Raw genomic sequence first — 71,351 nt, forward strand, 5'->3', positions numbered from 1 at the left:
TGTCAGAGCAGAGGACTTCTCATCATCTTTCCATAGAAATCCACGTTCTTTGGGCAGGCGAGGCCTTTCCGAGGCAAATGGTTTTCCTGTTCAGCAGCTGCTGAATCGAACTTTCCTGATCTAACCTGTCACAGCTGGTTGAAATCTCATGTGATATTCAGGAGCGGTGGCCAATTAAGAACAGATCAACCAGATAAGCTGATACGGGCTCCCAGGAACAGAAGGGGGCCCCCCTGTGATCCCATCTGTTCCCATCTGCCTTTAAAGCATTCCTCACCTTGGTTAGATTGGCTGATCTTGGCATTTCTGTCCATGGCTGTGCATCCTATTCACCAGTAGGGGGGAGGGATAGCTCAGTGGTTTGAGCATTGGCCTGCTAAATCCAGCATGGTGAGTTCAATCCTTGTGGAGGCCACTTAAGGATTTGGGGCAAAAATTCATCAGGGATGGTACTTGGTCCTGTTGAGAAGGCAGGGGACTGGACTAGATGACCTTTCAAGGTCCCTTCCAGTTCTAGGAGATAGGTAATCTCCATTATATTTGGTACCCCTTACATTGTCTACAAACACTGATGGGAAAGATTTCTTCATTACCAGTCCTCAGCCCCATCCTCTCCTCTACCTAGAAGCAAAGTCTGTACATTTTTGGCCTATCCAACAATGTCATTCATTCGTTCCTGCGCCTGCATGGCTTATTGTGGAGAATGAATGAATGATTTGTACTCAATACAGATTTGTAGAATAATAAAAGGTAAAGCCAGAAGGGACCATTAGATGATCTAGTTAGATGATTTTATATATCCCAGGTCATTACACTTCCCCCATCACGCTGTAGTGCAGTTTCAGTATTTACACTGTTTAACAGGAAATGTACGATGCTTAAATTATAGGCCACTAAGTGCTCAGATCTGTTGCGGTGAGAAATGTAAAGCTGCAAGGAGACTTACTGGGCTAAATTTTCAAATTTGGCCGCCTGATAAGGGGTCTGTTCACTGTCTCTTAGGTCAGCAGGTGAAGCATGAGCCTGAAAGTGAGCCTCAAACCCACGTCCGTTCATCTCTCTGCATTTGTAAAACAGCTCCAAGTGGTTCTGATCCTGCACCCACATGGTCCTGGGTGTAGGATGAGCTCCCATGGCTGAATCTGCCTTTTTTAAATTTTATCGGTGACCATGCTTGGCCCCTTGTTAATTATTATAGCAGAACCTCAGCATTATAAACAGCAGAGTTACCAACTGACACACCTCATTGGAAGTACGTAATCAGACAGCAGACAGACACCCCTCTCCCCAAAAAGCAAATGCAATACAGAACTATGTTAAATGTAAATACTACATACAAAGATGTGGAGAAATTTGAGGAAGTCCAGAGAAGAGCAACAAAAATAATTAAAGGCCTAGAGAACATTAGCTATGAGGGAAGACTGAAGGAATTGGGCTTGTTTAGTTTGGAAAAGAGAAGGCTGAGAGGGGACATGAGAGCAGTTTTCAGGTATCTAAAAGGGTGTTACAAGGAGGAGGGAGACAAATTGTTCTCCTTGGCCTCTGAGGACAGAACTAGAAGCAATGGGCTTCAACTGCAGTAATGGAGGTTTAGGTTGGACATTAGGAAAAAGTTCCTACCTGTCAGGGTGGTGAAACACTGGAATAAGTTGCCTAGGGAGGTTGTGGAATCTCCATCACTGGAGATATTTAAAAGCAGGTTAGACAGACACCTGTCAGGGATGATCTAGACCATGGATTCCCAAACTGGAGGGCATGAAGAAATTCCAGGGAGGGCACGAGGCAACCCACCCCGGTCAATCCCACCCAAGTTTTGCTGCTATTTTTTTGGGAGGGGGGCGTGAGAGTTTCTCAGAAATCAAAAAGGGGGCGTGATGCCGAAAAGTTTGGGAACCACTCATCTAGGCGGTGTTTTGTCCTGCCGTGTGGGCAGGGGACTGGACTCGACCTGTCAAGGTCCCTTCCAAAAATTCTATACAATAAGGAGTTGTAAAAAACTTTGACAGAGTAAGGGGACTGTTTCTATGCTTGTTTCATTTAAAGTAAGGTGGTGAAAAGCTGCCTTTTGCTTCTGCACGGCTGCATCAATTCACAGTTCGGTGGTGAACTTTTGAAAGAGCAGCCTTAACATTTTGTTTAGAGCCACAAACTTTTCAGAGTTACTAACAACCTCCATTCCTGAGGTGTCTGTACCTCTGAGGCTCTTCTGTACTCATGTGCTACTAGTAGTCATCATTGTCAACTCATCATGATTCTTTCCATAGCACCCAAAATGCATTAGGAGCTTTTCAGAGCAAATAAAGTCATGAGATGGGTTTATACTCACCTCCTGTTTTCCCTCATTGTATCAGGCCTCCTTTTGATCCATTGTATCTCCAGCAATGCTGATGTGAATATCCCTTCCTTTTTTTAAAATTGTGCTTTTATTCTGTTGTGAAGAGCCCTGAGATGCTTGGCCAAGTTGATGCACTTTTAAAATGCCTTTAGGAGTAGTGTTTGTGCCTACCAAATGTTTGAACACTAATGCATGACCCATTGCCCATACCCATTTGAAAACGGGAAAACTGCATGTGTAAATCAGCAGTTCTCGGCGGATCTGTTCCGAGTGCACAAACGTGCACTTATGCAGGTATTTTTGAGAAGCTGGATCCATTGATTCATTGCCTCCGTCCCCCTATTAATGCAAAATTATGTCCTCCATTTTCACATCCAATCTATGTTTATTGGACCCAAAGGACGAGAATTCGTCCATTTCATTTGGTGGATTATTCCAGTTGATGTGGCCTCGGTTTCCTTCCACTTCTATTTATACTCTTTGCATCCTCTGAACAATTCCTCTCCCTGCTCGGGATGAATTGTTAAACGCAACCATCCTAGAATTTAGAGATGCAAAAGAACTGGGATAAAAACTTTCTCATTGAAGTCCATGTCAAAACAGCCACTGAATTCAATAGTAGTTCATCCCTGTGTTGTTGGCTTATCTAGCCGGTCAATTTGCTGCCCATACATGATTGCTCCCTATTGTACATTTAGCAGTTTTCTATCCATTCTAAGTTTTTAAATGTGCTGAGTGATGGATCTTCCACTTCTTCCCTTCAGGTACTGTTGGCACTGTTTAATGCTTGCAGACTATTTTAGTTTCTCTAAGCACTGCTTGGCCACGTAATGTATGTATATATAGATCCTTTAATCGCTCTCATACTTGCTGCCTCTTAATCTCAACTTTGTCTCTCAAAGACTTTCTGGCTTGCATGCATACTTACGTGTTTGACAGGAGAGGTGGTGCAAGTGCATAGCTAGAGCACAGTAAATAATTCATTTCCCTCCCCCCCCCCCCAGAAAAAATACATTTGAAACCACGCATGCACATAGAAACGCGACCATTCTTTTTGTGAGGTGATGCTGCTTAAGCAAAGAAGCTACTAGACTGGGATTTGGGAGCTGGGCTTTTTATTCCCAGTTCTGCCACTGGCTTTCTGTGTGGCCTTGGGCAAATCACTTCACCCGCTGTGTCCCTCTCCTCCTGTCTATTTCGACTGCAAACTTGGTGGGGTGGGGACTATCGCTCGCTATGGCAAACACAGCATCCAGCACAATGGGCTGCTGTCTCAGCTGGAAGCCCTAAGCAATACTGTAATACATATAGGTAAGTAACCATAGCTATGCAAAAGGGCCTCTCCTTGCTCAACAGCACCACTATGCAACTATGTATTTTTGCCTTATGTATCAGCAAAGAAATCTTCAGCTAATTTCCAGGAGCAGAATCTCCACCGGGGTGTTAAGCAAAGTGGCAGAAAGCCCATAACTTCAGATCCCAGGCGAGGGATGTTAAATATAGTTTAATCAACTAATCGACTAGTCGATGGATTTTTTCCATCGACTAGTTGATAAGCAGGGAACTGGTCCTGGTCCTGGGAGTTAACCCTGCTGCAGCTCTGCCTTTTAAATGTATTAAGAACTGGCAGGCTCTTAATATATTTAAAAGGCTGAAGCACAGCAGGAGGGACCCAGCACGAGCTGGGATAGCTGATTGGCGGCTCATATTGGGTCCCCCCTGCTGCGCTTCTGCTTTTTAAATGTATTAAGAGCCAGCAGGCTCTTAATACATTTAAAAAGCAGAGTTGCAGCGTCTGAGACTGGGCACGAGTTGGGAATCCTCAGATTCCCAGCTCGCGGCCAGTCCCCGCTGTTCCCCTGCCCCCCTGTGGAAACGGTGCTGGGGGGGACCAGCTTTTAAGTCAGGTCCCCACATCATTGGATCCTACTCCTCTCCTCCCCTCCCCACTGCCTCTGCTAGAGGCAGCAAGTGGGGGTGGGGGAATGACTAATTGAGGAATTAGTTGACTCTCTGATAAGCTTTTGCTTATTGGATAGTCAACTAGTCACTTACATCTCTATCCTAGGCTAAGGGCTTGTCTACACTAAAAGGAAGATCACTGCTGCGGTGATCAATCTTTCAGAGTTCGATTTAGTGAGCCTAGTTAAGGCTGGCTAAATCAAACTCTGAGGGCTCCTATGTGGCATCTGTTACGCTTCCTTTAGCGAGGAGTAAGGGAAGCCAACAGGCATGTTTAATGTAGACCTGGCCTAATTAATGAGGTTCAGGCAGCAAGAGAAAATAAGAAAAACTTGATCTAGAAGCTTTTGAAAGAATGAATACCGAATTTTACGGTCACTTTTTGAAACTCTTGTTGCACGTTAACATTGCAAAATATCAAGAATATAACAGCAACTCTTAGAGCTGAATCAAGACTTTGTAACAAATGAGTTAGTCAGTGAATTTCCCTTTTGCCCGTCTTCACGGAACCTTTTCTAACCCCTCACAACGGTCTGGAATTTATTTGCAATGCCGGGATTAAAGCCCTGCTGTGCTGGTGAGTTGTGATAGGTCACAGGAGTCACATGATGGTGTTCCCACTTCCTGAGATCACGAACACAAACGCATAGAAAAGATTTTGGCATAAAATCCCATGGGAAATGAATTCGGATTTGCTTCCGTTGAGTACCTGAGCAGTCTTGAAACTCGCTCTGTACCGATCCACGTGAGCAAAACGACGCGCATTCCTCAATTTGTTTAAAAAACCTGAACAAATGTTCCTCGAGACTTGTGCTGCATTCTATTCTGCATGGATCGCTGGTGCATTCCCGTCCTATCCTCAGCGATGCTCTTATTTTAAGCCTCCTCAACGGCACCCAAAGCCTCTTAATAACTAATCTCAATTCTTTTCACATCTGTCTCTGAAGTGGACACGTGAATTCAGGTCAGGATCAGGCTTAGGCAAGGGATTGGGGATCCCTGGCAGCCTATTCTGGGAGGATTGCGTGGCCAAAGGAGAAGGGGGGCAGGACTCCGACCAAACTGGCGTTACCTGTTTTGGAGTCACTGGTAATCAGAAGAAGAAAACAATCTAGAACAATCTAGAACCGGTGTGCGGTGGAGAACAATAGAGTTAAAAATGGCTGCCCTTAAAGGGGCAGGCAACCTTTATTTTTGCTCAATAACTTCCCCCCACCTTTTTTTTTTGTGCTTAACAAATCCTTGGTATTCCTCATAAAAAAAATTATTGTTTGGTGTTCCTCAGTCTAAAAAAGTTTAAGAAACACGGATCTAGAATGTGTACGGATCAATGTCCTAACTAGGGATGTAAAATCCAGTTTAATCAGTCGTCTGGTTAAACGTTACATTTAACAGCTTAACCGATTAAGCCGTATCCCTCAGGTGGGGGCCGCTCAGCTGGGCTGCTGGCCTCGAGGGGCTGCTGGTGGCCGACGCTACCCACAGCACGAGTTGCCAGATTTCACTGCTTCCGTCCACGTTGTTTGTTTGCTAGCCATATTACTGAAGTCACACGCACATCAATTGAGTGCATGTAAGTTGAGGTGTGTGCTGACTGGATACAATACGGGCTGTGAGAGGCAAAATGTGGCCGGGGATGGCCAGAGCCACAGCTCACGATGTCTGTGGAAAGCAAGTAAGGTTTAGGGCATCCTGTTCTCTGCCCCTATCGCCAGTTCAGGCAGGAGCTCTAAGGCCTAGAAAGGATTTTGTTGACGACAAATCCAGCCTCCTGCACTCTTAAAAATCTCCAGTGATGGAGATTGCAGAACCTCAGTGGGCAATTTATTTCAGCTTAACCACCCGGACAGGAATTTTTTTTCCTTAATGTGCAACCTAAACCTCCCTTGCTACAATTTAAGCCCATCGCTTCTTGTCCTGTCCTCAGCACAAGGAGAACAATTTTCCCCCTCCTCCTTGTAACACCCTTTTAGACACTTGAAAACTGCTATCATGTCCCCTCTCAGTCGTCTCTTTTTTAAACTAAACAAGCCCCATTCTTTCAGTCTCCCCTCATAGCTCATGTTTCCTAGATCTTTAATCATTTTTGTTGCTCTTCTCTGGACCTTTTTCCTTAAAAAAGGAAACATGAAGGCCATATAGGGATTGACAAGCCTACAGGAAAGGCTAGAGATGTTTTATATGGGCCTCAAAATGCAGCTCTCAAGATTTGTTGTGTATGCTTTAAACACAGGCTCGGTTGCGCAAAAGAGCCCATGCTGGTGTTGTTGGCACAGAGAAGGCAGGCATAGATCTACTTAATGGAAAGATTAATTTACTGGAGAAAAGGTGCTCATTCTAGACCATTCTCACTTTCCTGAGAGCTTCCCTGGCAGATACCACAGCTAAACAGCTGATTGTGCATAACAAATCTATTTGTGCTACACATGTTACAGCTGACATAGCAGTGTTTGACAATGAGCCACAATTTAGTGGACATTGAATCATAGAATCCTAGAACTAGAAGGGACCTTGAGAGGTCATCGAGTCCAGTCCTCTGTCCTCATGGCAGGACCAAGCACATCCCTGACAGGTGTCTATCCAACCTGCTCTTAAATATCTCCAGTGATGGAGATTCCACAACCTCCCCAGGCAATTTATTCCAGTGTTTCACCACCTTGACAGGCGGGAAGTTTTTCCTAATGTCCAACCTAAACCTCCCTAGATGCAGTTTAAGCCCATTGCTTCTTGTCCTGTCCTCAGAGGCCAAGGGGAACAATTTGTCTCCCTCCTCCTTATGACACCCTTTTAGATACCTGAAAACCGCTATCATGTCCCCTTTCAGTCTTCTCTTTTCGAAACTAAACAAGCCCGATTCTTTCAGTCTTCCCTCACAGGTCATGTTTTCTAGACCTTTCATCATTTTTGTTCAGAAGCTTCAGGGGGTAGCCAAGTTAGTCTGTACAGAAAAAAACAACAAATGGTCTTTTTTTTCTCCATTTTTTTCTCCCCTTCCCCCTCTTTCTCTCCTATTTATTTTGGGTCTGCCCATCCTAAACTTAATACTCCAGTCATCTGAAGAAGTGGGCTGTGCCCACAAAAGCTCATGATACCATCCACATGTTTTGTTAGTCTATAAAGTGCTACCAGACCATTTGTTGTTATCATTTTTGTTGTTCTTCTCTGGACCGTCTTCAATTTCTCCATGTCTTTCTTGAAATCACTGCAAAAGCCCATGTGGTGTTACATAGAGGCTGTTGGATTTGCATCACTGAATACAGAGGATCTGTCAAGCACCCGGATCCCAGAACGATCAGTGAACATTGCACCAATTATCAAAAAACCAAAGGAAAACATGGTAATTACTAGCCTACTGCATGGTCTACTTTGTAAAACAATGGAATGCATACGAAGAGAAAAAGTTCACTGGATGGAAAGGGATTGGAATTATGAGCATTAAGCAGCATTAACAGCTTAATAGGCAGGACATCTTTCCAGAGAAACTTGCTCCCTTCTTAGGTGTATTGAATTAAAAGTTCCGCAGATGAGGGGAGCACAAAAGATGTACTATTTGGACTTGAAAGCAGTTGTGCCTTGTGAAATCTGGATTGAAAAACGAATGCAAAAGGCTTGGGTAGGAATGCTGTTGGGTGGATTCAAACCAGTCCAAAAGGCCAGGAACAAAGGGAATTCCCCTTGGAAAAACAGTGCAGGATGCTAGAGATGGCCGTGTGCTGCAAAGCTCAGATGCAGATTTGGATCCAAACATCTTCAGAGTCCAGGTCGGGGGTGGTTAATCTGCAGCCCATACTCTGTACACGGCTCATCAGGGTAAGTCACTGTAGGGCTGCTAGACAGGCTGTTAACCTTACGTCCGCAGGTACAGCTGCCCGCAGCTCTCATTGGCCACAGTTCGCCATTCCCAGCCAATGAGGACTGCAGGAAGCAGCAGCTGCTGCCAGTAGCTCAGCTCACAAGGCCAAGAGCACAAAAGTGACAGGATGGGAGTGCCACCGTTACTTCTGTGCTGCTGCTGGGGAAGGACAGGGCATTGCCTTCAGAGCTACGCACCTGGCCACCTGCTGTCTGGCCACCCAGTTGTGAAGGTAGCACAGAAGTAAGAGTGGCCATACTGTAATCCGCCCCGCCCCAAATAATCTTGTGATCTCCCTGCAAATCGCATATGGAGAGAGATTAAAAAGACTTGGACTTTTCATCTTAGAAAAGAGGAGGCTAAGGTGGGATATGATAGAGCTCTATAAAATCATGACTGCTGTGGAAAAAGTGAATAAGGAAAAGTTCTTGACTTGTTCCCATCACATAAGAACTAGGGGTCATCAAATGAAATTAGCAGGTTTAAAATAAACCAAAGGAAGCTTTTCTTCACGCAGCGCACAGTCAACCCGTGGAACTCCTTGCCAGGGGATGTTGTGAAGACTAGGACTTTAATAGGGCTCAAAAAAGAGCGAGATAAATTCATGGAGGTTAGGTTCATCAATGGCTATGTGTCCCTAGCCTCTGTTTGTCTGGAAATTGATGGCAGGAGAGAGATCGCGTGATAATTACCTGTTGTGTTCACTCCCTCTGGCTCATCTGGCATTGGACACTATAGGAGAACAGGATACTGGGCTAGCTGGACCCTTGGTCTGACCTAGTCTGGCTGTTCTTATGTTCCAAGGCTAGGACCCACAATTTGAGAAATGCTGGTTTCCCCCATGGAATATGTGTAAGACCAGATTTCACGATCTGTGCCATGTTTTTCATGACCGTGACTTCAGCAGGGCCTTACTAAATAGCAACCGAGAGACCTTGCTGCCGTGAACTTACCTAATTCTTTTCTGAATCCTGTTACAGTCTTGGCCTTCACAACCTCCCCCGCCGGCGAGTCCCACGGGCTGGCTGCGCATGGTGCGAAGATGGGCTGCCTTCTCTTGCTCTAAACCCGCTGCCTAGCCTTTTCATCGGCTGGCTCCTGGCTCTTTGCTGGGCTTCACATCTGAGGCGGTGAGTGGTGAATTGGCTCCTGACCACAGGGGGCAGAGCTAGGCTGGAATAAGCAGATGGAAGGATCTTACTTTGGGGGGGACGGCAGAGGAGACCGGTGTCTCCAGCTGGGAGAGGTCTAGGATTAGGGTACACAGCCAGAGACACCGGGGTCAATGCAGATTCCGGCAAGGGTTGCTCTGAGAGAGGGTTTGTCAGTAGGGCAGAGAAGACGTCAGTAGCCCAGGCGGGCAGAGGAACTGTTCGGTTTTATTGGGACTTTGGTTTGGCCTTGTTCATAAGGGGTCTGAGCTGGAGTTACTTGGCCATAGGGCTGAGCCACAGAACACCTGGGGGCAGGGACTGGTGGCTGACAGGAGGTGCCGGGGCTGAGGAGAAAAGAAGCCCCCTCACACTGACACAAGGGGGTGGGGTTTCCGAGGGTGAGTGAGCCCCGTCAACCTTCCCTACACGTAACACCTCAATGACATCCAAAGCTAAGTAGGGCCCTCTTCTGGCCCACTCAGCCTCCTTAGCACCAGCACTACAACTGGCAGGTATTTTTTTTCCTCTCCCCCTTCTTAACCTGTTATAAATTCGAGCACTTAACACTTAACAACTTTCCTGTTGTTTCTACTCCAACCCATCTGAGGAAGCAAAATGCAGGACAATGTAGCACTTTAAAGACTAACAAGATGGTTTATTAGATGGTTTTGCCCATGCCGGCTCATGATACTAGCTATATTTCGGTAGTCTCTACGGTGCCACAGGACTGCGCGTTGTTTTTAAAGTTACAGGCTAACACGGCGACTCCCCCTCAGACTCCATTTAATAGGTGAACTGCTCGGGAGAGTCAGACTCTAATGTGTAATGCCCCGGTGCCTGCCCCTTATCGATGGATTGCTGTGTGCTTCTGACTGGCTGACAAGCCAACCTCCTAAGGCTGTGGCTACTGCGCCTATGCTCCTTTGCCGCCACAGGGAAAGAGTTCTGTGTGCAGGACTTTACGGGGTTTCTTTTCCTGCTCTGGCCCCAGGCCGCGAGGGTGGTGGTGCAGCAAATGGAGCAATTTCAAGGGGTCGTTTGAGGCAGAGATGGCAAGTCGATCTTGCCTGGGCAGAGGGGCTGCACGGCACATGAGACTGGGCGGCACGCGTTGCCTTCTGGAGCTGCTGTGAGCCAAAGAAAAGGGAAGAGGAGAGGGTACTGGGGGAGCATGGGTGGCGGGTAATGTAAGCAAGGGAAGGCACTGCCTCCCAAAGCTGCCCACACTGCCCAGACGCCCAGGAGGGGCGAGGACCATGCTGTGTGGCAACCTGGCTCCCTGGCAGCATGGTGGCCAGGCTGGCCTGCAGCCAGGCAGTGGGGGGGGCGTGACTTTGAGTCAAAGGGGTGGGGCTTCAGCTTGCCTTGCACAGCTGGACCTACCTCCGCCGCCCATGTGGGGGAGAGAGAAACCAGAGACGAAACTGGTCCAGGGGAAGCCAGAGAAAGCGTGGAGTTCAGGGGTGGTGAGCAGAGAGAGGATTTGGGTAGGGCAGAGAGGGGATGGTTAGAAGTGAGAGAGTCAGGTTTGAACAGAGAGGGGGTGAGGGAGTTGGAGTAAGGCAGAGGGGGGGTGAGGGAGTTGGAGTAAGGCAGAGAGGGCGGAATCTGTGACAAGGGACTCAGGGTTGTCTCATGTCATTAGTGTCAGGTCTCTAGCCTGTGGAATGGGGACTAACAGAGTCCCTGCCATACTGCACGGTGTTCCTGCCAATATACAGCCGTCTACTATATATTGAAAGAGTTTGTCTGTCTTTTCAATAAGTCCTCCAAAATGGTAAGAGTCAGGACCAACAATCTGGTAGACAGCTTCCTCTTATTATAACCTAAAGCAAGGTCGGGGTCTGGTTTTGCCAGGACAATGGGATGTGCCTGGAATGGGATTACATAGCCATAGTAGTGAGCGATAGGAAAACCCAGTTTGATTCCAGAATCTATCTCCTGATAAGGGGAGGATTTAGTTTCCCAATAAAGGGCTGTCATGATCGTGAGAGATGGCCAGCAGCCTGGGGACTAAGGGGTTAATTCTACCTAACCCAGGTAGAGTTGGCCAATAGGAATGTAAGTAGGAATTTCAAACTGGGACAACGGAATTTTGGGTTTTTCCCTCTCCTTTGTCCTGGGTAGTTTCACTCCAGCTACTGAGGGAGGGAGACAGAATGTCCCCCTTCAAGAATAGACTCTTCTATAAGTAGGGTAAAGTTTAGGTAAATCCGTTAGGTTTTATGGTTTGGGAAATGGGATCTGATGTCTGTACACTTTTTAAAAATGTTTTTGCTTTCCTTTGTAACTAAGTTTTAGGCCCATGGTGGAGTTTCCCCATGATTATTATTTTGTGGCTACGTCTAGACGACATCCCTTTTTCGTAAAAGGGATGTAAATTAGACTTATCGCAATTGCTAATGAAGTGGGGATTTAAATCTCCCCCGCTTCATTAGCATAAAAATGGCTGCCGCTTTTTTTCGGCACGGCACTTTGCCGGAAAAAAGCACCAGTCTAGACGTGGATCTTTCGGAAAATAAAGCCTTTTCCGAAAGATCCCTTATTTTAAGTCTCTCCCTGGTTTCTTTATTATTACTTGGATGGTGGCAGCGGATTTTATCCCCAAAATCTAGGTTAAGATTTTGGGGGGAAGCTTTATACCAAAGCCTGGCAGATAAGGCTTTGGGATACTTTTGCGGGCCTGCACTTCTACATTTATTGTGCCAGAGTGAGGAAGGAGCCATGACAGGGGCATATCAAATCAAACTGATTCTTGACTAGATCTTAGCCACAAGACCGGACTAAACCAGGCATAGGCCTGGCTGACGTTGTGTAAGTTTCTCTCACACAGTTCTGCTAAGATGTCTCAATATCCCTTAAGCCTTTAACCCCTGCCAAACAGAGACTTCCTGTAGTACTGTGATTTTACAAGAAGAAAACTCATGTCTGCAATGGTGATGGATACCAATTTACGAATCTGGGTGGATGGGGAGATAGGAATGCCCACAGGGGACTATGAAGGAGTAAATTCTATGCCTATTTGTGCATGCGATCTAGACTAGGATGTGACTCAGAGCTGGCCTCCATTGTAAAGACAGGATGTGAGGGGGAGGGGCTAAACCGAGTTGTGAGTTGCCTCCCACTCTGGCTCCAGACATGCGAGGGTAGGGAAGGTCTGAGGATGAGAATTCCTACCTGTTTGGTCCCACTACCAAAGAGGGAGGTAGAGTCAGTCACTGAATTTAATAGGCAATGGTGTACTATAACGTGTGTGTCAATCTGTTACTTCCTATGGATGGTATATAGAAATTATATAAACCTGTCGTAAGGTCTCCGGGCTCCTGGTCGCTGCTGCTACTGTGGCAGGGGTCAAAGCCCTGGGCCCCTTATATCACTGCTGGAGCCCTTAGCGTAGTGGTCTCCAACCTTTTGATGCAGGAGATCACTTTTTGAATTTAACTGCAATCCAAGATCTATCTGAAACCCAAATACCCTACCCCCGCCTCTTGAGAGGCCATGCCCCTGCTCACTCCATCCTCCCCCCTCCCGCCGTCGCTTTCACTAGGCTGGGGCAGAGGGTTGGGGTGCAGGTTCTGGCCTTGGATTAAGGGATCTGGAGTGTGAGGGGCTCTGAGCTGCAGGCAGTTGGGATATCAGAGGGGGTTCTAGGTGCAGGCTCTACGAGGGCATTTGGATGCAGTCAGTGGTGCTTGGGGTTAGGGATGCAGAAGGGGGTTCATGACTGGGGTAGGGTTTTGGAATGTGGGCTTCAGCTGGGCACTGTTTACCTCGGGTGACTCCCGGGTGGTGGTGCAGTGGGGTTAATGCAGGCTCACCCCTGCCCCAGCCCTGCACCCCTCCCAAAAGCAGCCAGCAAACTCCTTCCATCCCAAGCCCTGTTGTCCCCTCTCTGTTTTATGGAGTTAGGATACAGAGTGGGAGAGGAGGCACCTTGATATCAGCACCCCTCCACTCCCTCCCCTCCCCTGTCCTGCACAGCAAGTAGGAGGATCCTGAGGGAACAGCGTCAAGGCAAAGGGCAGGAGGTGAGCAGCAATGGGGGGGAGGGGCAGCTGAAGTGCCCGCACTTGATAACAGCCTCTTGGCCAAACCGGTCAGGATCACCTGTCAGAGGCTCCAAGATCCACCAGTAGATCCCCATCTACTGCTTGGTGACCACTGCCTTAGCGGCAGTCTCTGGGCAGTGCTGAGGGCTGGGCGGGAGGAGGGGGGGGAGAGGGGAGGGGAGGGACAGGGTGGTCCAGGCAGTGCTAAGGACTGGCTACCTCGGGTCTGTCCCTTCCTCCGATGGCCCCTCCCCTTCTGGGAGCTGGGAGCCGGCCCCTCACCTTGCCCAGGGCCCAGCGAGTTGGTCCGCTGTCCTGAAGATGACTCTTTAATTTAGCAGGAAAAGGTGTCCCAAGAACCCCGCTCTGGAAGCTGAAGCTAGACAAATTCGAACCGGAGAGAAGCCTGGTGTTTCCCAGTCGTTAACCCTCCACACACCTTCTCTGGGGATGTGCTGGATTCTTAATTGCTTAGAGTGCCTCTACGCTACACCCGCAGGTCGACGTATGTACGGGGGGAAGGATCAAAGAAAAGAGTCTAGTCTGGACAAGGGGATCTAGTGGATTTTGTGTACCTGGATTTCTAGAAAGCCTTTGACAAAGTCCCTCACCAAGGGTGTGTCTAGACTACATGCCTCCTTCGATGGAGGCATGTAGATAAGACAGAAAGGCAAAGGGAAATGAAGCCGCGATTTAAATAATCGCGGCTTCATTTAAATTTACATGGCTGCCGCGCTGAGCTGACAAACAGCTGATCAGCTGTTTGTCGGCTCAGCGCGCTAGTCTGGACGCTCCAGGCCGACCTGAAAGCCTTTTATCAACATCCCCATTATGCCTCGTAGGATGAGGTTTACCGGGGATGTCGATAAAAGGCTTTCATGTCGACAGGGGAGCGTTCAGACTAGCACGCTGAGCCGACAAACAGCTGATCAGCTGTTTTTCGGCTCAGCACAGCAGCCATGTAAATTTAAATAAAGCTGCGATTATTTAAATTGTGGCTTCATTTCCCTTTGCCAAACAAACAAATCTACATGGCTCCGTCAACAGAGCCATGTAGTTTAGACATACCCCAAGAGGTCTTAAGTAAAGTGAGTTGTCATGAGATAAGAAGGAAGGTCCTCTCATGGATTGTTAACTGGTTAAAAGACAGGAAACAAAGGGTAGGAACAAATGGTAAATTCTCAGAATGGAAAGAGGTAACAAGTAATGTCCCTCAGGGGGGCACACTGGGACCAATCCTATTCAACATACTAAAAAATGGATTGGAGAAAAGGGTAAACAGATGCTACCATATTGCTCATACAGGGAAATCCAAAGCAGAAAACTAGGTGGCTGGGCAATACAATGTCAAGTGGATTTTAATGCTGATAAATGCACAGTCATGCACATTGGAAAACATCAATCCAACTATACATACAAACGGATGGGGACTAAAATAGATATTACCTCTCAAGTAAGAGATCATGGAGTCATTGGCTACCTCTAGACTACAAGCCTCTTTCAAAAGAGTCTCTTTTGAAAAAAGGCATTCTTCCTCGTAAAATGAGGTTTACTGCGGTTGAAAAAACCGCCGCGTTCTTTCGATTTAATTTCAAAAGAATGCGGCGGCAGTCTAGACGCATGGGGAAGTTTTTTCGAAAAAAGACCACTTTTTTTCGAAAAAACCCTGTAGTCTAGACACACCCATTGTGGATAGTTCTCTGAAAACATCCACTCTGTGCAATAGCAGTCAAAATGCAAATAATTTGAGTAATTGAAAAAAGGATAAAGAATAAGACAGAGATTGTTTCGTTTAGGAAAGAGAAGCCTGAGAGGGGACATGATAGAAGTTTTCATCTACCTAAAAGGGTGTTTCAAGGAGGAGGGAGAAAAATTGTTCTCCTTGTTCTCTGATGATAGGACAAAAAGCAAGCGTCTTAAATTGCAGCAAGGGAGGTTTAGGTTGGACACTAGGCCCCTTCCCAAAGCTCCATCCTACAGCTGCCTGGCTGAGGCCAGAGCCACAGCACTGGCTCCCCATTGGCTCCCCACAGCACTGGCTACCTGCTGGCTCCCCACAGCGCTGGCTCCCTCACAAGCAGCACTGGCTCCCCATTGGCTCCCCACAGCACTGGCTCCCCACAGCGCTGGCTCCCTCGCAAGCAGCACTGGCTCCCCATTGGTTCCCCCACAGTGCTGGCTCCCCACAGCACTGGCTCCCTCGCAAGCAGCACTGGCTCCCCATTGGTTCCCCCACAGTGCTGGCTCCCCATAGCGCTGGCTCCCTCGCAAGCAGCACTGGCTCCCCATTGGTTCCCCCACAGTGCTGGCTCCCCATAGCGCTGGCTCCCTCGCAAGCAGCACTGGCTCCCCATTGGTTCCCCCACAGTGCTGGCTCCCCACAGCACTGGCTCCCTCGCAAGCAGCACTGGCTCCCCATTGGTTCCCCCACAGTGCTGGCTCCCCATAGCGCTGGCTCCCTCGCAAGCAGCACTGGCTCCCCATTGGTTCCCCCACAGTGCTGGCTCCCGATTGGCTCCCCACAGCACTGGCTCCCTCACAAGCAGAACTAGCTCCCTGCTGGCTCCCCCACAGTTCTGGCTCCCCATTGGATCCCCCACAGCACTGGCTCCCCACAGCACTGGCTCCCCATTGGCTCCCCACACCACTGGCTCCTCACTGGCTTCCCCACAGCACTGGCTCCCCGCTGCACGGGGGAGCGGGGGCAGGGCCGAGCTCCTGCCCACGTACCAGTAAAATGGGCTCGCATGGGGGGGGGGGGTTGCCGACCCCTGCCCTAGCCTCTGTTTGTCAGGGGCTGGGAATGGGCGACAGGGGAGGGATCACGTGATGTTTCCCTGTTGTGTTCCCTCCCTCTGGGGCACCTGGCATTGGCCACTGTCGGCAGACAGGACCCTGGGCTAGATGGACCTTTGGTCTGACCCAGTCTGGCCGCTCTTATGTTGTTAATGGAAAAATAAATCTTATACCATAGGAAAAAAATGCTTGTACCAGTCCAGCATTAAGGGATGGTTCACCTGTCTAGGACATGTAGCTCAGGGGTTACAACAGGGAGAATCTTGGCTGTAAATCACTAAGAATACCTACGGATGACTCAGGGAAAGTTAAGTGGAGCTCCACATGTCGTGATGCAATACGAAAGCATTGCTGCTTTGAGCCGGAGTCTGCTCCCCCTTTACTCTGGGGTGAATCAAAAGGAACTCCACTGACATCAATCGACGTACTCCAGCGGAACGGGGCGCGAGTGAAAGACGAATCACACTTTGTGTCTAAAGCCCTGCTGGATTTGAGAGCCTTCGCTAAGAGATTAGGTAGCTTTGCTTGCTATCCTTAGCACCGCCGGCCCGATTAACCCTCAGAGCTGTGGTCAGCGGTTTTGAGGACAGTTTGATTGACAGCCTCTGCCGGCTATTGCTTTTCACTGCGTTGACCAGTGGGTTCTGGGGTGGTGGTTTTTTACAATCGCTTGGCTGTTTCGTTAATGAAAAGTCGCCTTGATCAAGGACCATGCGGCGATTTCGAGTGAGTACAGACACATGCTTTGAAGGTGCTTTGTGTTGTTTTTCTGCAAGGTTTTGTATCTGAGCTAGGGTGGCAATACGCTGTCTAGCCCAAACGTTTGATACAACCCCAGTCCGGCCCTACACCTTGGAATAAATGTTCCCACTGAGCTCCTTCTGAGACCAAGTTAAAATGTAAACCAAATTGAGACTTCCCTGGATTTGCTGGAAGGGTTTTTCATAGTCCGGGCCATTTCTCCATAGACAGACTTTCTCATGTACCACTTGCAGCAATGTGGATTATCTATCCTCCCATTTGCCACTGTATGGTCCATTTTTCGTTCCTTTTGCAATCTTCTGACATCCCTGGACAATTGCTTACCGGGACAAGTAATATAAGGACAGCATTTTATGTAATTGTAGCTCTTATTTTATGTGATTTAGCAGCTAGAAACAAGGCAAGTCAGCCACATCTAACCAAACACATTTCCATGAACCACCTATAACTGCTTTGTGGACTATCAATTTGGAAAGATTTGGGTTTCCAGGTTCTCTGCAAAATAAGCCAATATCTGAAAGTAGTGAGATTTAGGAGCTGAGGCAGAGGGACATAACTTTTCAACACCATTGAAATGCATGGGAATGGCAGCAGTTTCTGAAGAGTTAGACTGATGGATAGATCTTTACAGAAAGAAAAGAAAAATTGTCCTGCAACTGCAGACTTGATGCATATGTAAAAAAGCTGCAGCTCCTTGAAATCCGCGTCCGTGGGAAATAGCATTAAAGAGCTGATTAAAAATGTATCAAAGTAATAATCTTTCAAATGGTGCCAACATTCCTTTTTCCCCTCATTCTAGATCAACCCATCATTTACTGAAATGGTAGATTTAGTCTCCTATTAGTGTGCAGGCATTTAATGACAGCATAGCAGTAAAAATAAAATAAAAAAATAAAAAAAAATTACTGGAGATTCAAAAACTGTAAAATGGAGCAAATCACATTATTTATTGAGGTCCAAATGTTGCGCCCACAGAAGACATTTACAATATTGCTAGTGGTTTACCGGTAGCGGATTTGGGTGCCCGCTAAATAATTCAGAATTGAATAATTATTTTTCTTGACATTAGAACTAGCTGTGGCATGCTACACACAACTGTGTATGAGGTGAAGTTCTTAGAGATACATTTATCACCTTTGTAGGAAATGTTTTGTACAAGCAGTTTTGTATTTAAGAGTAATTTTTTAAAATGGCCTTAGAGACGCCAAGCAGGTAACGTGGAAGACAAAATGGGTGCTGGTCCTAGATACTATGGCTGTGTCCCCACTCGGCCACTTATTCCGGAAAATCAGCCGCTTTTCCGGAATAAGCTGCGAGCTGTCTACACTGGCCCTTGAATTTCCAGAAAAGCAACGACACTCTACTGTACAAAATCAGCCGCTATTCCAGAAAAACTATTCTGCTCCCACTCGGGCATAAGTCCTTATTCCGGAACACTGTTCCGGAAAAGGGCCAGTATAGACAGCCCAGTAGTCTTTTCCGGAAAAAAGCCCCGATCGCGAAAATGGCGATTGGGGCTCTTTTCTGGAAAAGCGCGTCTACATTGGCCACAGACGCTTTTCCGGAAAAAGGGCTTTTCCGGAAAAGCAGCCTGCCAATGTAGACGCTCCTTTTCAGGAAAAACTGAAAATGGAATAGTATTCCGTTTTAAGCAGTTCCGGAAATTCATGCCAGTGCAGACACAGCCTATGCCTCATCTAGCTGAGATCAGGGTCTTTTTCTTTAGCCAACAATCTTTGCTGATCAGTTTCCCCTTGTTATCACCAGTAACGTGCAGTGCCTGTACCCATGCAAACATACTTAAAACTGTCTGAGATTGTGCCTGTAACTTTAGTGCTTTGTTGCCCATGAATGAATGGAAATATGGCAATTCCAAGTAGAATCTCCCTGGTCCGACATCCTTGGGACCTGAGCAGTCCTGGATCAGGGAATTTGCTGAACCCAGAGAGATCAATGCACCAGGAGCTCTGCTTTTCTTCCTTGGCCACCCTGCTGCCACCCCGGATTCTGCTGCCACCTGGGGGGTCTGCTTTTGCCCTGCGGTTCTGCTGCCACCTGGGGGAGAGGGTTCGGTGCTTCCCCCCACTGGCTCCCACTACCACCTGAGGCTCCATGTTCCACCCGGCAGTTCTGTTGCTGCCAGGGGGCTCTCCCCAGTGGCCCCTTTCTTGGCCTCCTCATCTGGCAACACTCCTGCCCCCAGGGGGTCCTCCCAACAATGCTGGACCAGAGGTGTTGCCGGTCTAGGGAAGTCTGGATTATGGAGTTTCCACTGTGTTAGGCTGGCAAAGTATCATTTTTGGAGCCTCCATTCCTGCTTAATTGAAGCATTTCTATCATTTAAGCTCTTTACTCAAATGACATTGCGGGGTTTCCTGTCTGCGTGTCTGTCTTGGCAGCTTGCTTTGTCGACAGAACTCAATGTAGTGTAGACGCTCTTTGTCGACAGTATCTGTCAACAAAACTTCTGTCGACAGAAGCCTGTCGTCTAGACGTACCCCAAGGGTCTTCAGTGCATTTCCTCTAGAAAAACTGTGAACACAATTTGTGTTAGTTTTTAAAAGCTTGTACTTATATTTGCAGCTACCTAGCCTCATATATATTTGAGCCAGCTAGCTGGCAATGGTATGATATCATGAGCTAAATTCTGCTCTCCCTGGCATCCATATAGTAAGTATGCTTGCCCATGTGTGGAAAATTTGGCCCTGTGACTTACCAGCCCTTGGTTCTGTATGACCCAGTCCAAACTGTGCTGTGTGCTTCTGTTGCAGGTACCTTTTAAGCCTGGGCAATGATGCAGACTCCGGCCGATTACCTGGCCACCTCCAGCCCCTACAACTACGAGCAGGCCCTTCCTTCCGTGACTCGGATAAATTCGATCCCCCAGGTTCCTCCGACCAAGAAAATAACCTTCTTCAAGAGCGGAGACCCTCAGTTTGGGGGAGTCAAGATGGCCATCAACCCACGCAGCTTCAAGAGCTTCAATGCCCTCATGGATGACCTCTCCCACAGGGTCCCTCTGCCCTTCGGGGTGCGGACCATCACCACTCCACGGGGGGTCCACTGCATCAGCGCCCTGGACCAGCTGGAGGATGGCGGGTGCTACCTCTGCTCTGACAAGAAATACACCAAGCCCTTTAGCATCGGCATGGGCCGGCGGGGAGGCCCTCAGTGGAATGGCCGCCCGGTGAGTGCCCTGAGGAGAGGAGGCCCGGAAGGCAGGCACGAAGACCAGTCCATGCCTTTTTCCCAGCAAGGCCCCAAAATACCCAAGAAAATCACTTTGGTTAAGAACGGGGACGTTGGCGTCCGGCGCTCGATTATCCTGAATCGCAGGAACGCTCGGAGCTTCAAAACTCTCCTGGATGAGATTTCCGAGCTCCTGCAGTTCACGGTGAAGAAGCTCTACACGGTGGATGGGAAGAAGGTGAGTCTCTGATACGTGGCGCCTGTGGGTTTATTCCGGAGAAGCACTAATGCCTCAGTCCCCTTCTTGCTCTGTCAGCCAACTCCTCTGGCCTGGGAGAAGGCTCGGAATACTACAAAGCCAGTTCTGTTGCCTGGGAGATGGTTGGCATCCCCCGTGGGGTGTGGAGCTCAATTGGCCTCCATGTAGAAGGGGTTTTGTGGGGTGAGGTTGAGGTGTGCCTAGAGGGACGTGGCCTGTTTGTCCTTCCCATGAAACACTTGGCATGGGGGAACGATTCTAGTCAGACTCAGAGCAGCTCACCTGGTTAAACCCCATTTATCTGGGCTTTGCCCTGAGGAGAGGAGGCATTACCAGGAGTGTTGTGAGCAAGACACGAGAAGTCATTCTTTCGCTCTTCTCTGCACTGGTTAGGCCTCGATTGGAGCATTGTGTCCTGCTCTGGGCACCACATTTCAAGAAAGCTGTGGAGAAATTGGAGAGGGTCCAGAGAAGAGCAACAAGAATGATGAAGGGTCTAGAAAACATGAGCTGACAGAATTGGGTTTGTTTAGTTTGGAAAAGAGAAGACCGAGAAGGGACATGATAGTAGATTTCAAGTACCTAAAATGTGGCTACAAGGAGGAGGGAGAAAAATTGTTCTCCTTGGCCTCTGAGGACAGGACTAGAAGCAAGGGGCTTAAACTGCAGCAAGGGAGGTTTAGGTTGGACATTAGGAAAAACTTCCCAACTGTCAGGGTGGTTACACACTAGAATAAGGTGCCTAGGGAGGTTGTGGAATCTCCATCCCTAGAGATATTTAAGAGCAGGTTAGACAGACACCTGTCAGGGATGATCTAGACAGTGCTGGGTCCTGCCATGGGGGCAGGGGACTGGACTCGATGACCTCTCGAGGTCCCTTCCAGTTCTAGTGTTCTGTGATTCTGTGGTCTGGGAACAGCCACACTAGGCAATCTCTGAATGCAGAACCCAGGGGCACTTCCGTGTGTGTCTGGGCCAAATGAATCCCTCCCTGAAACCAAGGTCCTGAGAGCTTCAAGTTCCCTTTCCCAGGAATGACTCGTGCAACGTGTTGCACTGCCCACGTGAGCCAATATTCTTGCACTTGATGAACAGGCTGGTGCCCAGGTGAATGCCGGTGAGACATGGGTGCTGGCTATGAGGGTTTCCTGCTGTGGAAGATTATTGACTTGGAATCACATGCGACACTTATTTCAATTATAGTCGGTAAGGGCTTAGATGTACCAGATGGGCACAGTGCTGGAGAAGAGGAGGGGTGGAGCTGCAGAACCCCAGGGGGGAACCCCAAGAAGTGCTGTGACCCAGAAAGGCCTAGTGGTCCTCATAAGAACATAATGGCCAGACGGGGTCAGGCCAAAGGTCCATCTAGCCCAGTGTCCTGTCTGCCCGCAGTGTCCAACGCCAGATGCCCCAGAGGGAGGGAACACAACAGAGAATCATCACATGATCCCTCTCCTGTCATCCATTTACAAACAGAGGCTAAGGACACCATTTCTTACCCATTGATGGACCTAACCTCCATGAATCTATCTAGCTCTTTTTTGAACCCTGTTAAAGTCCTAGTCTTTACTACATCCTCTGGCAAGGAGTTCCACAGGTTGATTTTGTGCTGCATGAAGAAAAACTGCCTTTTGTTTGTTTTAAATCTGCTATCTATTCATTTAATTTGGTGACCCCTAGTTCTTATATTATGGGAACAAGTAAAAAACTTTTCCTTATTCACTTTTTCCACACCAGACATGATTTTATAGACCTCTTTCATATCCCCCCCTTAGTCTCCTCTTTTCTAAGTTGAAAAGTCCAAGTCTTTGTAATCTCTCTTCATATGGGACCCGTTCCAAACCCCTAATCATTTTTGTTGCCCTTCTCTGAACCTTTTCCTGTGCCAATGTATCTTTGATGAGATGAAGCGACCACATCTGTGCACAGTATTCAAGCTGTGGGCGTACCATGGATTTACACAGAGGCAATAAAATATTCTCTGTCTTATTCTCTATCCCTTTTTTAATGATTCCTAATGTTCTGTTTGCTTTCTTGACTGCTGCTGCACACTGAGGCTCTGTTTAGATTACATCCCTCATTCGACAGAGGGATGTAAATTAGGCATTTCAAAATTGCAAATGAAGCTGGGATTTGAATTTCTCGTGCTTCATTTGCACAATCATGTAATGGCGCTCTTTCGAAAAAGTGTTATTTTGAAAGTAAAACCAAGGTCAACATGCGGTTCATTTGAAAAGGGAAGGCTTTTTCGAAAGATCCTGTATACCTCAAAACCTGAGGAAAGGATTTTTCGAAGATCCTGTAAACCTCAAAAACTGAGGAAAGGCTTTTCCGAAAGATCCTGTAAACCTCAAAAAAGGATCTTTTGTGAAAGCCTTTCCTTTTTGAAAGAACCGCATCTAGACAGTGGTTTTACTTTCGAAATACCGCTTTTTTTGAAAGAGCCATTACGTGATTATGCAAATGAAGTACGGGAAATTCAAATCCCGGCTTCATTTGCAATTTCGAAGTGCCTCATTTACATCCCTCTGTCGAAAGAGGGATGTAATCTAGACATATCCTGAGTGGATATTTTCAGAGAACTATCCACAATGACTCCACAATCTCTCTCTTGAGCAGTTGTAGCTAAATTAGTCCCCATCATATTGTATGTGTAGTTGAGATTATTTTTCTCCAAGCTCCTCATGGGAGCAGCTTCCTGGCACCATCTATTCCGAGCGGGTAGCATGCTTCTTGCCATGTGTACGGCCGGCTCTGCTGGCCAGTGCAGAGTCCAGGCAGGTCCGTGTCCTGGGAATGTGCCAGGCCTATCACGGTGCCTGGCTACTATATTAGGGAAGCTTCTTGTATCTTCCTATCCCTGTGTGTCCTCACAGTACCCTGGCCTTCAGCTTGTCCCATGGAAGTGATTAGGAGGAGATGGGCTTTGGATAATGTGGTGGGGGGAGTGACAGAAAAACCTTAAGACAGAGATCAGAGGAGGGATTTGTGCCCTGAAGTTCCTCTTATTTTCTCCCCTCTTCCTGATTTTTGCCTTGGCTTCCCCTCCCTCTTTGTAAGGCCCCACATGCCGGTCACCAGTCACTCACCAACTTCCCTTCGAGTTCACGGGTGCAGATCCCTTGTGCCGGCCGGCCAAGCTGCTGCTGTGGCGTATGGAGGATGTATCCACGCAGGAGGCAAACGTCCTGGTGATGCAGACCCCCAGCCCTGCTGATCCAGGGAGTCCGAGCACAGCAGGCTGAAAGCCAAGCCTAGGTCTCCAGAAGTCTAGCACATTGGCAGTCTGCCCTCAGGCAACCCAAGGAATGTTTCAGGTGCCCGTCGGTGTACACGTGAAAAGTGCGAGTGCAATAGTGCTGAGAACTTGACAGCGTCACAGAAACAAGGTCTTCCAGGAGTTGTGGGCGGAATCCTCTTAGAATCATAGAATCATAGAATCATAGGACTGGAAGGGACCTCGAGAGGTCATCGAGTCCAGCCCCCCGCCCTCAAGGCAGGACCAAGCTCTGTCTACACCATCCCTGACAGATGTCTATCTAACCTGTTCTTAAATATCTCCAGAGAGGAAGATTCCACCACCTCCCTTGGCAATTTATTCCAATATTTGACCACCTCTTCTGTTGGGGAATCCATGAGCCAGGGTGGGAGCCTAGCCGCATGGCATATGAGCAGTGATGAGGACGGTGTGCTTAGAAACCACCCCACTCCTCCTGGTTCCTGGTTCATGACAAACTCAAAGCGGCCGCTCTGATGGAAACCTCCCCGAGGTTCACAAAGCAACCTGGGCCAGTCTGTGTGTTAGGGTCACCACGGGCACTACGTTGCCACTGGCTTTTGCGTGGAGGAACCTCGAAATGCAGCTGGATGGGGAGGGATGAGAACTGTAAGGGTGTGTCTAGACTACAAGGTTTTATCGACAAAAGTGGACTTTTGTTGGCAAAACTATACCTGCGTCTACACTACCGCCGAGTTCTGTCGACATAACATCAACAGAACTCGGCAGTTTTGTCGACAGTGGTAAACCTCATTCTACGAGGAATAACGCCTTTTGTCGACAGAATTCTGTCAACAAAAGGCGTTATTGCATCTACACTGTCTTTTGCGTCTACACTCTCATGTGGACAAAGCAGCTTGCTTTGTCGACAGAACTGGATGCAGTCTAGACACTCTTTGTCGACAGAAGCTTTGTCGACAGTATCTGTCGACAAAGCCTCTGTCAACAAAAGCCTGTAGTCTAGATGTACCCTAAGAGAAGAGGTTTGCACAGCTCCCTGTAGCTACAGTGGTTGAATTTCAGATAGTTCCAGCTGCTGCAGTGGGATAAGCTAAAAACAGAGTGCACCCTCACCCTCCGCACACTGTTCTTAGGGCTTCACTCAATTGATAATCGGCTCAAGATACTAGATCGTTACAGCCAAATTTGGCCCAGAAGTTTGCACTGAATCTTCTCTGTCTTTCGCCCTCTGATTCCGGTCTATTTTGTTGGTATGACAAAGACCAGAAAGGTTGGAAGAGTGATCAGCGCCCACAGAAATCTGGACTGTATATTCTCGGCAGATGGCTGCAGGTTATTCCCCTGGGCTACGTCTACACTGCACCATAGTTCAAAATAAGATACACAAATTGAGTTATGCAAATTGCGTATCTTATTTCGATCTTATTTCGAAATAAGCCGCTATTCTGAAACGTCCCGTATGCCTTCTGGAATGAGGTTTATAGGGACATCAAAATAGCGAGCCCAAAATAACAGGCTTGCTGTGACGACACGGGATAGCTATTTCAGGATGCTCCGGTATCCTGAAATAATGTAGCAGTGTAGACATAGCTAGGGGTTGCAATAAGCATAGCACATGCCTATCTGAAGGCAGAATCTGGCTCCTTTTGGGAACAGGTGGCCAAGTGCCAATAGGGTTTTATGTTTTTTTAGTTGCTGTTCTATAGTGGGCATCCATTCTGACATGAGGGAACCCTCTGGCAACTCCATTTCCGACAACGCTTTCTTTTCTCCTTCACAGAGACACCAATCCTGTAACTCTCAGCACCGTGAGCAAGCCAGCAGTGGCTTTCCTATGCTCCCTGGGGTTGTCCTTCTGAGGCAAAATTTCCCAGTTCATTTTCAGAGCTTGAAGAGTTGTAGAGATGGGCTTGGAGGTAGCTAAGTTATTGAACTTACAGCCAGAGTCTGATCTTAGTTACATCAGTGGGATCCACTGCAGTAATTTAGGGTTTATAATAATATATTAATAATAATTTATATAAAAATCAATTTGTATATAAAATCATGAGTGGTGTGGAGAAAGTGAATAAGGAAAAGTTATTTATTTGTTCCCATAATATAAGAACTAGGGGCCACCAAATGAAACTAATGGGCAGGCAGGAGGTTTAAAACAAATAAAAGGAAGTTCTTCTTCACACAGCGCATAGTCAATCTGTGGAACTCCCTGCCGGAGGAGGCTGTGAAGGCTAGGACTATAACAGAGTTTAAAAGAGAACTAGATAAATTCATGGAGGTTAAGTCCACAAATGGTTATTAGCCAGTATGGGTAAGGAATGGTGTCCCTAGCCTCTGTTTGTCAGAAGGTGGAGATGGATGGCAGGAGAGAGATCGCTTGATCATTACCTGTTCGATTCACTCCCTCTGGGGCACCTGGCATTGGCCACTGTCGGCAGACAGGACACTGGGCTGGGTGGACCTTTGGTCTGACCCATTATGGCCATTCTTATGTTATATTCTTAATTAATAATCACAAATTTGCATTCACACCTCCTCCATGAAGTCATAACTCACCTGAGGAATTCTCCAGGTGGACAGGAATTCTACTCAGTTGGATTTTGCCCAGCTGTGAGGTTTTTCGTTTTACTTTTCTGGAAAAACTCTTGCTCTAGTTGGGTCTGTTTGGCTAACCCTTGTTTTCTCTTCACTTGCATTGAATTGCCTTTGCCCTGGGTTTTCACCCCGCAGAGGGAAAAGTGCCAGAGATTCCCATGCAGTCCCTGAAGGACCTAGATGCTGCTATCTCTTTTACATAGAATGTGCTCAGGCGCTGTGGTGACGGGCAGGAGTGTGAGAATCTAAGAGCGGTAGAATTGACTCTAAGGCCTGATTCGTGATGGCAACGGTGGCCTCAGAAAGCGCAGGGGCTGCTAATTTTTACAGCTGTGCTTGCTTTTACTATTATCTTCAGCATGACTATTCTATCCCCCTCCAATGTTCCCTCTCATTTTCCATCCATGTGTGGAATAAATTTTGTTACCCGCACTAAGGCATGTGCAGATGTGCACCACCCATAGAAACACAAGCTGATGGTAGTGGGTGCTGTGGGCTTTCTGCAAATCATCAGGACGGCATTTGAATCTCTCCTGGTTGCCCACCCAAGGGAACACTGCTCCCCTCCTTTCCAGCCCCTTTTGCTTACCTGTTGCATGTTGTTAAATATTAGACTCAGCTGGAGTATTGTGTCCAGTTCTAGGCACCACATTTCAAGAAAGATGTGGAGAAACTGGAGAGGGTCCAGAGATGAGCATCAAGAATGTTTAAAAGTTTAGAAAACATGAGCTATGAGGGACGACTGAAAGAATTTGGCTTGTTTAGTTTAGAAAAGAGAAGACTGAGGATACGTCTAGACTGTGTGTGTGTGAGGAGGGGGGGTCAGCATACCATAGGTATCCTGAAAAAACTCTGCCGAATCCACGGAATGCATTTGCTCTTCCACTTTTTTTTTTGTGGAAGAGCAGGTGTGCTCTCTTGGAAGCCCTGTCACGAGGAAGAAGGGATCTTCCGAAAGAGTGGTGTTTTTTTTTCGAAATTTGGCCCAGTGTAGATGGGCCAAATTTCTGAAAAGTCTCTTCTGGAAAAAAAAGCAGAAAAAGGGGTAGTCTAGACATACCATTAGAGCAGACAGGAGAGTGGTTTTCAAGTATCTAAAAGGGTGTTATAGGGAGGACAGAGAAAACTTGTTCTCCTTGGCCTCTGAGGATGGGACAAGAAGCAATGGGCTTAAACTGCAGCAAGGGAGTTTTAGGTTGGACATTAGGAAAAACTTCCTAGCTGTCAGGGTGGTGAAACACTGGAATAAGTTGCCTGGGGAGGTTGTGGAATCTCCATCACTGGAGATATTCAAGAGCAGGTTGGACAGACACCTGTCAGGGATGATCTGGATGGTGCTGGGTCCTGCCGTGAGGGCAGGGGACTGGACTCGATGACCTCTCGAGATCCCTTCCAGTTCTAGTGTTCTACGATTCTATGATTCTTCTTCCTGAGCTGGCTGGGCCTGGGATTGCCGTTGTGATGTTTGTGCGGTGTCTAGTACAGTGAGGCCCTGATGTCTTTAGGGGAGCTTTAGGTCCTTCCGTACTAGAAATATTAAGGATGCAAAGCTTATTGAAATCGATGGACCCTTTTAACGGGAAGAGCCTGACTCGGCGCTCACTTACACCAGTGCTACTCAGGGGCCTCTCCAGTGGAAATCAGCATTCCTGATGTTAATCCAAGGTACCGAGAATGATTCCAGCAGCGCGTCACCCGCGTGAGAGCAAAGGAGATCACGAGACCCTGCTCCCCTCTGTCCATCGGCATCGGCAGGAGACATGGAATCTGTGCAGCTGGCTGACTGGGGAAACCCATGGGTGAAAACTCAGCCCCACCCTGACGCTGTCTGTGGTTTGGTTTCATTTCGTCAGATTCTACATCCCAAGTCGGTTCAATGAACGGTATTAAAGGGAGATGGGCTTTGGGGGCAGGCGGCTGGTTGGTTTTTAGCTTTAACCCAGCAGCCAGGTTGTCAGCAGGTTTATAACCCCATCGAGGCCACACTCCGGTTCACGCCAGCCCACGATCTGGACTCGACACCTTTTCCCTGCCTCCCGTGGGAAAGTGATTCCGTGGCTAATGGCGGATTCGTGGTTAGCTTGCAAAAGACACTTTTCTTTCTGCCATGAGCGTGCAATGAATTGGCACCTGGCAGATTGTTTTTTAAAGTGCTACAGGGATTTACATGTGTGCAGCCCCAGGACACGGCATCTTGTAGGCCAGTGTTTCTTAAACTTTTTAAGACCAAGGAACACCAAACAATAATTTTTTTTATGAGGAACACCAAGGATTTTTGTTGATTTAAAAAAAAAAAAAAAGGTTGAGTGGAAAAAGGGTCGGGAGGGGGAGGGAAATTATTAAGGGGAAAAAAGGGTTGGCGGTTTCAGTTATTGAGCAAAAAAAAAAAGTCACCTGCCCCTGTAAGGACAGCCATTTTGAATTCTATTGTAATTCTATTGTTCTCCATGGCACACCAGTGTGCCACAGAACACAGTTTAAGAATCACTGTTGTAGACGGTGCATGGTCCCCCCGGGAGGGCAGGGGACTGGACTCGACCTCTTGAGGTCCCTTCCGGTTCTAGGGGTCTATGATTCTATGGCAGGCTGACTGTGGGTCTGGAGATGCCTGAGGTCAGGATGCTGGGATGCGTTATGATCTGGATCTCTCCTAGCTCTCATTGGTCAGAGCTTAAAAAGCACTCTGTGCGCCATACAGAACAGACTCAGGGAAACGAGAGGTGGGGAAAAATCCCCAAGGTCATCATCTCTCTCCCTGGGCAGTGGATCTAAATGAGCCTAGCTAAGAGGCTTTCATCTCTGTGGGAGGCTATTCTGTATTATAAGAGCTGTCACTGGCCCTGAGTAACTCTCTCCCTCCCACCCTGAATCTACCCACAGAAATCTCCCTATGTGCTTAGATCTCCACGGGGTACATGCGTAATGGTGGGTAATGCGCCCATAGGTGCTGTTGTGGCAGCCAGAGACCACAGAAATACAAGAGACTCCCCTGGCCACGCCCCCTTGTTCGCAGCCACGCCCCCTTGTTCGCAGCCACGCCCCCTTGTTTGCAGCCACGCCCCCTTGTTCCCGGCCATGCCCCATGCCTAGCAAACCTGGCGAAGGAGCAAGCAACCTGAGCACCAATGGCGGATTGTCCTAAGCCGGGGGCAATCCTCCAGGGTCCGGCTCAGCTGGCTTTAGGGCTGCTTGGTGCCACAGCAGGAGTGCAAAGCCGCTGCAGCCTGGCCTCAGATCTCCTGGCTCGTAAGCCTGTGTTGTAATCACAGGGCCGGCATTGCCAACAGTCTCGTCCGCGGAACCCAATACCCTGGTACCGCTGGGCTATGAGCCCCTTCCGTCCTACTGTCATCCACACACCTGCTGGGGGTGGGGCACTGTCCTCCCTTGCGGCACCGAGACCACTGACAGCACGAGAATGCGTTTGCTCCACAGCCTCAGCTGGGAGCCCGCTGGCCTTTAGCTCGAGCAGCAGAGCAGGGGTGTGGGACCTGTTTCGGTCGGGGGCCGCTGTCCCACAGAAAAATCAGTCCGGGGCTGCACAAAAGTGAGAGGTGACCCCCCCCCCCCACACACACACCACATCTCCCTTGCACACCAGAGCCGAGGGGGTCCTGGCTCGCCGAGCGTGTGGCCCCCCCTACATTCAGGGGTGGGGCCAAAAATGAGGGGTTCGGTGTGTGGGAAGGGGCTGGCAGGAAGCAGGCTTGGGGGTGGCGTCTGGGCAGGAGGGCGGGTGCAGGAGTGGCTTGGGGGGTCTGGGAGAGTGCAGGGGCGGAGTGGGGGTGCCATGTCTGGGAGGGGGTCCACAGGGCTGGAATGCCAACTCCACAATGCTTGGGGGGGGGGGAGCCGAGCCTCGGAGGGCCAAATCCAGGCAAACTAGGGGCCGGATGCAGCTCCCAGGACCTAGGTTCCCCACCCTGCTGTAGAGGCTTATTCATTAAGATCTAGGTTGGATATTAGGAAAACCTATTTCACTGGGAGAGTGGGGGAGCACTGGGATGGGCTCCCTAGGGCGGGGGTGGAATCTCCATCCCTAGAGGTGTTTAAGTCTCGGCTTGACAATGCCCTGGCCGGGTTGATGCAGTTGGGATTGGTCCTGCCTTGAACAGGGAGCTGGACTTCATGCCCTTCTGAGGCTCTTCCAGCTCTAGGATTATGATTCACTAAGCTCCAGAGAGCTCAGCTTTAGTTCCACCCGTTGACATTACACTATGGTGAAGAATTCAGGTAGCTTGTGGCCCCTGGTACCAAATTCCCATTTTACTTGTTAGCTTCTCAAGCAAGGATAAGAACCAAGAACCTTGGAGCAATTTACCAAGGGACGTGTGGTCGATTGATGGAAAGACACCAGCATTTGGAGTCTTTACATCAAGACAGGGAGTCTTTCGACAAGAAACGCCGAAGTCCAACCGTGAGTTATTAAGCTGGATGCAGGAAGCTCAGCGTGACGTTGTGTAGGGCCTGTGTTATGCTGGAGACCTGACGAGATGATCACAATCGTCCCTGGTGGCCTTAAAATCAGTTGGGATTGGAATTGAACACAGATTGTGGGCAACTCAAGAACGTTTCTATGTAACGCTCAGCAAGCCAATGTGGCCTGTGAGCTTTGCTTTGGCAAATGTGCTTCCATAAAAGTTGTTTCACCCCTCTCTGATCATCCTAGCTCTTCTGCAAGGGAGGCCACAGAAAAAGCAAAATGACTGTCTGTCACTTGCACGGCTTGTTGCAACGTTACGGCAATCTTAGTGTACTTGCTGGGTGAATTTCACTGCCTTCCAGAGCTGTTCTTGGCTGCTACCAAAAAATGTTCTTAGCTGCTACCACAAACAGCTGCTACTGTTCTTAGTTGCTACCACAAATGGAGATAAACTGACAGAGTGGCTGCCCTTTTTCTCTCACTTCTGGCTCTTCCGCTAGAACATTTCTTTCTGTGGCCTCGGGGCCTCAGTTTATCTGTATGTAAAATGGGCACAATACTTCCTACCTGTCTTGCAGAGGCCCGGGGAGGTTGAAGTCCCAAATGTTTGTAAAGCTAGCAGCTGAACTCACTGGATGACAGGCTGGACAGAAGAAGATCTTAGGTATCAAAGAGAAAGGCAGACTCTGCTATGTTGAATAAGATTGAATGGTATCTTACTAAATGAGCAAACCTACTGATTGCACTGGGGTTATCACCAAACTCGGCATGCCTCACTACATCCAGAGCCTAAAGTATCACCTAGACCCTGGTCTACACGAGGGAGTTATTTTGAAATAACCCCCTTATTTCAAAATAGCGGCGCAGCCACTCGACCAGGCCTGCTATTTCAAAATAACAGGCTGGTTACTTAGAAATCTGCACTCCTGCTTTCCCCGGGGAATAATGTTAGTTTGATATTGTTATTTCAGGAGTTCTGGTTTTTAATTTAGTTATTTTGAAATAATTTCTTAGTGTAGACCTGCCCTAGATCATAAACTCTTTGGGCCAGGCACTGTCATTTTATTCCCTGTCCCTACAGTGCCCGGTACAATAATAGGGGAGCCTAGAAGCTACTCAAATACAATTATTGATAAGAAATAATGAAAATATCAGACTAAGCCAAAGGTGTTTCACTTCTTGTGCCAGTGGTATTCTCTTTGCCCTGGTCTACACTAGGACTTTATTTTGAAATAACCCTCCTTAGGTTGAAGCAAAATGCAGGACAATGTAGCACTTTAAAGACTAACAAGATGGTTTATTAGATGATGAGCTTTCGTGGGCCAGACCCACTTCCTCAGATCAAATAGTGGAAGAAAATAGTCACAACCATATATACCAAAGGATACAATTAAAAAAATGAACAAATATGAAAAGGACAAATCACATTGCAGAACAGGAGGAGGATGCCAAAGGATTAATGCCCACAAAACAGATATCAGACAAGATCACAAAGAGAAAACAGTTTCTTGCCATTTTAACCAGAAAGGACACTCTCTCAATGACTTGACCACCTGCATTCTGCTACAAAGACCTTTTACATCTGCACTTGAAAGGGAATCCTCTGAACTGTCATTCATGTTAAAATTCGACACTTGCCAACAAGGACTTAACAAACATTTGAACTATCTCACCCATTACCAAGACAGTTTCCCCAATTATCACCTCTAATACCATTAACTCACAAACATCCCACTCTCCCTACCTCTAATATCATCAATTCACAGACACTTACCTTCCTTCCTTCCCTCCCCCCCCCCCCCCCCGCATCCCCCTCCTGTTCTGCAATGTGATTTGTCCTTTTCATATTTGTTCATTTTTTTAATTGTATCCTTTGGTATATATGGTTGTGACTACTTTCTTCCACTATTTGATCTGAGGAAGTGGGTCTGGCCCATGAAAGCTCATCATCTAATAAACCATCTTGTTAGTCTTTAAAGTGCTACATTGTCCTGCATCTTGCTTCAACTACCCCAGACTAACACGGCTACATTTCTATCACCCTCCTTAGGTTGAGTTTCTCAGCGGAGCATCCACATGACCAAACCTGTTATTTCAAAATAACACTCCACTTAATTTGAAATCTGTACTCCTGCTTTTCATCAGGAGTCTAGACTGGCATGATTTTCCGGAAAAGTTTTTCCGTTAAAAGCATTTGTGGAAAAGCACGTCTAGATTGGCACGGATGCTTTTCCGCAAAAGCACTTTTTGTGGAAAAGCATCCGTGCCAATCTAGACGTGGTTTTGCGCAAGAAATCCCCGATCGCCATTTTCGCGATCAGGGCTTTTTTGTGCAAAACAATACCGCATTGTCTACACTGGCCCTCTTGCGCAAAAGCATTTGTTTAAGAGGGCTTTTGCCCGAACGGGAGCAGATCGTCAGTGTTCGTGCAGAAATTCAAGCGGCCAGTGTAGACAGCTGGCAAGTTGCTTTTGCGGAAAAACTTGCCAGTCTAGACATAGCCCAGGAGTCACGCTAATTCTGAAATAGTTCTTTCGAAATAGCGGTAGCATGGACGCACTGTTCCCGCGGTTTTGAAATAACTACTCGCCAGAATAATTTGAAGTAATTGCTCCCCAGTGCTTCCTGGGGTTCTCAATCCGAGATACCATGTCCACATTAACGGAGCCTGCCTTGGACTAATTTTGAGGCTTCCCCATAGTGTGGACACGTTATTTCGATTTTGTTAAATCAGGAGTTAAGTCAAATTTGCTAATTTTAAAATAGTTTCCTACTGTAGACATGGTCTTGGGTTTCATTCACAGAAGGTGTGCAATTTCCCCATCCCGCTTTGTTTTACACTGACCAAGTATAAATGATTCCCACTCGGATCAGCTGCTTAGCTGGTGTAAACGGGCCCTGCGCTATTGACATGCAGTGAGCTGTGCCATTGTACACCCGCTGTGCATCTGGATCATAATCTCAAAATAAATCCTCACATTCACACTCAATTTTACCCCGTTTCATGAGAAATCTCTGACCAATTCAAACAGGGCCACACGAAAGTGTTGAAAACTCCAGCAAAACTTTCCCTGCACCTGCTCTCTATGGAAATCCACATCCAGGTGTGTTTCCTGCCATTTGGGGATTCGTTATCAGCATTTGGCCCAACGTGCCTTCCAGCTGTAGTTTGTGACAAAACGGACTAATACGCCCAGATCCACATGATTCCATTGATTGCAGTGGCAGTGAGAAGCCTAAATATTTTTGTGGATCTGGGTCTTCCTGCTTTCTGGTTTAACATGCAGTTAATTGTCATACATTGAAATCAGTGCAGCTATGACAATTGATAGTATCGGAAAATCCACCCAACACTGAGCTAACAAACTCTATAGACTCTTAGACCAAAGGAAACCACCCAGTTTTGCTGTGTGAACTTTCATTTGCTAAACCATATTTATTTTCCTCAATATTTGTTCATTTAATCCATGGTCAAAAACATTTAAAAAAATAACGTTAGCCTGGCAAACACGTCGCTGTTTGTTTATTTCTGCCTGATGCGAAGAATGGCAAAACTCTACCCCCTCATGGAAAAACTGTGAAGTTACAGAAAGAAGAAAATCTCTATTTCTCCAGGGATAGCGTTTGAGGGTGTTTTGGCAGACAACGCTGCTTTTTTAACAGAGAAATAAGAGCTTTCCAAATGCTGAAAACAGCCCTTCATTTGTATGGAGAAAGATGGAAATGAAAAGAGAACATTCTGCTTTTTCATCAAGGGTACATCTAGACTACCGCGTTTTGTCGATGGAAGTTTTGTCGACAGATACTGTTGACAAAACTTCCGTCGACAAAGAGCGTCCAGACACATTGAGTTCTGTCGACAAAGCAAGCTGCTTTGTCGACAGAACTCCGTAGTCTGGACGCAACGTTACAGGCAATAACACCTTCTGTCGACAGAGTTCTGTCGACAGAAGGTGTTATGCCTCGTAAAATGAGGTATACCAGCGTCGACAAAACTGCTGAGTTCTGTCGACGTTATGTCGACAGAACTCAGCGGTAGTGTAGACGCTGGTATAGTTTTGTCGACAAAAGTCCACTTTTGTCGACAAAACTAGGTAGTCTAGACACACCCAAGTCACATATTCACACACTAGTGAAATATATATAATATATCCCAGAACACTAGAACTGGAAGGGTCTTTGAGAAATCATTAAGTCCAGTCCCCTGCCCTCATGGCAGGACCAAGCACATTTCTAGATCATCCCTGGCAGGTGTCTGTCCGACCTGCCCTTAAATATCTCCAGAGATGGAGATTCCACAACCTCCCTAGGCAATTTATTCCAGTGTTTCACCACCCTGACAGGGAGGAAGTTTTTCCTAATGTCGAACCTAAATCTCCCTTGCTGCAATTTCAGTCCATTGCTTCTTGTTTTCACCCTTTACAAATGTGAGAGTCAACTTGCCTCCGTCTAGCCAACTTAAGCGGCGAGGAGTCCTGTGGCACCTTATAGACTAACTGAAGTGTTGGAGCATAAGCTTTCGTGTGCAAAGACCCACTTCGTTGGATTCATGCATCTGATGAAGTGGGTCTTTGCCCACGAAAGCTTATGCTCCCAACACTTCAGTTAGTCTATAAGGATGTGTCTAGACTACATGCCTCCGTCGATGGAGGCATGTAGATTAGACAGATCGGCGGAGGGAAATGGGCTTAAATTGCAGCAAGGGCTACCTGTCAAACTTCCTACCTGTCAGGGTGATTAAACACCGGAATAAATTGCCTGTGGAGGTTGTGGAATCTCCATTGTTGGAGATAGTTAATAGCAGGTTGGACAGACACCTGTCAGGGATGATCTAGCTGGTGCTTCGTCCTGCCGTGAGGGCAAGGGACTGGACTTGATGACCTCTCAAAGTCCCTTCCAGTTCTAGTGTTCTATGATACTATAAATTAGTCCCTCACTCACCGTAACCAATTCCAGCATTCTCCCAAAAGTTTCCACAAAACATTTGTGGAAACTATATGTCTGGAGTCTTCTCACAAGAGCTAGTGATGGAGGATGCATATCCTGACTGCTCAGTGCCTGATATCTCACACCAAGACAATGGAACTAGTTACTAGTCCATGAAAAGAAAGGGCAGAATCAGGCCTGAAGTTGTCATGTGGCTGTTTTACTTAGAGACCATGCGGTTGACGTCAGAGGGAATTTGTGGACGTCAGCTGGGCCGGGATTTCACCCAGGGGCTGTGTCTAGACTGGCCAGTTTTTCCGGAAAATCAGCCGCTTCTCCGGAAAAACTTGCCAGCTGTCTACACTGGCCGCTTGAATTTCCGCAAAATCACTGACTTCTTACTGTAAGAAATCAGTGCTTCTTGCGGAAATACTATTCTGCTCCCATTCAGGCAAAAGTCCCTTTTGCGCTAAGCTTTTGCGCAAAAGAGCCAGTGTAGACAGCTCAGATTTGTTGTCCACAAAAAAGCCCCGATCGCAAAAATGGCGATCGGGGCTTTTTTGCGCAAAAGCGTGTCTAGATTGGCACGGACGCTTTTCCGTAAAAAGTGCTTTTGTGGAAAAGCGTCCTGCCAATCTAGACACTCTGTTCCGAAAATGCTTTTAACGGAAAACCTTTCCGTTAAAAGCATTTCCGGAAAATCATGCCAGTCTAGATGTAGCCAGGGAGTTTAGGACTCTTGAATGAGGGAAGGGGGCTGAAGCGGGTCTATCATTTTAATTTCTCATTGCCATGGAACAAAAAGGAAGGTACAAGAAGCTGTGTGTGGGTTTCATCCTGCAGCATGCTGCGTGTGCGTGGAAGATGCTGAGGGCAGGCTTAGGTCCTCTATTTTGAAAATAATTGAGTATTTATGAAAGAGGCCGTATTGATTGTCCTGGAGAATGACGTCCTCTGTTTTCCTGAGTGGCAGTGTTGTGCGCCCCATCATCAACAGGACGGGTTTGTTGCAAAGCAGTGGGTGAAATGTTTTGCTGCAGCTGACTGAGCTGTTGCTTCCGCCCTATGGATCTGTGTTTGGCGGATGGACGGGGAGTGTATGGGACCAAAACAATGTGATCCAAATGACTGTGAAAACCCCTTCATGTGCAGCAGCTGTATGTACAAATAAATGCAATATTTAAAGGAACATCAAGGTTCTACAGGAATTACAAACAATTCCCAGTGATTAATTAAAAAAGTGTTGCTGATATAGGCATGCAGAGCTAGAAAGCTGCTGATGCCTCATATGTTACATTAGGGACATCTTATTTTAAATAACAAAGTGCCCATAAGTATATTCCTTAAGAAAGAATTCTGATTATGCTGCATGGGCCACCCCTTAGTGAGTATAAATTGGCTTAGCTCCATTGATTTCTCAAGCTGTGCGTATTTACACCAATAAAGAAGCGAGCATCATATATTTTCTGCATTCAGGCTGCCACGGCGATGCATGTGGTATAAATAGTTAGATAAATGCATACTGCAGCTGAGAGAAAAAGTCTGAAGAAAAGTATTTTTCATCCCTTAAAATGGCCTTTTTATGAACATTGTTACAAAAATTAATTTTCCATTTTTTCTAGATTTTTTTGTTCTCATGCCTGAAGTCTGGGGGAAGAGGGAACCCCTGTGTGTAAAGGGGGGGTTGGTTTTGGTTTATATTTTTTTCTTTCCCCACTTTTTTTTCTTCCTGTTGGCAACATGAAGAAATGTGGAGAGAAGGAAAAGAAAAAAAGAGGTGGAATATGAAAAACAGATAATTTTTAAACTGAAATTTTTTAATACAAATGTAGGCCAATCCCATCCCCACCCCCAAATTGCTCCTTTTTGAAAATTATGGATTAAAACTGTCTGGGACTCTTTCAAATTATGCAAAAAAGCACTTGTATCGTTACTGATAGTCTAGAAAGACAGAAATATAAACCAGCTAGGGAGATATGCAACTAGATGGATCTTTCTGGGTTGGTTCCATCTTGTATTTTCCTCTTAATTAAAAAAAATTGCACTGAAGTGGGATCTTTCATGTTGTGCACTTAGGCAAAGTGCTACTTAGATTGTAAACTTCCCAGGCCAGATATTCTCTCTGGCTGTGTCTACACAGCAAAAGTTATTTCGGAATAACTATGCGAGCATCTACACTGCAATTCCATTATTTCAAAATAATTTTGAAATAATGGACTGCTTATTCTGACTTCTGTAAATCTCATTCTACAAAGAGTAACGCCTATTCCAAAATATCTATTTCGAAATAAGGCGTGTGTAGACGCTCCACTGCTGCTATTTCAAAATAGCCCCTCACCAGGGCCATTCTAAGTTGTTCCTGCCGGAACTCTAAATCGAGATAGCACATCTACATTAGAGAAGCCGGCCTCGGACTCATTTTGAGGCTTCCCTGCAGTGTAGACGTGCTATTTTGAAGTAAGCTATTTCAGAATCACTATTCTGGAATAGCTTATTCTGAAATAACTGTTCAGTGTAGATGTACCCTTGTAGGAGGAATAACAGGTAGTTCGATTTAGGGCTTTAATTCGAAATACCGGGTACCTGCTGCGTGTAGACGCGGGAAGTTAGTCTGGACTTGTAAATTTCAAAAATGGTGACTGGCCGGGAAGATGCAAATCAAGCACGGGATATTTAAATCCCAGGCTTGATTTGCAACTTCAAATGCCTACATTAGCCTCCCTAGTTCGAACTAGGGGGCTAGTGTAGACATACCTTGACATATTAGGGGGGCCTCTAGATGCTACAATTATTATTATAATGATTAATTCCTGGAGCATCAACTTTTGGTGTTTATTCTCCATTTAGGGTTTCATTCTGCAGGCCTGGCCCATCAAGCCCTGCTCACAGGTTACACTGCCCTAGGGGGCAGATTCTTTCACCCTTATTTGCAGAGTAGGGTGCACCCCACTGTGAGAGAGGGTGGTTGAACCTGGCTGTAGGAAAGCTGAATTCAGCATTCACTGTCGATGCAGCGCAATCCATGGGAAATCTAAAGCAACCTGGACTTCTGGGTTTTTTTAGCACTAGGTCATCTCCATCACTTAAAATCAAGATCGGATGTCTTTCTGAAAGAGGTGCGCTCTAGCTTCATCAGAAGTTCTAGGGTTGCTGCCCATTCTTTTCACGACGTACAAACAAGAGCAAGCCAAAACCACACTTTCTGGATGGCAACACTGCTTTATTTCTTAAAATCTCGAGCCGTATCTCTCGGGCCTGGCCTACACTCAGGCGTGATTTCGAAATAGCCCCCCTTATTTCGAAATAATAAGTGGTATGTCCTCATTGGCTGAAGCCCCAGAGTAGCAGGGGCCCTGTAGGGAAGCATGAGATCTGGTCTTGCAGCAGCCAGTATGCTAAATGTCAAGCTTACATAAGAACATAAGAACAGCCGTACTGGGTCAGACCAAAGGTCCATCTAGCCCAGTAGCCTGTCTGCCGACAGTGGCCAACACCAGGTGCCCCAAAGAGGGTTGACCAAAGACAATGATCAAGTGATTTGTCTCCTGCCATCCATCTCCAGCCTCTGACAAACAGAGGCCAAGGACACCATTTTATCCCCTGGCTAATAGCCTTTTATGGACCTAACCTCCATGAAATTATCTAGCTTCTCTTTAAACTCTGTTATAGTTCTAGCCTTCACAGCCTCCTCTGGCAAGGAGTTCCATAGGTTGACAACACGCTGGCTTTGAGTGTGGCGGGGGGGGGGTGAGGTGTGTCCCTTTTGTCTTAGGGAGTAGCCTGCTTTGTGTCTCTGGGCAGGTCTACACTAGGAAATTATTTCAGAATAACTAAATTTGAAATAAGAACTCCCGAAATAACATAGCGAGTCCCCACCACGGGGGAGTCTCGAAATGAGTCCGAGGCAGGCTCTGTTAATGCAGACGCACTACCTCCACTTAGCGCCTTAGGAAGTTCTGGGGAGTAATCACGTCGAATGACTCTGGGGAGTCGTTATTTCGAAAAAGCAACAGCAGAGTGTCCACACTCCCGCTAGTTTGAAATAAGTATTTCGAAACCGGCGTTATTCCCCGAGGAACGCAGGCATGCAGATTTCGAAATAACCAGCCCACTCTTTCGAAATAACGGGCTTGGCCGTGTGGACGCTTCACTTACTCATTCGACTTAAGGGGGCTTATTTCGAAATAACTCCCTCGCGTAGACCAGGACACTCTGGTGGGTTCAGGTTCTGGATTTTAAGAAATAAAGTAGCGTTACAGTGCACCCTTCTAGCGCCAGTCATTTATGTTTTTCTGTTCATTGCTTCCTATGCAAGGAACAGAACCGGGAGCTAGCGGCCTCGCTTCTCTCATTCTCTCATGGTTTCTCTACACTGGCAAGCGACTGCGCTGTCATTTTCTTGCTCAGGGGTGTGAAAAAACACCCATCCCCAAATGCAGCACGTCCCAGCGCTGGGAAGCGTCAGTGCGGACAGTGCTAGCGTGTGCAGACAAAGCCATAGAGGGGAAGGGAGGAGGAGGAGGAGAAGAGAGGCTCGCGGCTCTGGAACGCAATTGCCATGCTGTGAAGGAACTAGCTGTGTGGAATCCGATGACGCGGCGGTAAACGTTTCCCGTTGGGGAGAGCAGCGTTACTCTCCGGGTACGTCTACCCTGCAATCGAAGGTGTGACTGCCCCGCGGGGAGACCAACCCGTGCTAGCTTTACTCTAGCTCGCCTGGCTCAAGGCAGTAGTGGAGACATGACAGCAGAGGCATCAATGCAAGTGCTACAGGTGCGGCTGGCTCCCCGGGGGTGTAATCAGGCGGCCAGACGGCACTGAATCCCACACCCCTGCATCCTCACTGCTATTGTGAGCTGTGCTAGCCAGATCAAAGCCAGTGTGTGTGTGTGTGTGTTTGGGGGGGAGGAGGAGTGCCTCCTTGCACTCCAATCACACCTTCTGTTGCGGTGTAGACACACCCGAAAAGGAGGAGAAAGTCTGCTGTCAGCGGGCCAGACTCTGCACCCCTGGAAGGGGCGGGGCCTTGGGTGGAAGGGGCGGAGCTGGGGCTAGCCTCCGGCAAGCAGCCCTCAGAGACTCCCAGAGCGCTGGTAGCAATTTAAAGGGTCGATAGCTCCAGCCACCGCTGCTGCCAAGCCCTGGAACAATTGGCTCACCCTGTCAGCAGACCTGAGTGCCATGAAGTGATTGGAGGCTCTTCTTCGCCGCTGCTACAAGCCCTGCTATAAGTGATGCTCATATAAATAGGGTCCACTGTATCCTTCCTAGCTGGGGCTGGAAGATGAAGCAAAGGTGAGAGAATAATAAAAACGCTTGGCTGGATGGGTTCCCAAAAGGTCCGGACCAACCTAGACCACCCCTAAGTGTGACACTGCTGCAAAAAAAGCAAACATGATTGTGGGATGCATTACCAGGAGTGTTGTGAGCAAGACACAAGAAGTCATTCTTCTGCTCCGCTCTGCGCTGGTTAGGCCTCGGTAGGAGGATTGTGTCCAGTTCTGGGCACCATATTTCAAGAAAGCTGTGGAGAAATTGGAGAAGATCCACAGAAGAGCAACAAAAATGATGAAAGGTCTAGAGAACATGAGCTATGAGGGAAGACTGAAAGAATTGGGCTTGTTTAATTTGGAAAAGAGAAGACCGAGAGGGGACATGAGAGCAGTTTTCAAGCACCTAAAAGGGTGTTACAAGGAGGAGGGAGAAAAATTGTTCTCCTTGGTCTCTGATGATAGGGCAAGAAGCAATGGGCATAAATTACAGCAAGGGAGGTTTGTGTTGGACATTAGGAAAAACTTCCTAACTGTCAGGGTGGCTAAGCACTGGAATAAATTGCCTACGGGGGTTGTAGAATCTCCATCATTGGAGATATTTAAGAGCAGGATAGACAAACATCTGTCAGGGATGATCTAGATCTGTGGTGTCCAACATGCTAACCACATGTAGCGATTTGGCTGGTTGAGTGTGGCTAGTTGACTAGAGCAGTAGCCACTATATTATTTACAGTTTCAGAAAAATGTGGCTAGTTCATGGATCTAGATCAGTGGTCTCCAACCTTTTTACACCCAAGATCACTTTTTAAGTCTCAGAAGAGGCGAAGATCTACTGCCCCGCCCCTTCCTTGAAGCCCCGCTTACATTACATGAGGAAATCTAATGTAAATGTACTGCACAGGTGTGCAGTTCAGAGAGGGCTCAAGACCTACTCTTAGAGCCCCTGAGATCTACCGGTAGATCGCGATCTACTGGTTGGTGACCACGGATCTAGATGGTTCTTGGTCCTGCTGTGAGGGCAGGGGACTGGATTCGAAGACCTCTCGAGGTCCCTTCCAGTTCTAGTGTTCTAGGATTCTAACAGATGTTTGTCAAACCTGGTCTTAACCTCCATTGACAAGAATTCTACAATCTCCTTGGGTAACTTGTTCCGCGGCTGAGCTAGCTTTAGAGTCAGAAAGCTTCCCCTAGGATCAAACCCAAGTCTCCGTTGTTGTACACTGAGCTGAGCCCCGCCTGTCCTTGCCAGGGTGGACACGGAGAACAATTGATCCTCCCCCCTCTTTGTTATCTGTTTGGAGACTGTTCTGGTATGTTGTGACTCCACTGCTCTATTCTTCCCTCCAGATCGACAGCATGCAAGCGCTGCTCCATTGCCCCAGCGTGCTGGTGTGCGTCGGCCGGGAGCCATTTAAACCACTGGTGCTGGAGAATTCAAGGAGACAGTTGTCTGAGAAGCTCCCTGGCTTGGCCACCCAACCCAGCGGCAACCCCGTCAGTGAAAACGACGGCAGTAAGAAAGACGGTGAGCTGCAGGGATGTCCACACCTGTCCCTTGGGACGGCCACATTGCTGGAGATAAATGATCTAATGGCAGTCAATGCATGGGCATCACTTCATTTGCATAAATTAACCACTCCCACATAGTTCCACTCGCGTATTGTTCTCTGGTTTCCTCCTTTGGCATTTTCCTCGGCATCTCTTCTTCTGTCTCCTTTCCACATGCCCCCTTTCTCTGGCTGACTTGTTTACACACACACACACACACACACACACACACACACACACACACACACACACATACAATATCTCGGCTCCAGTCAGGGTTAAGAGTGGTACCCGGGCTCTGCGCAGATCCCAGACACGGGTGGCATTTCCCTCTGGTTCCTAGGTGGACGGGTAGCCAGGGATACTCTGCACATGCCCTTGCCCTCAGCTCCGCCTCTGCAACTTGTAAGCAAAACTCGTGAAGTCATTCTGCCGCTCTACTCTGCACTAGTTAGGCCTCAGCTGGAGTACTGTGTCCAGTTCTGGGCGCCACATTTCAAGAAAGATGTGGAGAAATTGGAAAGGGTACAGAGAAGAGCGACAAGAATGATTAAAGGTCTAGAGAACATGACCTATGAAGCCAGGCTTCATGAACTGGGCTTGTTTAGTTTGGAAAAAAGAAGATTAAGGGGGGACATGATAGCGGTTTTCAAATATCTAAAAGGGTGTCACAAGGAGGAAGGAGAAAATTTGTTCCTCTTGGTTTCTGAGGACAGGACAAGGAGTAATGGGCTTAAAGTGCAGCAGGGGAGGTTTAGATTGGACATTAGGAAAAAATTCCTAACTGTCAGGGTGGTCAAATATTGGAATAAATTGCCAAGGGAGGTGGTGGAATCTCCCTCTCTGGAGATATTTAAGAACAGGTTAGATAGACATCTGTCAGGGATGGTGTAGATGGAGCTTGGTCCTGCCTTGAGGGCGGGGGGCTGGACTCGATGACCTCTCGAGGTCCCTTCCAGTCCTATGATTCTATGATTCTATGAACTTCCATTGGCCAGGAACCGTGGCCAATGGGAGCTGCAGGGGCGGTGCCTGATGGCTCTGGCAGCACACATCACGCAGAGCCACTTGGCCGTGCTTCCACCTTGGGGACAGACGTGCTGGCCACTCCCAGGAGGAGCACAAAGCCAGCCCCACTGCTCTGCGGACGCGCAGCCTCCTGAGATAAGTGCCATCCCGCCAGAGTCTGCACCCTGAAACTGCTGCCCCAGGTTGAAATCCCCTCTCGCACCCTAATTCCCTCCCAGAGCCCATATTCCACACTTTGTCCCACACTCTGCACCCCTGCCCCAACCCTGAGCCACCTCTTGCATTAGAACCCCAACCCCGAGCCTCCTCCTAAACCCGCTCCAGCATTCCAGTCCCTGGCCCAGCCTGGAGCCCCCTCCCACAACCTGAACCCTCATTTCTGGCCCCACCTTGGAGCCCCTCCCCCCCCCCCACACTGGAGCCGTCACCTCCTCCTGCATCCCAGCTCCCTGCCCAGTCAAGTGAAAGTGAGTGAGGGTGGAGGAGAGTGGATGACAGGGAGCGGAGCTGGAGTGAGTGAGGGTGAGCCCTTAGAGAGGGGCGTGGCAGGGGTGGGACCTTGGAGAAGGGGCGGGGCTCAGGCGGGCCAAAGGTATTCAATTTAGAAAGCTGGCAACTCTAGTGTTTCCCCAAGTATCCCTGGTCCCCAGCTCCTTGTCAGTATTTTCCATGGGATGTCTCTGGGCGCTGTGTCTGAAAGTCAGGCCACTTCATTAGGTGCCTAATTTTAAAAGTTCCGAGTTCACATCGTTGTCTTCGCACCAGATCTCATCCGGTCCCTTCTGCAGCATCCGCACAGAGAATTACGGGGCGGCGCTTTGGTGCACTCTGCTCTATACAACGTATAGACATGAAGGGCAGCGTAGACATGTTTTTAGCTAGGTAATACCAGCAAAGCACTCCGGAAACGAGGCCAACACGAGGGACTGAAAGGAAGTGCCAGGCACAGCACGGAGTTGTAGCCAGGTGGGGACTACTTTGTGTCATCAAGTCATAGTATGGAAGGCCAGACACGACCACCAGATCTTCTACTCTGACTTCTGGTGTATCACCGGCCACTAGACCCTACCCCATCACTCCCACGCTGAGCCCAACCGCCAGAATGACACCAGGGCTACGTCTACACTGGCATGATTTTCCGGAAATGCTTTTAACGGAAAAGTTTTCCGTTAAAAGCATTTTCGGAAAAGAGCATCTAGATTGGCATGGACGCTTTTCCACAAAAGCACTTTTTGCGGAAAAGCATCCGTGGCCAATCTAGACGCGGTTTTGCGCAAAAAAGCCCCGATCGCCATTTTAGCCATTGGAGTTTTTTGCGCAAAACTGTACTGTGCTGTCTACACTGGCCCTCTTGCGCAAATGATTTGCACAAGAGGGCTTTTGCCCAAATGGGAGCAGCACAGTATTTCCGCAAGAACACTGACAATCTTACATGAGATCGTCAGTGTTCTTGCGGAAATTCAAGCAGCCAGTGTAGACAGCTGGCAAGTTTTCCTGCAAAAGTAGATGATTTTGCGGAAAAACTTGACTGTCTAGACACAGCCCAGAGGTTTACTGCTCTCAGGAGACTCAATAGCTGTGTGTCACAGACCAGGAATGGGTGGGGACCTATTGACACCAATGCTGGGGACTTTGAAATAACAGGGAATTGCATGAGTGAGAAATACTCTCTTTGCTTAGGTGCCGACTCCTTAGGTGCTCCTGCCCTGGAGCACCAAGGGAAGAAAATGAGAGGGTGCTTAGCACCCATGAGCATCTAGCAACCCCCATCCCCAGTGCCTCCTGCCGGTGGGTGGCCTTTGATCAATTCCTCTCCCTGCCTCCCAGTACCTCCCTCCCATGGCAGTCAGCTGTTCAGTGCTGTACAGGAGGCGGTGAGGGGATGCAAGGAGCGGGCACAAGGGAGAGGGGTACATGGGGCAGGGGTGCAGTGGGGGCTGGACGAGGCAGGGTAGGCACCTCAGTGGTAAGGAGTGGAATGGAGGCAAGGTCTGGGGTTATGGGGCAGTTGAGCACCCTGGGGAAAGGATAAAATCGGCACCTGGGGTTTTAGGTATGTGTTGTGCTTCCTCCTTCTTTTCTGGCCTGCTTGGGCATAGTCTGCACTCAAGCACACCCCCTTACGCCTACGTGCACTGTCCTGCCAATGTGCAATTAACACCGGCATACGCAACTTCCTTTGGACCCCCTTCATCCCGAGAAGTAGAGCCCTGCAAATCTGCATGTATCCGCGCCCGTGGAGGTCGGTGCACATATCCGCAGCTCACTTCCACGGATACAGATACCTGTTTTGCACCTGCGCAAGGGCTTTACCCAAGAGCAGTACCCACGGCATAAGGTGAGCAACCTCCTCTGTGTCTTCGGCCCTTAGGTCAGCACTCAGGCTTTGTCTTCACTGTGAGGTCTTCCTGCAGAAAATATGCGAATGAGGGACTATTTAGCATAAGTTGTGATCTCATTAGCATATTTTCTGCCACTTCTTTTTGTGCAAAAAGAAGCAGTGTGGACTCCGTTTTGCGTTTAGGATAGTCAAGACAGAAGCAGACTGTGAGGGACTCCAAGAAGATCTCACCAAACTGAGTGATTGGGCAACAAAATGGCAAATGAAATTTAATGTGGATAAGTGTAAAGTAATGCACATCGGGAAAAATAACCCCAACTATACGTACAGTATGATGGGGGCTAATTTGGCTACGACAAATCAGAAAAGAGATCTTGGAGTTATCGTGGACAGTTCTCTGAAAACTTCCACACAGAGTGCAGCGGCGGTCAAAAAGGCAAATAGGATGCTAGGAATTATTAGGAAAGGGATAGAAAATAAGACCCAGAATATCTTACTGCCCCTGTATAAAACTATGGTACGCCCACATCTTGAATACTGTGTACAGATGTGGTCTCCTCACCTCAAAAAAGATATTTTGGCCTTGGAAAGGGTTCAGAAAAGGGCAACTAAAATGATTAGGGGTTTGGAACGGGTCCCATATGATGAGAGGTTAAAGAGACTGGGACTTTTCAGTTTAGAAAAGAGGAGACTGAGGGGGGATATGATAGAGGTCTATAAAATCATGAATGGTGTGGAGAGGGCTGATAAAGAAAAGTTACTTATTAGTTCCCTAAATTGAAGAACTAGAGGACACCAAATGAAATTAATCGGTAGCAGGTTTAAAACTAATAAAAAGAAGTTCTTCTTCACACAGTGTGTAGTCAACCTGTGGAACTCCTTGCCAGAGGAGGCTGTGAAAGCTAGGACTGTAATAGAGTTTAAAGAGAAGCTGGATAAATTCATGGAGGTTAGGTCCATAAAAGGCTATTAGTCAGGGGATAAAATGGTGTCCTTGGCCTCTGTTTGTCAGAGGCTGGAGAGGGATGGCAGGAGACAAATTGCTTGATCATTGTCTTCGGTCCACCCTCTCTGGGGCACCTGGTGCTGGCCACTGTTGGCAGACAGGATACTGGGCTAGATGGACCTTTGGTCTGACCCAGTATGGCTGCTCTTATGTTCTTATGTTCTCAAGATCCTTATGCCTGTCCTGGAGAGATTGCAATTTATGCTAATGAGTTTCTTACTAGCATAGTTTCTGCTGGAAGAACTCTCAGTGAAGACGTAGCCTCAGTGGTTCAGCAAACAATCGACTCTGTCTGTGCATGAGTTTGTCTGCCCGTCTGTCCATCCATCCGTCGGCATGTCGTTTTTTTTCAATAACGCCTTCTAAATGGTACGAGCTAAGGCCACCAAATTTTGTATGTAGCTTCCTCTTATCATAACTTATCACCAAGGGCAGGGTTTGGTTGTGCCAGGACAATGGGATGTGCCTGGAATGCAATTGTTTCCCATAACATGGAAAGGAAAGGCTGTGATAGCAGGGATAGTTATGCTGTATAATGACCACAGGGGGGCGGCAAGGGGCCAGAGATGTGGACCAGGATAGCTATAACCCCACTGGGGCAGCAGAGGACAGGGATGGAGAAAGGAATAACTTTCTACTCTGTCCTTGAGAGAGTTTGTCTCTGTCTGTCTGTTCCCCAGCTGGGGGACATGCACCCTTCCTTGTCTATGCCTGCTGCAGTGGCCAGGGTGAGGCGCTTCTCACCTAGCTGCAAGCTGCTGCAGTGAGAGAGGGCTGGAGATGTTTTCTCTGCCTGGGGAAGCCTGCAGACTGAAACCCTCATTCCCAGCCCTACCCCAGAGCAATGGTTTAAATGAAGAAAAACAAAAAATTATTGAGTTAAGGATCCGAGCAACGCTGGGTAAATCTTCTAGTACAGAATAATTGAACGGTACTTTTGTCTAAAGCCTTTGGGCCGTACCTCAACTCAGGTGTCCTTAGGATGAATAAGAAAGAAGACACATGAGGAAATACATCTGTACAGATATACAAAATGGGGGGACTGATTGTTGGGAATGCTCTTTTCTGCAACCTGCGATAGAATAAAAGGTGCTACCAAACCATTTGCAATTTACATGAGGCTTACAAAGAAAAGCTAAAAAATAGAAGCGTTTAGTATGAGCTTTTCATTCTAAATGTACAGTTTATGGCACATCTGTTAATTACATCCAGATCCTTTTTGGCGATACACTGGCATAGCACCATAGACTTAAATGCAGCTATTTTTGTTTTCCTCAGATGAGGTTTACCTTTACTTTATTTCTCCTTATGCTCCCTTTCTGTTGTTTTCCTCAATTCCAGTGAACTTTGGACTGAAAGCTAAAAAAAGCGTCATCCACCCAAGGTCCGCTTCAAGCAACAGGTCAATGAGATTCTCCTTATCGTCAGAAAAGTCCTATGTGAATGGCCTCAGTGCATCCCTGGAAAACGGCGCTCCTTTCCCAGACAGCTATCCACATGGAAAAGCCGGGGACCTGGTTCATTCTCTAGTCAACGATGACATTGAAAAACGAGTGCACGTGAATAAGGATGGCAGTCTGTCTGTTGAGATGAAAGTCCGCTTTCGTTTGCTCAACGACGAGACTCTTCACTGGTCCACACGGATCAAGAAGTCCAATTTGATGAGTAACACGCCCTGTGAAGAGTCCGGGATAGAGGGTGACAATGGGGTGGACCCCAAGCAGAAAATGAATCTGGAAGTCAGCTCGGAGGCGGAAGAGTCGCTTTATCCTTGCGATGCCGATTCTTACATCTCGAAACTTGATGAGTCTGAATCTGAGGAAACGCATTGCCACAGCTGTGGCAAGCAACACCTGGACTATGACATCTGGAAGAACCCTATGCATGCTTCCCGGAAAGAGGAGCCCAACGTAAGAAATACTTGGCACACACGGTCTTCACGCTCCAGCACATCGTCACGGAGGAGGATAGTCCGCAAAAAAATCACCTCCATGGACAGCCTCCACACCACGTCCAGTGAAGAATATTCAGAGCACATCGTGCAGGAGTCTTCATGCTATTCGGAAACGACAGATGACAGAGTCGAGTGCTGTAACATTAAAAAGCATAACTATCGAAGCACTTTGTCTACAGCTGCCTCCCGTGGAGAAGAGTCACAGGATTGCTCGCGAAGGAACACTAGCAGTAGCCAAAAAGCATCATCCGTAGGGCCAAGCTCACAGTCAAGCTGTGAAAACAACCTAGATTCTGAAGAAGCTGTTGACGAAGCTGAGGCCAGTCAGGCTCATTCCCAGAACGAGGATGAAAACGACATGGAAGTTTCTTCGGTGAAGTGTTCAAAGGAGGAAATGGATGAAATCGAAGGCAGCAGGGTTGGAAGTCGTATTTCCAGGTCATCTCTGCACTCCAGACAAAGTAAGAAGAGTGTGTGTGAGGAAACTAACAGTATGGCAAGGACTGTGTCATCCAGCAGCTTGAAAAAGGCTGAAGAAGAAGAAGAAATTGCTGCACGCTCAAGTTGTACCAATAGCGTAGACAGCCAATCTAGCAAGTCCATCCTGCCAACAGCCAAGAGTCACCAGGATGAACATTCTGACAATGATCCAGTGATCTCTTCCTTTTCCAGCGAGTCCTGCCCAAAGAAAGACGCTGAAGAGAAGGAAGCAAAACCAGAAGACTGCACGGATAATGAAGTTAGTTCAGAATCAGCACAAAGGGTGCCCAATGACTCAATCAAAGATGACTTCAGCGAATGTGAACGATGCTCTGTAGAAGCAGCTTCCAAGGCCCGAGCTTGGGATGGGAATAGTAGGAGGAGTGACAGTGATGAGATACTCGTGTGCAATGCCTCCTGTTCTTCCAAAGCATCGAGGAGAACCAAGCACAGTCAGATTCATCTGGATGCCCATTCTGAAATGTCCGTGTCATCACGTGGATCAACCGCTAAGAAAAAGAAGAAAAATTCTCTCCACGCAGAAGTTTCAAGGTCAAACAGCAAGGCCTCTAACTACTCCAAAAGCTCTTGCGAAATCAAGAAAAAATCGATTAGAAACCCCACGTCACATTCAGACTCTCCTCTTTCAAGCACGTCATCTGTGAATGAAGCAGCTCCTCCACCCATTCATAATGAGGACCAGTGCACAAGCAGTACCTCTAAGTGCTACAGCAAGTCTTCAAAAGGCACCAAACAGGGAAGCCAATCGGAAGCAAGCAGTAAGATGTCATCCCCATCTTCAAGTGTGTCAAATTCTAATAGAAATGATGGAGAAGGACATGCCCAAGTTAGTTCTGAGACTCCAAGCTCTAGACATGGAAGCATGTCAGAATCTTTATGCTCAAAATGTGAACAGCCCACGGTGGCTGGGAACGACTATCCCCCAAGTTCAAGTTCGAGAGTCTCTTCTTACTCAGACCTTCAGGGCAAGCATGCAGAGACAGAGGTGTCCAGAACAAGCAATGATGGCTGCTCACAGTCCAGTGTGACACGGTCATCCAAGCCACGGAGGAAAAAAATGAAGAGTCTTCACGCTGGGGTGGAAAATTCTAGTAGAGCATCGGCCTCAGAGGTGGCCTCGATGGGCAGTTTGCACTGTCCCACCCCACCGAAAGGAAAGCCAAGCAGAAAAAAGCTGCGACCCGCCGTGTTTAAGAATCCCTCCAGCATCAGCGCATGCACGGAGTCAGTGCTGACCGAGGGCAAAGAGCAGAAAGAAATATTAGACTCTTCCAAACCAACCTCTTCCGGGTCTAAATCAGCTGAAATGAATGCAATGAATGGGGCAGAAAATAAGTCCCATGATGAGCAGAAAGAAGACGTTGTTTCCTGCAAAGAGAAAATGGATGATCCAGAAGATTTAGCACCTTCGGCCCTGCCAAATACATCTCCAGAAGAAGTGGTCCAGGAATGGCTAAGCAAAATTCCTCCAGAGACTTTGCTCATGAAATATGAAATGGAGGATGATGGAGCAGAGCAATGCACAGAGGCAACCACAGAAATATCACACTGCGCCAGTAATCAAGAAACCTCAGAAGAGGAAACAGCTGAGAGACAGGATGCAGGGGAAGGCGAAAACGGTGCCGAGAAAGAACTGGAAGAAGAGGCAGCTGAAGTCGAGGCCACTGAGGAGGGGGCAGAGAAATGCACCCAAGAGGAGAAGACTTCTGAGGGGATGTTGGAAGGCGCAGAAGCCAAGCAAGCCGAATGCAGCCAGTCCATTGAGACCTCAAGCCAAAATAATCACAGAAAGGACTTGCCAAGCACTATCCAGACGTCGGTGCAGATCATGAAGGCATTGCTCAGCTCAAAACAAGAGGCAAAATTTGACCGGTCAAACAGTTTGCCTGAAGTATCCCCCACCATGGGGAGGAAACTCAGTAACTCAGCTAATATTCTGATCACGTGTTTGGCCAGTCTCCAGCTCCTTGACGAAGAACCGTTAGGCCCATCGGATAAGCCAAAAAGCTTGAATAAGCCGAGATATACAGAGCTGCTGAACATTTTTCAGGCCCTGTGGTTTGGATGCACTGTGGAAAAAAGCGGTCCAAGTTCAGGCCAACCAGGCAGTGACCAGACAAAGATGAGCTCAGGTTTTAAAGGCCAGAAATCCACTCCGATGTCGTCTTCTGGGGTCGATGTCGGTAGCGGTTCTGGTGAGTCAAGAGAGGGAAGCATGGCCAGTGCTAGGGATTGCATCTTATTGCCCCAGAAGACCGTTACACCCAAACTAGCTGATCAAGGGGCAAGTGTAGAGAATGAACCTGAACTGAGTGAGACTGGGGGGCAGAGCAAAGCAGGAGAGCAATGTTCTCGGCCTTCAACATCCTGCTCAAAGTCCAAAGAGGGAGGAGAAGCAGCGTCCATTGAAGAGGACTCCCCAGAGATGGGTGCTGAAGCTGACCATGATGAAGATGATCAGGGTAGTAACTGTGAAAATGGGGAAGGAGGTGAAAATGAAGTGGAAGAAAACAGCAAAGCTGAAGCGGGAGATGAAATCCCTCCAGAAGGAAACACCGATGAGGTGACAGAGCAACCAAGCAACCTTGCAGAAACAGATGCAATTGCTGATGATGCTAATGGCGAGAAAGAAGCCGAATCCAATGTGGAAGAGACGGTAGGGGAGGGTTCTCCCGAGAATCAGGACTCCAACGTCCAGGCCATCCCAGAAACCAGTGTGAAAACAAGCTCCATCGCCCAGCAAAAATCAGTCGACCCTGACCCAGTCTGGGTGCTGAGGTTGCTTAAGAAAATCGAGAAGGAGTTCATGACTCACTACATCAGTGCTATGAACGAGTTCAAGATCAGGTGGAATTTAGAGAACAATGAACTGCTGGATAAAATGATATCGGAGTTGAAGGATGAAGTGAGTAAAAGAATACAAAAGAGCATAGAGACGGAGCTAAGGAAGATCAAAAGTAGAGCAGGGAGGAGGCATCCAAAGCCTCCAAATGAAACACTCAGGCGTGAGTCAACAATCCAGACAGAGCAGAGAAGACAACGGTTGCAGACCATGCTCAATAGGTCTCTCTTTAATGACAGGACTGTGACCCAAAGTAAGCCACAGGGGACAACCGACTTATCATTTGATGTGGGTGAAGAAGATTTTGGTATCAGTGTGGCTCTCGTCGATGATGTTAGTGAACAACCAAGTGAAGAAGAATACTGCCCCTGTGATGCCTGCATAAGGAAGAAAATGGCTTCCAAGCCTACAAGAAACCCGATAGTGGCCGCCAATGCCCCGATTGTGAAGGCATTTGATTTAAAGCAAATCTTGAGGGGGAAGGAGGAAAACGAAACTGAAAACAACATGGTGGACTGTGCCTCAGAAGTCGTTCAGGACAGCGAGGCAATTCCCAGTGAGCACACGCAAGAGGCAGAAGAGGAAACCAACTCAGAGGAGGCGGATGGTGAATATGAACCAGACCCCCCAGAGCAAAAACCAGATGCTGAGGAAGAGAAAGAGCCGGAGCAATCTGAAACTGATGAGCAAGGAGAACAGGAAGTGAATGAAGATGAAACAGCCGCCCCCGCTGAGAGAGATGAAATTTCAGATAATCAAAGTTGCGAGGTGGGGGAGGAAGCAAAAGAAGAAGAGGAGGAACAAGAACAAGAGGAGGAGGAACAAGCTGGGAAGGAAGAGGAGGAAGTGAAAGAGGAGGCAGATGAAACAAAGGAGGAAGAGGAGGAAGTGAAAGAGGAAGGAGGGAATGAGGAAGAGGAAGTGAAACAGGAAGAGGGGAATGGTGAAGTGGAAGAGGAGGAGAAAGGAGAAGACGACACACCAAATGAAAATCAGGAATGTGAGCAGAGTCCCAAATCTGAGGAGGACACTGAGGGTGAAGTGGAGGGAGCTGAGGGTGAGGCCGACAGAGACAATAACGAAGAGAATGCCTCTGAATGTGAAGCGAATGCTGGAGTCTCTGATGCTGCTGAGGACGCAGAAGAAGCACCCCTAGCCAGAAACGAAGAAGAGCCCCAGGTTGATGTGGGGGACGAGGCTGTGGAAGAAACAGGCCCGGAGGTGGAATGTGAGGCATGTTCAGAGGCACCGGCAGCAGAGGAAGTACATGAAAATGAAGGAGATCCTGAGTGTGCACAGAATGGCGATGAAGCAGCCGGTGATGAACCTCAGGAAGACAATGAAGAAGCCAGAGAGGCAAGGAATGGTGAGGTCCCTGAGATGGCCTCTACTGTGGTGGAGGACCAAGACTGCAGCAAAGGATCAGAGACTCTGACCAAAGCAGCTACCTTCTCTTATAACTCCTCCATGGGAAACTGTTCGCAGCAATCCCAGAAAGGGTCAGAGGATGGAAGCGAAGGAGAGGAAGGAGAAGATGGGAACCCGAATGACGACCCCAGCAGGGAGGCGAACGCTGATGGAGGCAGCAAGTCTGCAAAGATGTATCCTGACATTGAGGAGGAAGATGATGAGGAGGAAGAGGACAGAGCGTCCGCATGCCCCAGTCCTGTGGCTGGAGGGAAGGATGGTGCTGACCCCCAAAACAAAGGACACACCAGTAATGGCCACGATACTAAAAAGAAGACCGAAAATGCCGATGAGATTGACCAAGACGACCTAGACTTTTAGCGCTGCTAATCAAGGACTGTGTTTTTTAAAATATAGACATTCATTCGGTATTCCAGTATTATCAACGAGTCAGACCCACGAACACAGGCATGTCTGCTAACTAAGTTAAACATGCAACCTTCTCTTGGAATCCTGTAAGTGAAATACGTCAAATTGAGGTTGCGCTCTCATTTCTAGAGGGTTGATCAATGCATTCAATAGACAGAGGGGGTTTAACAGAAACGTGGGCTTGTGGAGCTGCTGTCGTGTGTGTTTCACTCTTATTCCAGCTTGCCCTGGTATTTTTTGCTTGAGTACTTTGGGTCTCAGCTGGGACTTCCGTGTGATTGACTGCCTCAATGTATTGCACGTAATCCTTTTGCAAATGCTGATAAACTGTGCAACCCTGACACCATCTGGATTGTTTGCCAAAGTCTGCTCAGAGCTCACCTAAATGTCCATTCTGTATCTCTGCAAAGAGGCCACTACAAGGACGATTGATCAGAGTGTGAAATAGTCACCACAAAAAGGTGGAAATCCTCAAAGCAAGGTTGCGTTGAAGTGCTGGTTGGGAAAACCGAGCTACATTTCACACTTCTTTTCTTGGCGGTGGCCTGTAACCTGAACCGTGATTTCCGCCTGTAATCAGTATTCAAAAATTGGCAGGAGGACTTGGGGTCGTGAAATTATTTTGAACTTGTTTTTTACATTGACGTCAATCCTGGCTCTCTGACAGAGAAAACCTGCCTGAATATTTGAATTCTGTCCTCTTTGTGTATCCTCTTACCGTCTAATACGTGCACATCCACCCAAGTAACACCCCTATCCTATTATGCCCAATGCACTGTTTGTTTCGGTGGGGCTATTTCCATGAGTTGTCCGATTGGACCCAGAGACTTGAGTCATTGGAGAGAAATTGGAGAGGGTCCAGAGAAGAGCAACAAAAATGATTAAAGATCTAGAGAACATGACCCATGAATGAAGATGGAAAGAACTGGGCTTGTTTAGTTTAGAAAAGAAACGCCCGAGAGGGGACACGATGGCAGTTTTCAAGAACCTAAAAGGGTGTTATAAGGAGGAGGGGAAAAAATTGTTCTCCTTGACCTCTGAGAATAGGACAAGAAGCAATGGGCTTAAATTGCAGCAAAGGAGGTTTAGGTTGGACATTAGGACATTAGGAAAAACTTCCTAACTCTCAGGGTGGTTAAACACTGGAATGAGTTGCCTAGGGAGGCTATGGAATCTCCATCCCTGGAGATATTTAAGAGCAGGTTGGACAGACACCTGTCAGGGATGATCTAGATCAGTGTTTCTTAAACTGTATGCTGCGAAGAACAGAGTTCAATATGGCTGCCCTTAAAGGGGCAGGTGACCTTTTTTTTTTCTGAATAACTTTCCCAACTTTTTTTTTTCTCAACAAAACAGTCCTTGGTGTTCCACATAAAAAAATATTGTTTGGTGTTCCTCAATCTTAAAAAGTTTAAGAAACACTTATCTAGATAGTGATCGGTCCTGCCATGAGGGCAGGGGCCCGGATTTGATGACCTCTTGAGATCCCTTCCAGTTCTATGATTCTATAATTGAATTAGATCTTTTTCACTGACTCCCACTGTGGTCTTCTCTCCCTCAAGAGCCCTGAGGTTTTGCGAATGGAGTGTACCACTGAAAAAGAATACATCTCGATTGTTTCTCACCCTTGCTCTGCCCCCACAGTTTACATTTCCCTTTGGCTGATATGTATCACTTGTGTGTTCAGTCTTGGAGCTTCTCTCTCCTTTTGCTGCAGGGACCGTGTGCTAATGGCAGATAAAACGCCTGCACATTCTTGCTGGCTGGGAAGATAACGCATGTCCGCCCCCTGGGAGATTGTAGCTCTGTCTTTCAGTGGAGAGTTGACGCTATGGCACTATGAACAGTATGGCATTTGCACAGTTGTATAAAATGTGTCCGGCTGCATCAAGCTGGGTGGTTTTCTTTGCAAGCAAGGCAAATTGGTTTTGAGCATTGTTTTTCTTTTTGTTTTTAAGCCTATTTAGTGATGGAAAATGCGTGAAAGGTGACGAACGATACGATGGAAAATGCAATTGCAAATCACTGAAATAAAACCAAACGGCTTTCTAACTCTCAGCGTTTTCTGATGTGTGCCCAGCACAAACCAGGCTCAGAAGGAGACCCTGGCGATCACGCTTGCTCAGTGGCTCTTGTCTTACACCGTGCTCTCTGCAGCTCTGGTCTTGTACAATTCCTATTCCCTCGCAAGCGAGAGGGCCCTGCTGTTATAGGACCTCAGAGTTAGGAAGTGGGAGTCTACAAAAGTTGGGAATAGGTGACAGGGAAGGGAATCACATGATGATTCTGTGTTCTGTTCACTCCCTCTGGGCACCTGGCATTGGCCACTGTCGGAAGACAGGACACTGGGCTAGCTGGACCATTGCGTGGAGCCAAAATGGTTGTTCTTATGATCCGAGCAGGTTCTGTATTTTTCTTTAATTTTTCGTAGGTTAAATAGTCACTGGCAAACACTGAAGGCTGAGTCTAGACTGGCAAGTTTTTCCGCAAAAGCACCTGCTTTTCTAGAAAGTCATGCCAGTCTAGACACATCCTGAAGCTCCAGAGTCCCTAGTAATCCTTTCCAGCACATGACACCATGGCTATGTCTACACTGGCAGCTTCTTGCGGAAGAACCCCCAGCTGGATGAGGGGCAGAATGATCACAGGCTGGGGCCCCAATTTGGGACATGCCCCTCTGCCCCCTGGTTGGAGTCCCTCCTTCGTCACGGACTTGCTGTGCGCGCTTGGGCGGGGGCTCACCGGGCCTCACTGCCCCACCTGTACAATGGGGCTGAGAGTGCCCCCGGAGTCGTGCGGCTCAGCACTTGACAGGCCGAGAGGTGCTTCGATATGTTGGTGACGTGGCCTTATACGTAGCGTCCCGGGGCGGCTGTAGGTTAGATCCATTTTTATTGGAGTTTTATGAGAGAGATTGGGCCCATCCCCTGGGGGGGAAGGGAAGCCCTGCGGGGGGTTGAGTCCTGTCCCCAAGAGGGGGAAAGGAGGCCCTGGGGGGGGTTGGGTCTTGTCCCCAAGGGGGAGAAGGGAGGTCCGGGGGAGGGGTTGGGTCCTGTCCCCAAGGGGGAGAAGGGAGGTCCGTGGTGTGTTGGAGCCATGGTCAAGTGAATTGCATCCACACAGGCATAGCTTGTCTGGGGGGGGGGGGGGGTCCTGACTGCTTTGGCCGGGGGCCCGGAATTGCTGTCAGTGGGCCCGAGCGGGCCCGGCCCTGTACATGCTAGTGCATCCCTTCTTCAGGACTGACTTTTGGCAGCCGCCAGCCGTCTCGCACGTTAACCGCTTGCCCGCTGAGCCTTTGTGCGCTGCCAGGGCTGGCTGGAGGTGGGCCAGGAAGTGCTCAGCCTCAGCTTTCTAATTCCAGGCACTTGATTCTTGCATAAAAGGCTCCGGCAGGGTATTATCTGCCGCAATCCCTCGGAAACCGAGGCCTACGCACGACCTGCACCCTTCTCCTGGTGGGCTGGGGCCTGGGGCCTGGGGCAACGCTGTTGCCAGGCTGCCGCCAGGGATCTGTCCCCGAAGGAAAAGATACCGCGGGGATTGGATGTGACTTGTGCCGCCGAATAGCCAGGCGACGACCCAGGCAGCAGGATCCTATTTCCAGTGTCTCATGGCTCCCGGTTGAGGTGGGGCTGGAATTGCAAGCCCTTTAAACAGGTACAGCAACCCTGGGCGGCTGCCAGGCAAGGCGGTAGCGGTGTGGCTGGGAGCTGCGAGCCCTTTAAAGAGCAGTCATTGAAAGGGTCCGTGGTTCTGCTGCTACCGTGTTGCCCGGCAGCCCTCTGGGGTTTCTGGGGCTTTTTTAAGGGCTCGCCATCTCAGTAGCCAGAGCCACGAGCCCTTTAAATAACCGCAGCACCCCCAAGCGTCTGCCAGAAATGCGGTAGCAGAAGGGCCGGGAGCCAGAAGCCCTTTCCTGTGTTTTTAATTCAAAGCCTCTGGCCCCAGACAGCTCTAGGGGGGAGGGGGAGACGGCGGCGCACGTATCCTTAGCCCCGCCCCTTCCTCTCCAAGCTCCGCCCCTTCCGAGATGGAGCTGGCCCATGACCACCTACCAAAATTCATTATTTGGCCCCTGCAAAAATTATTGCCCGTCTCCGGTCTAGTGGCTAAGGTGCTCCCCTGGGCTAGGGGTTATCTGCGGTCAGTTCTTTGGTTCCACAGCTTCCTTCTGTGCTCCAGGAAAGTCATGTAGGCCTAACTGCGCCAAGGTATTTAGGTGCCTACGTCCCACTGATTTCAATGGGCGTTAGGCACCTAAATCCCTTTGGAGACCTGGACCTGAGAGCATATGCAATGGGAGCATAAACCAGGGTGGGTGTGCGGGGGGGAGGGAGGTCAGGTTCACAGCACACACAATGGTGTGGGTCTAAATTAGCCAGGCCGGTGCGTGCTCTTGAGTAACGCTCAATAAGAATTGCCTTGCGCTGGACCAGCCCTGAAACGGCCCAGTACCTCCACCTGGAGACGAACTGTTTGGAAATAATTTCCCTCCTTAGTGCACCTGCTGCCGAGTGAGACCAAGCAACTTTGCAAGAGCTGGCGACAGTGCAGCTCCCTGCTTTGGCGTACCTCCGCGCTCGGGACCCCTGTCACGCTAGCAGAGTCATGCTGGGTTTCCGCAGCAGGCCTCGGGGCGCTCAGAGGGTAGCCCCAATCCCAGCGCGAGCAATGGCGAGTCATGCGCCTAAGTCACTCAGGTGCGTCTGGCGCTGGAAATCCCTGGTGAGTTTAGGCGGGGGGCGGGCGGGACCGGTTATTACCGCAGGAGAAATGTGCACGTTGAACTTCCAGCTTTGCCGGGGGAAAGCAATCCCCTGGGGTTCATTTCGAAAAGCCAGTAATGTGAAGGCGTCCCCTGTACTGGGGGGAGGCTAAACCTCAGGTTTCAAACCCTGGGGGTCCCAAGAGCCCCAACCCCTGTGAGGGGCCGGAAGCAGTTCCTGGGAGCCCTGGGTGTAAATCTCACCCCCCCCCCCACACGGCTGACGTGAGCAGGAGTGAGGGTTTCCCGGCTAATGCTAATTCCTGCGGCCCTCCCCGGTTCCTGCTGAATCTGCCCCTGCCAGAGACAGTTTTCAGCGCCTCACATCTCTGGTGCTGTCTTCCCCGAACACCCGCCGCAGGCAGAAGCGACCTGCCTGGCAATGGGGGCAGGGGGATCACTGGACAAACAGGTTTTGGGGGGAGATGCGCCCAGAGGCGCTTTATCTGCAACGGCTCTTGCCCCCGCTGTGCCCTGAGGTAATTACACTCCACATCTCCTGTGCCTGCCAACCAATCGTGGACAGGCTCCGGCTCTAATCTCATCAGCTTCGACTTCCTAAGCCGGCCCTGGAGCGGGGACCTCTGGCAGCATCCTCGAGCCATCTGGGGACAAGCCATTCGATGTGCTGGAGAGTGGGGGAGGCATGGAAAATACCAGAAATGAACCACACGGCTGCGCCTTCTCCACCTCAGATCTCCCTCGTCCTTCTCCTCTCTCGGTGCTCATCCTGGTGCAAGACTCCCTCTGACCATGCTCCTTTAGCTCACCCCTCCCACAGCCGTGCCTCCTGCCAGCTAACCACAGGTCAGCCCCCGGCATATGCATATGTAACCCACACACCGGCTGGGTGTGATGGACGATGGCACCTCGACCACTTACAGAGTCTGCCCTACAGCCTTAGCTACGGCAGCTTTTCACTGGGCTTTTTTGTTCTAGCAATACAGGCTCCTGCACCAAGCTCCAGAGGTCCCAGGTTCGAGTCCCCCTGTCGGGGTTCCGCACAGAGTAGTGCTGGTTCGCAACAGTCGGGAAAGGACATGGGGGCTGCCCATGGGCCTGGCTCAACCTTTCTGACAAAGGGATGTAGGTTCCCAAGCCTGTATGGACCCAGTACAGCCCATTCTTAACAGTTTCCCCAGAGAGCCTGCCTCGCTTGGGCTATTGAACCTTGGAAATGCCCAGGAGGGAACCAACGGGCACAGAGGGACTGGGGTGCAGCAGGTCGCTATACAGGGAGCTTTAGGGGCTTAGTGGGCCTGGAAGCTAATTCAACAAGCCTGGCTATGAAACAACACAACAATCCTCCTGCCACAAAAATATCAAACAAGTGCTATTGGTAGAAGGGCGGGGTGGGGGCAGGTAGGTAAGGTTTTTAAAGAAGCTAGTTTTCTGGGGGGAGGTGTTTTGAGGGGACATGAAGAGTATATCCCCTCTGAAGCCCAGCTGGCAGCAGAAGCAAGGTGGCTGGTAACGTGTCTTTAGAAGGGTTGCACATACTCAATATAACTAGGGGTTGCTTGCTTCTGAAAAGCCCCTTATAAGCCCAGGCTGTTCAGTACAGCTGTACAGTGCCTAACGCAATGGAATCCCCGGGAATCTCCCACTGAGGGCCCTTGGTTCCACGGCAGTACAAACCGGGCCAAGGGGGCATGTGCTCCTAAATTCTAGCTACGGCCTCTGTGTGGAAGAGGCTCCGAATTTCCAGCAACGGGCATCTGCATAAAACCCTATGGCCATGTCAACGCCAGGCGGACAATCGAGGCTGCCGCGGTCGATCTCTCAGGGTTCGCGTTAGCAGGTCTAGTGAAGACCCGCTAAATCGAACTCAGAGGGCGCCCCCATCGGCGCCGGTACTCCTGCTCCTCATGAGGAGTCAGGGAAGCCGGTGGGAGTGTTTGCTCCTGTCAACCTCCCGCTGTGTGTGACTCTTAAGTCAACCTTCCTCTTTAGTGTAGACCAGGCCTCAGAGCAGAGCAAAGCACGGCCCGCATTAGGTTATGGTCCACTGGGATGCTGGCTTCTTTTCCCCCAGGGGCACCTTACTTTGCTGCCCCATCCCTTGGCCCAGCATGACCAGCCCTTTAAGGGTACATCTATCTATACAGCAGGTGGGAGGTGTGTGACGGGCCGGGCCGAGTCTGGGCATGGCTGAGGGCATCTGCTCAGGGCAAATTGCTCAAACTCGGGGCTTCTTACTGGCCCTGACTAGAGGCCCTTCCCAAATAGGCCACAAACCAGTCGCACTGAGCGCTTCAGCTGCCAGTTTGGCCAGCAGGAAGCCTCACGAGCAAAACCGCTTTGACACCCGAGCTCTTCTTGTGTCCCTATCAGCCCTGGGCCTAACACACAGGTGAGGGGTTACAGAACCCAATCTCACCTACCCTGAACAGGTTCTTCCGGTCCCAAGAAACCAGCCATGGGGCCCGATCAATTTACACTCTGGACCTTACCCACAAGATCATGCTGAGCCAATCCTTTAGCATGTAAAGTCTAAAGGTGTATTACGAAAAGCATGAGAGTAAGGTTGTTAAAGGATACTACATTACATGCATCGACTCTCCCAGTTCTCAATACAGGCGTGCAGCAGAGATGTTATAAACTGCTATCTTAAAAGTCTCTGGAGTACATCCGATGTCAGGATGGGTCTATGGTTCTTTCCAGCTCGTTGTTCCCTGCAAGGCTGCATCTGGGATCAGGAGCAAAACTGAAGACAAGAAGGAGGGTGCCACATGGCACTTATATACCTCCCCTGGCATCTTCTTGGCTGCAGTAGGTCACCTATCCCTGTGTTCCATGCTGGTAGCCCTTAGGTATCAGTCACATTCCTGAGATGTGTATTGGTACCTAGAGATTCATTGTCTCCTTGCTAATTAGCATAGCCGTAGGCTGAGCTTTCCTTGTTCCTTTGCTCAGCCACAGACAGAGAATTTTCCAGCATCCATACAGAGTACATGTTTCTAACTCCGCATACAGTTATTATACCGTTACATGAATAGCACATACAGAATCAGCAGAACATACGCTTTCATTTGACACCTCACATGTCCCCCTTTGTATACACTTTGGGGTAAGCCCCCCCCCCATGGGTGCAGCAGTGATCTGGCTGCTCCCCTTAAAATCCAGTAACGTGACAAGGGGTATGTGCATGTTGGGGAAATCCATGCTCCTCTCGCGTGAACTACTCAAAATAGCAATGTGGCAAGGGCTGCACCATGTACTACCTGCCTGTGTTCTGGCCTAGGATCGTGGCCAAGGCTGTGGTTAGGCAGCAAGCTGGACCTGCCACCTGTACCGTCCCGGCCACTCGGTTATTTTTTGCCTGCTAGAGCGGAGGAAGCATGTATATTCTGCTGCTCTGCTCTGCACTGATTAGGCCTCAGTTGGAGGATTGTGTCCTACTCTGGGAACCGCATTTCAAGAAAGCTGTGGAGAAATTGGAGAGGGTCCAGAGAAGAGCAACAAAAATGATAAACGGTCTAGAGAACATGAGCTACGAGGGAAGGCTGAAGGAATTGGGCTTGGTTAGTTTAGAAAAGAGAAGACTGAGGGGGGACGCAATAGGGCTGTGTCTAGACTGGTAAAATTTGCCAGCGGTCTACACTGGCCGCTTGAATTTCCGCAATGCCGTTCTTCCTGAAAAGTAATAGCTAGTAATAGCATTGCGCAAGAGGGTTTTTCTTGCGCAAGAAGGGGCAGTGTAGACGCTCCTTCTTGCGCAAGAGCCTCTTCTGAAAAAAATGGTGGCTCATTAGATATGCAAATGAGGCTCAGCGATATTCCACGCTTAGCCTCATTTGCATATTACTCATGCAAGAAGCCGCGAGTGTAGACATAGCCCTAGTGTGGTTCACTGTCCCATGCAGTGGCACCAGGGCCACAGCAACAGATGAGAACAAGAGACCTCTACACGATGGGCTGTAGTTCAAGCTGTAGAAACTCCTCTGCAAAACTCCTGAGGTTCCAGGTTCAAATCCACTGGGCGGTGATTACGCTGAAAAGGCTTGAGCTGGTGTATGGTGAGTGGTTTTCTTACCTTCACTCCTAACCACCTCAGACCTGTTCTGCACAGCTGCCTACTACATGGCTGTGTCTAGACTGGCCAGTTTTTCTGGAAAATCAGCCACTTTTCTGGAAAAACTTGCCAGCTGTCTACACTGGCTGCTTGAATTTCCTCAAAAGCGCTGACTTCCTACTGTAAGAAATCAGTGCTTTGTGCGGAAATACTATGCTGCTCCCGTTCAGGCAAAAGTCCCTTTTGCGCAAAACTTTTGCACAAAAAGGCCAGTGTAGACAGCTCAGATTTGTTTTCCGCAAAAAAACCCCGATCGTGAAATGGCGATCGGGGCTTTTTTGCAGAAAAGCGCGTCTAGAAAAGTGCTTTTGCGGAAAAGCGTCTATGTCAATCTAGCTGCTCTGTTCCGAAAATGCTTTTAACGGAAAACTTTTCCGTCAAAAGCATTTCCAGAAAATCATTCCAGTCTAGACGTAGCCATGTGGGTAATGTCCCTTCCTCAGCTGACTGGGCCTTGCCCAAGGGTGATATTTTTGCCTTCTGTGCACCCTTGGACACTGGCACTTTGCTCCTGTTGCCACAGATGGAAATTGCACGGCTGATGAGATTCCAGGTACAAACCAGGGAGCTTTTGTGATTTGAGGCCAGGGACATGGAACCAAGCTGTGGAGCCTTGCTATGGGATAGCTGACGAACACAGAATCCTGGGGCTGGAAGCGACCTCAGGAGTCACCAAGTCCAGCCCCCTGCCCAAAGCAGGAGCAACCCCAACTCAATCATTCTAGCCAGGAAACGAAGCTGTGTCTCTGCATTGGGGTATATAAACCCCTCCGGCAGGCAGACAGGACTCCAGCCACAGACCCCTGGTCTGGAAAGGAACAGATCTGTAGGCTGCCTTTCCCAGACCACTGGAATGGCTCGTGTAAGATCTCCAGTCGCCTTTGGCAATTAAGGGGTGAAGCAGTGAATTCAAAGAAGCCCTCCCAGAGCTAGGCACATGGCAGAAGCGGGAAAGCCATCATCATCAAGAGCGGCTGCATTAATTGCCTCCCAGGAGGGCATGCAAAGCTGGCTCTCGGTGACTTTGAACTTTATCACTATTCCCTGGGGGCCCGGCCCGTCATCCCCTGCCATAGCCCATCCGCATGAAGGTACATAATAAGGGTAAAGCAAAAAAACGTCTCTCACCAGGTGGAACGAAGACGTGTCCTGTGCAAACCCCAGCGGCTTGTGGCGTGTGTCCCTGGGGAAGCCACAGGCCCGTCACGTTCTGCCCGTGCAAGTTTGCAACCCCAGTGGCTTTGTGCTGAGTTTTGGCGTTAGACTCCAAAAAGCTGCCTTGCATGGGTGGAGGGTGATGAGGCCCAGCTGGGAAAGGCAGCCAAAGCCACGCCCCTTCTGGAGACCCAAGCCCCGCCCACCCTACCTGAGGGCCGGGGGCTGTCATGTGACGCATGCCCCCAGCCCCTCCTGGGCAGCATAGGCCATTTTGGGAAAGCAATGTTTTCCCGTGCCTACATTACCTGCCACTCATCTGCTGTGACACCCAGCCAAATTGAGTGAGACTTCGGTGGTCTGTTGCGTTCCTTTAAAATGTTGGTTACCTCCTTATGGACCTGACCCCAAACCTGTGGAAATCAAAGGTAAGATTCCCAATGGCTTTGGAGCAAGCCCCATCTGCAGTATTTCCTGATACCTTCATCTCCATTTTTACTACGCAGGCCACCAAGAATACACCAAATACTGTGGTTGACAAACTGCAAATACCCGTGGAAAGGCAGCCTGGGATATCCTTATGTTGAGCAGCATTACAAAGGCTTTAACTCAAGCTCAGATGCCCCTAGCATGAACACATCCGCTCCTGGCTCCAAAGAGCTTCCCGTCTGCATGGCCCGCGGCATGGAACAGCGCAATAACTCCTCCAAGGCCACACATCAGGTCGGTGACAGACCTAGGAGCAGAATTCAAGTCTCCTGGTTCCTGGCCACAAGCCCAAGCTGCCTTGCTCGTGTGAGCCTAGACAGTCAGCTGGGAAATAAGGGTGAATTGTCTCACCATTAAACACGTGCACAAGGGCGATGGTGAATGCCCCGTCACTGCTCAAGTGGGGATGGTTTTCTAAATTAGGTGCTGCTCTAGGAATGAGTTTGGAGCCGTTCTCTGAGCTGTGTGATTCGGGAGGGCAGACGAAATGATTCCCCATGGTCCCTTGGACGCCATGAAGCTGCTCCATTAAGTAGCGCCATTACCTTCAGACCACTCATGCTGGAACGGGTCCCATGTCCCAGTATTGGAGTTTATTATGAGCAGACGGAACACTGCTGTGCCCGAAGTCTGTACAAAGCGGGCCACGTGAGGTGTCAAATGAAAGCTTACGTCCTACTGAGTCTATGTGTGCTATTCGTGTACGTGTGTGATGTTTGTATGTGGCGTTATGACTATGGACTCCGTGCTGGGACTGTGAACGTTCTCTGCCGGAGACAGAGCAATGGGTCTGGACTTCCTGTTGTAAGGAAGGAATGGCCAGTGAATGACTGTGCTAACTAGTGTGGCGTCAGGGACAATGGCTCTCAGCGAGGCCAATACACACCTGAGGTATGCGTCTAGAAACCTGCAACCAGCCAGGGCATAATGGCGGCTGGTATGTGGAACAGAGACAAGTCACTTATCCATGTGACCTGCTCCAGCTTGGGAGGTACCAGGAATGAATAGTAAATGCCATGAAACAAAAAACAGGACTATGTAGCACTTTAAAGACTAAAAAGCTGGCTTAATAGGTGATGAGCTTTCGTGGGCCAGACCCACTTCCTCAGATCAAATAGTGGCCCAAGGAAGTGGGTCTGGCCCACGAAAGCTCATCACCTATTAAACCATCTTGTTAAAAGTGCTACATAGTCCTGTTTTTTGTTTCAGCTACACCGGACACGGCTACATTTCTATCACTATTCTAAATGCCATGAGACAGTCTCCATCTTGTCTTCAATCTTGCTACTGATCCCAGATGAAGCCGTGCAAGGGACAAAGAGCCAGGAAGGATCGCTGACCCATCCTGACATAGGATGTACACCAGAGACTTAGAATCAGAGAACACTAGAACTGGAAGGGACCTTGAGAGGTCATTGAGTCCAGTCCCTTGTCCCCATGGCAGGACCAAATACTGATTAGACCATCCCTGATAGACATTTATCTAACCTACTCTTAAATATCTCCAGAGATGGGGATTCCACAACCTCCCTGAGCAATTTCCACAACCTCCCTGGACAATCCAAGCTAGCAGTTTGTAACAGCTCTGCTGAGAGCCTGCATCAAGAACTTGGTGATTGATGCATGTAATGTATTCTTCTTAACAACCTTACTCTCAACCTTTTCTTTCTTTTGTTGGTAAGATTTTAGATTCTAAAGGATTGGCCCAGCGTGCTCTTGTGGGTAAGATCAAAAGTATAAATTGACCAGGGATTTGTGGCTGGTTCTCTGGGACCAGGAGAATACGTTTGGGGTACCACTCACCTGCATGTAGGCCCGGGGCTGATTGGGGCACAGGGAGAGCTGGGGTGTCTGAGGGGTTTTGCTCGTGAGGCTTCCTGCTGGCCGGATTGGCGGCAGGAGCGCTCTGTGTGACTGGTTTGTGGCCTAATTGGGAAAAGTCTCCAGTCGAAGGCTGTAAGGAGCCCTTGTTTTGAGCAATTTGCTCTGAGCGGACGCCCTCAGTGGTGCCCAGACCCAGCCCGGTCCATCACATCCCATATGAAGAAAGATTAAAAAGAGTTGGACTTTTCATATTAGAAAAGAGAAGACTAAGGAGGGATATGACAGTGGTCTATAAAATCATGACTAGTGTGGAAAAAGTGAATAAGGAAAAGTTATTGACTTATTCCCACAATATAAGAACAAGGGGGTCACAAAATGAAATGACTAAGCAGCAGGTTTATAACAAACAAAAGGAAGTTTTTCTTCACTCAGCACACAGTCAACCTGTGGAACTCCTTGCCAGAGGATGTGGTGAAGGCTAGGGCACTAACAGGATTAAAAAAAGAGCTAGCTAGATTCATGAAGGTTAGGTCCATCAATGGCTATTATCCAGGATACATAGGAATAGTATCCCTAGCTTCTGTAAATGGGTGACAGGTGAAGGATCACGTAAAGATTACCTGTTGCGTTCCCTCCCTCTGAGGCATCTGGTATTGGCCACTGTCAGCAGATAGGATACTGGGCTAGATGAACAGTTGGTCTGACCCAGTATGGCCATTCTTATGTGGAAGTTGGCTAATCAGGCAATCGCCAATATTTTAACACCACTTCCCTCGCACGTGGTGACGGCGCATTAGGCCGCTAGGAGTAGCGCGGGAGACTGACAAATGAACATGCTGCACAAGGGCCCATCTGAGAGAGCTTGGAATGGGAAGCATCAGCTGATCCAGTTGCTCGTGAAACCACTGGTCACTTCTGCAGACATTTAAAAGAACCCCCGGTGAGTTTGGAAAAAAAACTGTCCTTAGGTCGGTGTGAGGATATAGATATTCAGGCCTGCCTGTAAAGGCTGATAGTATTGCCAGATGGTTTAACTAAAACTACCGCCCCCCCCCCTCCCAAAAAAAAAACACAGAGGGAAAAATTCTGTTGAGAAAAAAACCAGGGAGACCAAAGTTGTTGAGTTTTTTGCCAGCGGCCATTTTGTTTTCCTGATCGAGCCAGAAGACAGCTGCGGAACCAGGTAAGCAGGGGGTCTGGGGAGCTCGGGGGGGGGGGGGCAGAGAGGGTCCGGGGGAGGATCCAGGGGCTGAGCCCGGTTGCTGAGTGTGTCGTAGGGTTGCCAGGCGTCTGGTATTTTTGCCTCCTGGGAGGGGGAAAAAATCAGAAAATGCCGGACATTTTAGGTGTCTGAATTTTTCTAAATTTTTTTACTGGACAGGAGGTGAAAATACCCGACTGTCCAGGTCAATACCAGACACCTGGCAACCCTAAAGGCCGATATAACAACAACAAAGTCTGTCTGAGGCCTCGTTCTTAAGCGAAGGCCTTCGGCATTCATACTGAAATAAGGCACATTCCAATAAGTTGGGGCAATTCAGGGGGAGGAATGGCTCAGTGGTTTGAGCATTAGCCTGCTAAACCCAGGGTTGTGAGTTCAATCCTTGTGGAGGCTGTTTAGGGATTTGGCACAAAAATTTGTCAGGGATGGTTCTTGGTCCTGCTGTGAAGGCAGGGGACTGGACTTGATGATCTTTCAATGTCCCTCCCAGTTCTAGGAGATAGGCAATCTCCATTAATTTAATTTATCTATGGCCTACAGATCATAGAATCATAACGCTGGAAGAGACCTCAGGAGGTCATCAAATCCAGCCCCCTGGACTTGATAAAGGGAGCAACCTAGAAATTTAGGTTGCGAGCTTTCTGTCTGGCCTACTCCCCATCTCTCTATTGTTTGTCTGCCTGGTTCTTTGATTGTTTCTGTCTCAATTTTGCTGGGTGTAAACCAATGAAGGTGGCGGGATATAATTGGTTAGATAATTGGGTTGTACTTGCTTAGTTAAATTTCAGTGGAATGATTGGTTAAAAGCAGGGGTGTGGAATCTAAGGCCCTGGGGCCGGATGCGGCCCCTGGTTTCCCTGTGTCTGGCCCCTGAAGCTCACCCCACCCCAGCATTGGGGAGCCTGTGCTATGCTCCAGCCCCCCGCCCAACCCACCACAGGGCCGGAGCACACACTCTACTAGGCTGGGCCCTCCGAGGCTGTGGTGTGCGGGGGGAATGTGAGGAGGGTCTTTCTGCTTCTCAGCTGGGGGCCACGTCACGTGTGTGTGTGGCCACCAAATGATTTGTCCCTGGGTCTGTAGCCTGTGATCCAAAAAAGTTTCCCCACGCCTGGGTTAAGGTATACTTACAAATATTACTATCTCTATATTAGGGTGAAACAGGAAGCGGAGGGGGGAGGGACAGGGAAAAAACAAGGAAACGAGGATAAAAGGAAAGGAAACGGGGATCATGTTTGCTGAAAGCTTCGCCCAATAAACATCTCATTGTTTGCCCCTCTGGCCGTGGGGTATTGCTGTTCTCTGCACACGTGGGAAGGACTGGGGAAGAGTTAAGTCCTCTAACACCTCTACAGGGGGTGTAGATTCAGATTTCGTTGCACATGCCCCACTTACTCGTCACATTATTACCAATCACCATTTATTCTGAAGCCCGGGGGCAGCACCACAGGTGAGTCAGGCTGGGGCTCCGTTGTGCAGAACGCTACAAAGACACAGAGGGAAATGCCAGTCCCTCTTCTGAAGAGCTTACAACAAACACTGCCACCCCCAAACCTCCCGTTATCTAGCTGTTCACATAACACTGTTCTTCAGCAGATCTGAAAGCACATTATTTTGGAGGCCAGTATTATTGTTCCCATTTTACACTTCGGGAAACTGAGTCACGGGTGGGGCAGTGGCTACACAGTTGCTGGCTCCAACAGACAGCACCGATAATGAGCCATGCCAGCTAGAGATGACCAAGACCGCTGTAGGCACCTCCAGTCCACCTCGGGCGCATCTGAGAGACCATTCTCCTCTGGTCTACTTGTACATCTCCCAAGCAATAAAGCGGCCTATTGGCTCGCTTATTTTGAATTCAAGGATGCTGCCAACATTGCGTCCTTGAGGTCCATGCTTCTATTCAAGATGCAGCAGGTTGGTAAAGGAACCCCCCGATTTTGAAAGCTGAACAATATTGTATCGCACGTGCAAGCAGGAGCGATGCAGAGAAATGAACAGAGAAATGCAAATAGCAGACAGCAGTAGCTAGGGATCAGCTGTAACGGGAAGGTTTCAGTTTGATATATGGTGCCACAGCTATTATTAATGGGTTGCTGGTTTTTACCTTTAAAAACTTTGGCTGGATTATTTATTATGTCACCCCAGTGTATATATGATCTATGGAAGGGGTAATAATATTTGTTCTTGGCCTCTTGGATTTACTGGGTTTTTACAGACTTTAATTAGGTTTAATTCTGTCCTCCCAACCCATAGAAAGAGTGTGCGCAGGAACCTATATAGAGACACACACACACACACACACACACACACCCCACAATTCAACTGCAAAACACAAAGAAGCAAAACCGGGTTAAAAACCATCACATTTTTCAAAGCCGTTTCGTCAAAAGGAGTCATGCTGCTGATGGCCATTGCAGATTATGCACGGCTCAGAAGGTTCGTTTTCGTTTGCAAATGATCCAGAACCCAGGAAATCCAAGGGAAGGAGAAACTCCGCCAGGAGGTTGGGATCTTCCTGTGAAATGTGCCGTATTTTCCAAAATCGACAGATTCGCTTTTTAAAAGGCTTTTGCCTCTCTGGTTGCCAAAGTAACGGCCACCTCTCTGATGTACATGGATGGATGAGTTGCTTTTGGGCGGCGGCCTCGCGTGTGTTTCTTCTGCACCCCTACGCTTCAACCCCTGGGTCTTTCTACTAGAGATGCAAGCGAGTAGTTGACTAATTGATAAGCCTAGGTTTATCAGTCAAGTTGACTACTCACATTCTCCCTCCCTCCCCCCCGCCCTGCTGCCTCTGCATCAGAGGCAGCAAGGTGGGGGAGGAGCAGGAGCTGGTGCTGGGGAAAGCCATCTTAAAAGCCAGTTCCTCCCATCACCGTCTCAGTGGTACCGCCTCCCCCCGCCACTGCTGCCTCTGCTAGTGAAGCAGCCTCTGCCCAGGATGGACCCAGATTTGCCATGGGCAGAGGCTGCTCTCATAGCAGCCCCTGTCTGCTGGAAGGTCCAAGACAGGGGCTCGATTGGCTGGGCAGGCAGCCTGGCTCCGTCCTGGATCGCTCCGTGTCCAGGACCTACCCCCTCTGCAGCTCTGCAGTTTCAATGTCGTAGGAGCCGGGCTGCCGGCCTGTCTGGCTCTCACTACATGTAACCCACGGAGCCTCAGTGGAGGTAGCTCCTAGACCCGGCGCAAACCAGGACTGAAAATTCTATTGACTCCACGATTCGCGAATTACCTGCCTCTAACATCCCTACTTTCTACTCACTGGGCAAGCTTGTCCCTTATAACAGGGGTGGGGAACCTAAGCCCCGGGGCCAGATGCGGTGCCTGGCTTGCCTGGATCCAGCTCCCGAGGCTCAGGGCTCCCCCTCCAGCATGGGGGAGCCTGCGCTGGCACTCCAGCCCCTCTGCTGGAGCACACAATAGCTATTAGCCAGGGCTCCCCTAGGCTCTGGGGCGTGGGGGGGGGGTGTGTGTGGGGATCGTCTTTCCCCTTCTCAGGCAGGAGCCATGTCAGTGGGGATTTTTTGGCTTCTCATTGGTGTGCGGCCCCTGACTGATTTTTCTGTGGGTCAGAAGCCCCCGACCCAAAAAAGATTCCCCCACCCCTGCCTTCTAGCCTAGCTCTGCTGCAGCCTGCTGCATTCCCCGGCTGATCCCTAAATGCCTGGATGCTGCCCTTCTAGCTTTCTGAACGTCCTTTCGCCGGCCAGCTCTGCTTTGCGAAGCCAGGGCTGGCAGAGAAAAGCAAAGCACGGCTCAAATAGCAGGCCAAACCCTTCTCCCACAATGCAGAGGTGTCACCCAGGACAGGATGCAGCAGACACAACCACAGAGCTGTGGCATGGAGGCGAAGCAAACGCCGGGGGCTAAAGGGCAAGTCATGGCACCTTTCTGCCTCAGTTTCCCCACACATAAACCCGGAATAATGATACAGGCAGTCCCCGG

At 48.7% G+C, this 71,351-nt stretch overlaps 1 protein-coding gene across 1 annotated transcript; it reads left to right on the forward strand.

Moving 5' to 3' along the window:
* The first annotated feature begins 19,699 nt into the window (after positions 1-19,699).
* Positions 19,700-54,086, forward strand: RP1L1 (RP1 like 1). Its single transcript, XM_089776918.1, has 3 exons — positions 19,700-20,338; positions 42,160-42,337; positions 48,078-54,086. Exons 1-3 carry the CDS (start codon positions 19,703-19,705, stop codon positions 53,819-53,821), a joined length of 6,558 nt encoding a protein of 2,185 aa, XP_089633044.1. The 5' UTR covers positions 19,700-19,702; the 3' UTR covers positions 53,822-54,086.
* The last annotated feature ends 17,265 nt before the right edge of the window (positions 54,087-71,351 follow it).

The sequence above is a fragment of the Pelodiscus sinensis genome, chromosome 3 (assembly GCF_052426305.1).
Source record: "Pelodiscus sinensis isolate ZL-2025 chromosome 3, ASM5242630v1, whole genome shotgun sequence".
NCBI lineage: Eukaryota > Metazoa > Chordata > Testudines > Trionychidae > Pelodiscus > Pelodiscus sinensis.

Bases quoted from the DNA above. Each gene is read 5' to 3' on its own strand.
- RP1L1 (XM_089776918.1), top strand. From the start codon at position 19,703: ATGATGCAGACTCCGGCCGATTACCTGGCCACCTCCAGCCCCTACAAC. The intron at 20,339-42,159 runs GTGAGTCTCTGA...TCTTCCCTCCAG, and splicing joins ACACGGTGGATGGGAAGAAG to ATCGACAGCATGCAAGCGCT. The intron at 42,338-48,077 runs GTGAGCTGCAGG...CCTCAATTCCAG, and splicing joins CGACGGCAGTAAGAAAGACG to TGAACTTTGGACTGAAAGCT.